This window comes from Ostrea edulis, chromosome 1 (genome assembly GCF_947568905.1).
Source record: "Ostrea edulis chromosome 1, xbOstEdul1.1, whole genome shotgun sequence".
NCBI lineage: Eukaryota > Metazoa > Mollusca > Bivalvia > Ostreida > Ostreidae > Ostrea > Ostrea edulis.
In genome coordinates, this window is record NC_079164.1 from 108,959,800 (window position 1) to 109,031,888 (window position 72,089).

A 72,089-nucleotide genomic window follows, 5' to 3' on the forward strand; every position below is an offset into this window, starting at 1 on the left:
AGGAAATCACGTGAGGGCATTGAAGACAAATTAACTGATCTGAGGTGGAGGTGAATAAAAAACAATATCGTTTTTACTGGGGAACGAAAGCAAGGATGAGGATGCAGAAGATAAACTAATACAGTTCCTCAGTATGGAGTCAAAGATCGACAAGCACATCGAATATCGAAATGTTCACCGTTTCGGGAAACCCGGGAAAGACGGGAAGAGGCCAATCGTTGCCAAATTCCGTTACAACAAGGAAGTGACATGGTTAAAAATCGGGGTTGCATGCTGCACAACACCCCCTATGGTATCCAGGATCAGTTACCCCCAGACATGAACCAAAGAAGAAAGCAGTTACTACCTGTTATGCAGCGGTTGCTAGACGAAGGAAACTGTGCTAAACTTGTGAGAGATAAACTCCTTGTAAATGGCAAGCTGTATGTACACTTAGATAGAATGTTCTATCGTTAAAATGATAATGTCCTACGGACCCGATTTAACGATAGAATGCGTCCAATCTAATTGAAATTAGATGTTAGATCCGCTTGTATACTCGCTACACAAACATCTAACAACATTCCGCAGAGGGTCACGTCAGAGGTCAAATTCGATTGACCAATGAAATCACCGCTGGCAAAATCATTGAATGTTTGTTGAAGCCGATAAGTCTAGAGTGATACCGAATTTGACCTCTGACGTGACCCTCTATGGGATGTTTTTAGATGTTTGTGTAGCGAGTATGCGAGTGGATCCAACATCTAATTTTAATTAGATTGGAATGCGTCCTATATACCTGCAATGTAACAAAATGAAAATTGCACACAGTGCATGTTTCGGTAAAATTATGTAACACATCACTCATATGCATTTGGAAAGTTACATTAACGACCCACTTGCCGTTAAATCCATTTTAATTAGTTGAATTTGAGAATGTAAACCCACGACTTTGAATTTCGCTGCTAACACCTTCCATTTTACCGAAACTTGTCATTGCGTATACGCACAGCGTGAAATACTGAATATTAATGACGTTCCAAATATGGAGATATAGCCTTTTACGGAAAATGCTACTACGCTCTTTACTACTTCGTTATTTCAAATTTTGACATGAAAATGAATTTAAAGTTTGAAATAAACGTTAGAAATCGAGAAATATATGTGAACTAAATATTGTAACATGGGATTGAAGTAATATTCTCCCTATATAAACTTTTGCTGAAATTTGATTTCATTGATAAAGAAAATTAACCAGAGTGCACTGAGGCATGCAGGAATTATGGGAAAACAGTGGATGCTTCAGAAAATGGCGGGTACGGATGAAGCCATCAACATTCCTAATTTCCTTTAATGGTTTATATGATCTCATAATCAAAATGGAATCCAACAATTGCATAAGCTGTGGAAAAACTTTTTCATGTTCCAAAAACCCTGGAAACAAGAAAAGTCTGACTTCTAAATTGGTTAAGATTGACAGAACTGTGAAAGATGTTTTACAGAAAGACTTAGGGGTAAAGACGCAGCAGATCGTCAACTTTCTGTCTCCACGCCATGTGTATAAAGCGGGTTTTTTTTTTCACCAATGCCTTATATGGTAGTGGGCCGTTCTTATTTGCAAATTAGGTAAGCGTTCGTTTTTCGAAAACAGCAGGGTGTTCCGATGGCAGTTTCCGGTAAAATGGCAGTCAGTTCGAATCGAGAAAAGTGACATTTCAAAGTGTTGAGTTTACAATATTATTATACGATTTTTTACAGTGTTAAGGACTTACAAATTACCAATGAGGTTAGTTGTATATAAATTTAACTTTAAATGTACGCGTTTATTCTTTGATAAGTTTAAAATCGTTTTGGAGCGATTCCGCAATTTTCTGCTACATTACGGGTATATGGGAGGTATTCTAACTGTGGTGAGGGCCTGTCCCGAGACACAGTTAGATTATTCTAACTATATGTACACTGTACCTGGTGACGAAGATGGGGACATTGATGTGCCTCCGTCAGGACCGACCCCAGGAGAAAACACATAAGAACAAGTAGAGAGTGTTCGAACTGACTCTCTGTGATCTCGTGGAATATTTCCCGATCACTACCAGAAAAACTACAAAATGCTGAGTTTGTATCATGATATCTAAGTATGAGCTGATCTGTTTATACATGAGACACTGTTAATGTGCTTATGACGAGACAATATATTGGTCAAATATCTGGTAATAATGTTAGAAATATCTCTTCCAGGCCACAACTTTTCAAGCAAACCTCAAATTTGGCACAACTAGAAAAAGTGGTGAGTTCTTTAAAATTTAAATCATGGTCATGTGACCAAGATCAATAATAATGTTTTTCGCTGTGATACTGGGGTTACCATTAAGTCCCATGGGCCCCTTGTTTGCCTGGATAATTAGAAGATTCAATTTTCAATCACTTTCCAGTGAAAAACTCTATGAGGTACAGTGTACTTGGTGTTGTGGGAGAAGTACGTTAATCTACATGCAACAACAATTTATTACATGTATATGTACAATCTTGGTTCTGATTTATTACCACATACTGATATTTTCAATGTCTGAAAGAGAAAAAATATTTTACTTCCCCAGGCCACATCTGAAAGGATATTATTAATTTAAACTCTGTATACGTCACAATAACACAATTTCAAGGCGTCTCCGCTTAAGGAGGTACTCTACATTGTCATAATGGCTGATTTCGTATTAAAACATGGATGAAAATATAAATATCAGCAAGATTTGTCTACTCATTCAAAAAAATTCTTGCCAAGCTGAGTTGCTCAGTAGGAAGCACGTCGATTGCTGAACTGTAGATCGCGTGTTCTAGTCCAGCAGGGCTTTTTGTTTTTCTCAGATTGCTTTCAACTACAACTGCATTATTTGACTACATAAAGTAAATGTGAAAGTGTTCTATTTCAAAATATTGTACATATCCTCCACTTTTCATCCATATCAAATCTCTCTGGTGTTGCATTCCTCCTTAATTAAAACACACACTAAATGATCGTGAGATACAGTGTAAAATTCATTTTTGCGTTTTATGTGTGTGCATATGATGTCTTAAGTATACATGTGTTGTATCCAGTTATGTCTATTAACAATGATAACTTAAATTCATTCATATGTCGATTCGATATATCCATGTGAGCTCGAAATAAAAGACACCGCAGAGTCGTTCACTTCTGCTTCATACTTAGATATTTTATTGAAAGTAGACATTAATGGCAAATTGACAACTTAATTGTATGACAAACGGTATGATTTCAGCTTCTCCATCGTCAATTTCTCATATTTATGTAGCAATATTCCATTATCACCTGCATATGGTGTTTATATCTCTCAACTGATTCGATACACAAGAGCTTGTTCTGCGTATGGTCAGTTTTTAAATCGATTGATTGATTGATTAAACATTGTTTAACGTCCCTCTCGAGAATATTTCACTCATATGGAGACGTCACCACTGCCGGTGATGGGCTGCAAAATTTTGGCCTATGCTCGGCGCTTATGGCCATTGAGCAGGGAGAGATCTTTATCGTGCCACACCTGCTGTGACACGGGACCTCGGTTTTTTGCGGTCTCATCCGAAGGACAGCCCCATTTAGTCGCCTCTTACGACAAGCAAGGGGGTACTGAGGATCTATTTTAACCTGGATCCCCACGGGAATTTTAAATCAAGGCAAGCTACTTTCAACAAGTTGATGGTACAGAGGTTTCAACAGTCTCGATTAAAGTCAGCATTTCACAAATTCTATGGTCGTTATAACGATCTAGTTCGTCAATACAACCTATCATTGGGTCAAATGCTGTCTGACGCGTTTTATACCGATTGTTGGGTCGTTCTTGGCACACCGATTTTGACTATGGATAATTCCGTTTGCCTGATCAGGATATAGGTCTCACGGCGGGTGTGACCAGTCGACAGGGGATGCTTACTCCTCCTAGGCACCTGAATGAAAATGGTTATGGTCAATACTCAATAGATAAAATGTCAAGTTGAAAGCTACGGCAAGCGGTGTTGGTAAAACGCGGAACGGAAACGGAACGGAAAATGGAACAAAATGTAATAAACATTTATAAGTTTAAAATGTCATTCTTAATTGGTTCTGAAATAATGATAAGAATATTTGAACTATAAAAACAAACATGGTTCATGTACTTAACCACTAGTCTCTAATACCATCATGAAGTAATTATCCTGAGAATTATTTTTCTACATATGTATTTATGGATTAGATAACGTGTAAATTCAGACTTTAATTTTATTATTGACCAATCAGAACCTACTTTTCGATTCAGTGCGATTAAACCGGAAGTAAGACAATCTAGCGAAATTCTCAGGCACTTGGATGTGTAAAAACATCTTTTTCTTCGAATGAACAGCATTGGAGCGGAACGAAACCGTGCAAATATTGAAAGTAAGGTGTATGTGAACGATTCATCGCGTCAGGCCGTTTGAGAAACGCCCACAATAACCCAAACCCGAATTTGCCTCAAAAAGAGTGGCCTACCCTTTCTTTTTTATACATGCACATACTATATATTTACATTAACTTCCAGTGCCCGTGGATTCGTCCGAAGAGATAGAGTACTCGAGAATAACGATTAACATTTATATTTCTTCAACTTTCATAAGGAAATATGTAATATGCTTGTGATATTGATCACATGTAAATAAGGATATGATGACAATACCTGCTTAAATTACATGTTTTATTTTCTATTCAAACGGATGAAATAATATTAAGTTCCATCGATCTATCATCCTATTTATGAAATCAAATATGTTACATCATTAAATTTACTTTTTAAGTATACAAGCATATGAACCAAACTGTATTTAAATTCACTGAATTTTTTCATTTAAAAACAATGTTGCAAACTTGGTTGTTTTCCTCAAACAAACATTAGAGTATTTTTCTCCCCGTCCTCCATCAGAGAAAACCGAGATTACATGTGTAGCTGCAAGAGATCACATACTACGTGCTTGCGGACAGGACCTTTGAATGTTCCTGAGTATTTCGGATGACATTTAATGAAATACATTGTATGTAACTTCAAAATGTTTATATTTCAATGAAATACAAAAATTTCGCATAAAAACCGTTTTCTGTTCCGCGTTTTAGCAACACCAAACATGACCATGGGATAGTCTTTCACTTTTTAAAAAAAGTTTCGGTTCATTTTCCTCTTTGTCAGCAAATCTACCTTGATCATAACTTTCAAACTATACAGACAGAATTGAAAGATCAAGGAGCTATGAGAATGACAAAGTCGTTCAGTGATTGGGGGGGGGGGGGGGGGGGGGGGGGGGGGGGGGGGGGGGGCATATAGCGTTTCAATGGCACATATTTTTCTCTTAAAAATTACATTTTGCGATTAACTTCAGAATAATTTTGAGAACCTGCTTACTTTAAATAATAATTCGGAACCCATGTAATTCTTGCACTACAGTGCACATTGTATTATTTGTAACTTCCCGGGCCTTTCCGGTAAGCCCGGAAAACCCCCCACAGAGGATCTCTTACGAGCACTGGATTCGAAAATTGTACAAGATAGATGGTTACAAGTTACTGTGTCAGCGGTCTTAGGGAAACCCCCCGATAAAGCCGAGTGATGCTCCGATCGCCACCGTGTTAGTTTTGTTTCGAGACGTCACCAGCAGTAGGGGAAGTGCCACAAAGTTTGACCTACACATATGGATGCAGGTGTTCAGGGCCGTAGCAATGAGCGTTCTTAATCTTGCAAATACCTACCATGACACGTGACCTACTAGCCTGGTTCATGAAGGACCTCCCGGTTGCGAAGCAAACGGGAGAATTACTAGGCGGTTCCGCTTTTTAGTCATTGATTGGTAATTACAAATTACGTTTTTGGGGAGAAAGCTTGCTGCCAAAGCCGGATTATATTATTACAGTATACAATATGTTGATAAACTAACGAACAGTGGGGTTTGGAGACACCAAATATTCTTGATTAGGATGCAAACAATAATAAATCTGTCGGTATTACCCACACAACTCGTCGAATAAATGCCGTCATCAGCACTGTAGGGTGTGAACTTTCATGTAAAAACAATTTCTGATTTATCGTCGCTTATGACCGTGATAAGCAAAGGGGTTTCCACATGCTCCAAAGATTTCATTTCTTTAAAAAAAAGTTAACAGTTTAGTCGTAATGTGTTAACTTCCTCAAAAGAAAAGAAATAGTTGGAGCAAAAACTTTAACTTTTATAGTTCTAAGACACCTCCCCCCTCCCAATAAAAATACCCAAACCAAACCAAAAAAAAATAATTACCCCCCCCCCCAAATCGTTATAAGCCTTGGCGTCTTTACTTACATGTATATAATCAGTTATGACAATGAACCGGTTTGATCGTTCGATGGATTGGCCAGATAGCTTGCGTTTGAAAGGGAACCAGACTTTACCATATAAAGACCATCTTTCGCTAGAGTTTACAATCCGCTCCGCTTCCGCTTTTCTACAACCATTGGATGCGTTAGCACGATTTTTGTGTCAGCAATTTCTTGCATACGATTGGATGCAGGCCAAGTCCCCTGCATCTAATCAAATAACGTGTTACGTTACACCACGTGTAAGACGATGGAATGCGTAAACAAGTAGTCATTGTATTCAAAACACTTCCTTTTAATAAGATTTTCATAGAGTCTCCATACAACATGGCGATGTGTAGACTGTGCCATGAGGCTTTGCCTGTGAAAAAAGTTATAAATGATTTGCATGCGACATCGTGTTACTCACTGGGCGCAGCCATTTTTATTTTAACAACACACAAAGAGTAGTTGAAAAACGCATTTTCATTGGTTGAACATGATGTAATCCAAACAGAGTTTGTTTTCTCCATCCGCTAGAGGACGCCACTCAAAGCTACGAAAATTGTGCTAACGCAGCCAAGGGTTGTAGAGAAACGGAGCAGATCGTAAACCCTTGGCTAGCGAAGATGTATAGAGACCAGATACAGGGCACTTTCTCCCTTCTTATTACAACAAAGGTATCTTTTTGTTTTGTTTCTTCGTTTACGATTAAAAATTCATGAAAATTGATAACCTGTCAACAGATTTGGTGACTATCAATTAAATTACCTATCTCCCTTTGAGTGACAGTTTAGTCAATGACATGAATGGAAAGTTTACAAACAATGTCATGGATTTTCCATCAATTACAGAAGAGAGAAAGTACAATCTTCGAAGATTGTAAAAGTTTTCAACTTTATACCGTTTTCCTAGGAAAACACCGGTATTGGAACAATCACAGACATGCCTTTTCAGAAATATTTGGAAGACAGAGCAGATTATCAGAAAGCGAAGAGGGAATTCTTATAAAGTAGTCAAAGAAAAGGGACTTCATGGATTGTAATGGCTAGGTACTAAGGAATCATGCGTGGATTGCTATAATCAGCACCCTACAAAGTCTTAAGTAGTTATATAACTCATCTGGAAAGGACGAAAGAAACAGTTGACTCAAAACTCCGAGACCAAGAATCTGGGTTCTTAATTTGTACTAATCCGATCACCATACTGCGCATAGTGGAACATTTGCTATCATGGTACTCGTCTGTCTATATAGACCACGAGTGGCATACAATGATGTTGACAAGAGAAGTCTGTGGAAGTTACTGGGACAGTGTGGAGAACACAGGAAATTCATTTCCTTTATCCAGAGCACTTATCAGGACACGGCATGTAAGGTAGCTCATTTAAAACAGTTGTCAGAGTTTCACTGTGGAAACAGAAATACGACAGGGTAAGTCAGGGTTGTTTACCTACACCCTTCCTCTTCCTGATTGTCATTAACTGAATAGTGAAGACCACTACGGTAGACCACTGGAAGACAGTGGACACTCTGTACGCAGTTATATGATTTGGTTTTCGCCGACGATTTGAATTGATACTTCACATATGTAGCTTTGTTATCAAAAGAGGTAGAACCCTATCGAGTTTAGCATCCAAATGTCAAGGTCACCATGGGAGTTTGTAGACACTCATTGCGAGGGGATACACCCTGACTTGCGGAACCTTTGTTTCTCAAATACTACGATGTCATTTCGTTCTTCCAATTTAGTATATATATCTATGAAGTACGAGCAAGAAACACTGGGGATTTCATGCCCCCCTACCCCCGCTCCTGAGGGTCAGGGTCAAACCCTTAAAAATGATGCAGAATTTTAAAGGTTGGACTGGTCCTCTCCTCTACTCTAGAAAAACTCTGCTTCATCAGCTCCAGACTTGTACCGAATTTTGTTTCAAGGGTTCTGATGCTCTGAGATAGAGTGTTATGACACTGTATTAAAGTTTATTGGTCAAGGGCAGTGGTAAGAAATGTAATAGATATCTGCTCAAGGTCATATCTTTTGTAGTGGAATGACAGTAGAGGCTCGCATTTCGAACAGAGGTGGCTATACGAACAGACAATGTGTTGTGACATTGAACATTGAGACATGTTTATTTGGCCAATTTCAAGGTCATTGATAAAAGAAAATAGTCAAGAAACTATGTGAGAAAATTGCTCTAAAATGAAAATTTGAAATATTTGTCTTGGTCATGATTTTGTCATAGACCAAAAAAAATGCATGCTATCACTTTAGATCAAACACGAAAGATACACCGAAAATGTACAATCAACGAAAATGTACAATCAACACGATACACTGAAAATATACAATCAACACGATACACCGAAAATGTACAATCACCACGAAAGATACACCGAAAATGTACAATCAACACGATACACCGAAAATGTACAATCAACACGATACACCGAAAATGTACAATCAACACGATACACCGAAAATGTACAATCAACACGAAAAATACACTGAAAATGTACAATCAACACGATACACTGAAAATGTACAATCAACACGATACACCGAAAATGTACAATCAACGAAAATGTACAATCAACACGAAAGATACACAGAAAATGTACAATCAACACGATACACTGAAAATATACAATCAACACGATACACCGAAAATGTACAATCAACACGAAAGATACACCGAAAATGTACAATCAACGAAAATGTACAATCAACACGATACACCGAAAATGTACAATCAACACGATACACCGAAAATGTACAATCAACGAAAATGTACAATCGACACGATACACCGAAAATGTACAATCAACACGATACACAAAAAATGTACAATCAACATGATACACCGAAAATGTACAATCAACACGAAAGATACACCGAAAATGTACAATCAACATGATACACCGAAAATGTACAATCAACATGCAACTCTTTCGTTTTATAATGCTAAGAAGACCCAATAAGGGGCTTTTGTTAGAATAAAGAAAAATACCTGGTCTCTCGTTCCGGCAATAATTTGTTTTACCCATGAATTTTACAGGGGGCCTTGAGTTCATAATCCTAAATTGTATTACACTATTATTATGTCACGCACGTGTTACACACGCTGAAAATAATGCATTTCAATATAGAGAAAATGATGAGCTGATAGATAGACATTATCATGAATGCTAGAATATATGTGGCAACTCCCGTATATTTCCTGATAATCTATAAGCATCCCTATTAAACTGCCGTATTTGACCATATGATACTCCGTATGTACCAAGGTTATAGGAATACATTTTCTAAACAGAAAGAAATTTAACTCCTCTGTAGTAAAATCCGTGCGCTCTCGCGAGAAGTGACAGTAAGCGTTAAGTTACTGGGGTTTCTGTTGTGTTGTTGCTGGTATAGAGGTCTATGTAATTTGAGCGTATTTTAATACGCCAAAAAGTAACTTTTTTTTTTTACGAACTACAAGCATTGTTCACTGTTATTTAATGTCGTGTATAAATGACTTAATATTGTTCTAACTAGATAGCGGCACTCGTTGCTACTAGATCTACATGTTTGCTACAGATTTCACTAACTCCCATACAGGTGTATGAATTTTGATCTACTTCTTTCATTGTTATGATACCCACATTTTTGACGTCGGGTCCAGTTTTTAACCCTTGTTGACTGCATTGCAAGTTATCCATGCGTTCCATTAAAAATATTATTGTAGGAACTCGTATTTCGTCTCGGTGACAGGAACACCATCGCGCTTCAGATCGACACCAAGATGATAAAGAGAAAACATTTTTGTTGAAAATCGTAACCTTAGCGATGCTACGTAGAACGCCGCCGTTGCTGAAACTTCTGAAAGAATCTGAATCGAAATGGGCTTTGCCACTTTATCGACTGCAACATACCATTCTAAGTCCTGAGAAACACCGCGCAATCATTCCAGGAGATGCTCCGCAGCATCAAGGGCTAAATTTTGATGATGCCATCAAAGTTTGCCAATCAAAAACGACTTGGGAACTTTTAAGAGCCCTTCTCATTTTTAATGTCTGTTCGTTTGAGAAATTCGTTGAAAATAATTACAAGGTAAGAGCTTTTAAATCTATTACTAAATGTTACAACAGCAGGTATGTTGCAGTTTTTCCCTGTAAATAATAGTTATTGTATTTATTTGGGTTATGCAGGAGTTGACATTTCACAGTATGGTAAATCATCTCATTGGATTAAATTCTACATCTCATTTTAGAACAGAAGATTTCTTTTTTAAAAGTTCCACAATGCTACAAGTAAATTCAGTATAACATCTATAAACAGGATATACCGTATTGATTTTAAAAAAATCTAAGTGAGATTCCAAGACTAGCGAAGTGTAGAGACGGAAATGCTGCCGTTCAAAAACAATTTGAGTATTTGTTTTCATTTTTTCTCAACCACTTTTCAGTAGTATATTTTGAACATAAAATGTCCCTACCTTATTGCTAAAATATGAAACAATTACCATAAGACGACTTTTACATGAAAGCTGTATAAACATGCAAGCTGATACCAGTCGCGGTAGCTCAGTGGTAGAGCGTTTGCTTTGTACCCGGAAGGTTGAGAGTTCGAGCACCACTCAAACTCGCAAGACGTAAAAGAGGTAGTGAATTGCTGCTTTACCAAACGCTTGGCATTTAAAAGCGAGCATGACCTTAAAGGGATATAGACACGGTTTAATCTGAAAATTTTTGAATGTTATTTTTCCAGTTTTAATGCTTACATTGTTTAACTAAGGTATTTCTATTGGTCAACTAAAATTTGAATGTCAGTTGTTGAGTTACAAGTGAGATACAACACTCACAATTCTTTGTTATGTAAACAAGGTTCGTGCAATGATTTTGTTTACATATAAATAGCTACATGTAAATAGAAAATCTGTTTAAAACAAAATGAGATGTGACAAACTCTAGCAACTGTTTAATTGTGTTCAATATTAAATTGTAATATGAAAAATCAGCTTTAAACGAAACTTTTACTAGTGTATTTAACCTATGCGAAGAAAAACATGTCACGAGCCTTGTTTACAAATACAAAGCATTGTGAACTCTATCTCCCATGTACCACGACAACTGACATTCAAATTTTTGCTGACCATTAGAAATACTTTAGTTAAAAATGTAAACATTAGAACTGAAAAAATAAAAATTTGAACATTTTCAGCTCAAATCGTGTTCATGCCCCTTTAAAAAAGGAGGTCCCATGTAGCGACAGGCATTGTTACGAAAGAACTCTCCCTGTTACAGCCCTGAGCGCTAATCATACATGTAAGTCTAAATTTGTGGTACTTCACCTACAACTTGTCACGTCTCGATATGAGTGAAAAGGGACGGAAAACAACCAAACTATACATGCAAGTTGTAGCTTTGTTCCAATCTCTCACCAGAGGGCGTTACGCTACGCCCCACAACACGTGAAAATGAAGCTTGCGTAGCGCGCCCTCTGGTGAGAGAATGGCTCTGTTCGTGCCACTTACCCTTACACTCCCTCTACTGACTATTGTCAGTCAACATGCGGTCTGTCACTACGGTCAATAATTCAGGTGTTTTACATGCCTTAGAAGAAGAAAAAAACCAGACCAAGGAGACAGTTTGGTTGTATTGTAACGTTGTCTTACTGATACTACATAGATTTTATCAAACAGTCTATACGCCTTCCTCAATTATCCACCGGCTCAATCAGCAGCCCGCTCACAATCAGTAGTTCCGGTGTTTGTACACACCCCTCTGAGAATTGAAATAGTCCAAGTGGAAGAAGTTGGGTTATTAGAGTTATCAATCGCCAAATACCGATTAACTACAAGTGCATATGAAAATGGATTAGAAACTTTAATAAATAATACAACGTCGATGGTCTTAGAAATCGGACCACCTCTAAAGCTGCATTTTTCTTCTGTATGATAGCTGGGTCATTTTACTGAAGTTTTACTCTTTTAAATTCAGATATTGTCATGGAGTCGCCGAATACTGGGTCGACCACTATTCAACATGTTAATGCGCCCTACTATCTACACCCAATTTGTGGGGGGTGATGACGTCACATCCTTCCAGGCAACTGTCGACCGGTTGCAAACTGCGGGAGTGGGGCCGCTTGTTATGGTGACTTTGGAAGAAGATGTTCAAGATGACGGACCGTAAGAGAGATATCTTTTGAATGTCATTGGTCAATGAGTATATCAACCGTTTGTAAATGGTGTACATGAACAATATTCAACAATGTCACAGTCCTCATTCAGATTCTTTTTTTAGTAAACTTTTTATGTTCCGCCCATTATTAGCGAAAACGAAGCCCATCTTAGACGTCGAAACCTAATCATGTTAGATTTTCAATTTATGTTCTAATGGATATGCTGCAAGTCCGTCATATTCTGCAGTTTGATGCAAATTGTGCACATTGGTCAACTGAATGTCTTATCCCGGACGTTATGTCGGAGAGAAATTTAACGACTTTAAATTTTGGTTATAGATAAGTTAACTGTTAAGCCGCCATATTCTTTGAATGATGTAAATCTAAAAAAAAAAAAAAAAAAAAAAAAAAAAAAAAAAAAAAAAAAGAAAGAAAAAGAAAGCTAGGAGGACTGTTCTGCGCTTTGTTAACAATGTATAAATCTTTCAATTTTTACGATGAATTAATAACAATTATTTTTACATGAACATACTTGTTATATACTTCGTGCAGGGTATTTATTTTACAGAGATGCTGATCAGCTGTTCGACAGAAATCTGAAGATCATATTAGATTGTTTGGAAATGACATCTTCATTTGAAACCCAGAATCCCATGATGCAAATCAAACCCTCTGGATTGTTTCCGCTTGGACTTTGTGTTTGTATTGCACTTATCTTATCCCACCATCACTGATGGATACTCTATACAATCTTAATTTAGCTGCGGTTTTAGAATATTTTTACTGTTGTGCAAAACTGTGAAATTAAAACTGCGTAAAACGTCCTTAATCCCTACACCAGATTATACGGTACGTTAGAATTACCTGTAGTGAGTTTCACTACAGCCTGATACCTGTCTGTTCAACGTTCAGAGCAATAGGTAAAAAAAACAACCCAGAACCTGAAATCATTTTAGAGTCAAATATCAAACAATTAAAAGCGTACACCTATATGTTTGCCACTGCTAATGATGTTCCAATATATTTTTAACACAAGTTTATGATTATCTTTATCTGATCTCGCTTATTGGGAAGTCAGGTCTGATGCAATTCATTTTTAATCTGAATGAACAGTACTCGTTTATACACATTCTGCATAATGATATATTTAATCTTCCATTATAAGATAATCACTGATACCCGTTTAAGTAAGAGAGTTTAGAGAGATGTTCTAAATTTGTTATCTATGTTCTAGCTCCTTTGGAAAGAAACATCTTTGCAATGTATTTCCCCCATACACTTTGAGATTGCGACTTTTTTGCAATTGAATTTTACGTATAATCGTGTATCAAATCCGTAATTTATTAAAATGGCATGCTGCTATCATACTTTGTATTTTATTTAATGTTTTCTCGAGAGATAATGGGAGTAAACTGCCCTTCAAAGTATGATAAGCTATAACGTTTTCTTTGATATATCAAGATATTTCAACATATTTTCCAAATTATAAAAATCAGAAAGCGGTATCGGCTGAGGTTCCATATCCAAACCAACAACCAGAAATTGTGGAGAAAATTGCGAACTCTATACGCACCTCTAGCGAGGTAGGAATTGTGGTCTTTTCATGGATTATATCGGGAGTGCTTTTAATTAGATAGATAATAGATTATCTGGTAAAAAGTAGAAATCATAAGCAAAACATTTTTTCTTTGGCAGATAACAGAACTGGGAAGTCTGTCTTTATCGCAGCTGGAACAACTGAACAGAGCCCTGTACAGGATTAAACAGATTTGTAAGGTAATGCTTGGTTTCAACAGACTTTTTCATCCAACATTATGACAAGTTCTAGTCCACTGTAGCGATATAAATATTACAACTGCCATGTAATACTCAATTTTTTTCGTCTGTGAAGCGTTTTGTCAAATCTTAGAACTAAGTAATTCACTAATTGTAAGTAAACGGGAGCTTGATATTTAGTATGCAGCTTGCGTGATAGCCCCTTAATTATACATACCATGATTAAGGCGTCACGTGATACAGTATATTACGATATTGGTTTGAACAGTGATGATGTACATCCAAAGTTTAAACATTTAATGTAGGTTGCTACAGAGAAAAATGTGATAATAATGGTCGATGCTGAGTACACTTATCTGAACCCGTGCCTCAATTTGCTGGCCCTGGCCATGATGCTCCACAGCAACGGTTCCGCCCCACTTGTATTTTATACTTACCAGAATTACCTCAAAGTAAGTACTCTACCAACGGTTTCTTGAACATGTAAAATGTAACAGTTTATTCAAACAGCTTCCCTTGTAGGAAATTCCTAATGTTCTTGAAAAGGACATAGAGCTCACAAAGGCACATGGTGTATCTTTCGGTTCCAAACTCGTCCGTGGTGCGTACATGAACAAAGAGAGGTCCCTGGCAAAGGAGAAAGGCTACCCAGATCCCGTTTGCGAAACTTTCGATAAAACAACTGAAAATTACAATCGCTCTATGGACATTATGTTAGACAACATAGCAAAGAATCCTGGGAAATTTAGCACAATCATTGCTTCGCATAACGAGGATACTGTTAAAAGGGGAACTTACAAGTGAGTCTAACTGTGATAGCGTCACCACAGTATTTTTTGGGAGACGTTCGAGACATTCTGTTTGGTAGTTGAAATGATGCGTTTTCATATACCTAGGGCCGAATTTGGTCTCCAAACAAAATGCATATTGATTATTGTCTGTAACTTAAAACTTGAAATAAAAACATACTATGTAAATCATTTCAATGTCTCTGAATTCAGTCGAATAAAATCAATGATAATTGGTTAAATTACTTTTCAGTGTTTCCCCCAAACTTAACGAAATTCATTTCCTAGAAAAAATGACATATTTCTGTTTCGATAATTTCACTACCATGATGGTATATCCGTTCCTCGGTTTCGACAATTAATTTGTAATTAACACTATGTACAATAAAGAAAAGAATAAGTACATGCAGTCTTTTTAAAATCGTATTTCAGAATGGCTGAATTAGGAATACCTCGAAGATGTGGGGACCAGAAAGTTTTCTTTGGTCAGGTATATGGAATGTCTGATTTCATAACCATCTCTTTGGGTACGTTACTTCACATATAGTATTTCATTAATTTTCTACAATGATTTAAAACATATAGAAACTAAGTATCACTCTGTAGCAACAGTAACAGTTTTAAAGAAATGCCTCCATTTGATTTGATTTCTTGGCTTCAACTTTTATTTTCTAAACATTTTTTTGATAATGTTGGTTTTGTTGTTTTGTCAGGCTTGGCCGGCTACATGATCCACAAATCCATTCCTTATGGTACTATTGATGAAGCTCTTCCATATCTGTCCCGCAGAGTCAATGAAAACAGTTCCATATTTGGTGGAATCAGACGTGAGCGCAAAATCATCCGCACGGCGCTTGTTGATCGTCTTCAGTTGCGTGCGTAAAGAGGTGGATAACCAGTAAAGCGGGGTTTTAGATCTAATCTGTCTTTCAGTGATCCAAAATAGGCTTCAACTTCCTTTATTGTTATTGTCGGTTTGATTAGAAAGATGAAACATTAAGACTGCATTTAATTTTAATGTAAATACAAGTAGAAGCAAGTGAATATTTGTTTGGAAACTATGATATTACAATTTTAATATATCGGTAGGTACAGTGGGGCTTAAATTCAATTTAATCTGATAAACATGCACATCGTATATTACAATGCAATGGGTGGATGTGCTTCATGATAATATATCGTTGTATAAAAATAAAATTAACGAATATTTTTTTTGTATTCAGTATGTAAAAGTGTTTTTTAAATTCTACGTATATGTATCTATAGTATTTCTAAGTATTTAAAAGTATATTGTAGTAAATACCCTCTATTTGTAAAAATAGTTGTGTACACCTTGTGTATCGATGATAAAGATAGAATAAAACGCTATGTAGAGCGATATGGTTTGGTAATTTGTTTTGTTAACACATGTGGCCTAGATTTCAAAGGAGACCGTGATCTTTTTCTGTCACAGGATGATATAAGCAACAATGCTGTGGGATAAGGTTTCTAACAAACATGGTTACCCATGGTTAGTGATGAGTAAAATATTCAGGAAAGTAATTGTGTATTTGAATGAGACAGGAAATGAGAACGGAAGAGTTTCAACCTTTTATAAGGAGAATGTTGCATTTCTGTATTGGAGTCAGAAATACGAAAGTTCAAAGTATTCCACTTCTGCTTCATACTTAGATATTTTATTGAAAGTAGACATTAACGGCAAACTGACAACTCAACTGTATGACAAATGGGATTATTTCAGCTTCTCCATCGTCAACTTCCCATATTTATGTAGCAATATTCCATTATCACCTGCATATGGTGTTTATATCTCTCAACTGATTCGATACGCAAGAGCTTGTTCTGCGTATAGTCAATTATTATATCGAATCAAGCTACTGACAAACAAGTTGACAGTACAGAGGTTTCAACAATGTCGATTGAAGTCAGCATTTCGCAAATTCTATGGTCCTTATAACGATCTAGTTCGTCAATACAACCTATCATTGGGTCAAATGCTATATGAAGTGTTTCATACTGATTGTTAGGCCGTTCTTGACACACTGATTTTGACTTTACCTGATCAGGATATAGGGCTCACGGCGGGTGTGACGGTCGACAGGGGACGCTTACTCTTCCTAGGCACCTGATCCCACATCTGGTGTGTCCAGGAGTCCGTGTTTGCCCAACTATCTATTTTGTATTGCTTGTAGGAGTTATGAATAAGTGAAGAGAACGAACAGTGAGCAATATAAAAAATCCTATTGAAAGAATAAAAAATTAAAAAGGGACAAGCAGGGACCACTAGATATACCAGAGGTAGGATAATGTGCCCAGGAGGAGTAAGGATCCCTTGTTCACAGGCCACACACGCTGTGAGCTCTATATTTTGATCAGGTAAACGGGGTAACCCGTGGTCAAAATCAGTGTAAAGAACGGCCTTACAATCGGAATGAAACACGTCAGATAACATTCCACTCAACGATAGCTTGTGCAATATTTGCAAATTAGATAATTATAACAACCATAGAACTTGCGAAATGCTGACGTTAAACGAAACCGTTGAAACCTTGTAACGTCAACTTATTTGTCAGTAACTTGCCGCGATTTGAAAATTGATCATTTGCAGAACAGCCTCTTGCGTATCGAATCAGTTGAGAGATATAAACACCATTACACCATAAGCAGGTGATAATGGAATATTGCTACATGAATCCGGGAAGTTGACGAAGAAGCTGAAAACATCTCATTTTTCATAAAGTTAAGTTGTTATTTTGCCGTGGACATTAATATTCAATAAGATATCGAAAATAAAGCAGATATGGAAGATTCTGTGGTGTCTTTTATTTCGAGTTTACTGGGACATATTAAAATTGACATGAATGTAAATTCCTAATTATATTGTTGCTCTCCTTAGAAGATTTATTGCGCATCTCATTTGAATCAATGAAATCATCCCAAGGGGATCCGGGTTAGAATAGGTCCTCAGTGCCCCCTTGCTTGTCGTAAGAGGCGACTAAATGGGGCGGTCCTTCGGATACGACCGCAAAAACCGAGGTCCCGTGTCACAACAGGTGTGACACGATAAAGATCCCTCCCTGCTCATTGGCCATAAGCGCCGGCAGTGGTAACGTCTCGATATGAATGAAACATTCACGAGTGGGAAGTTAAACACTATAAAATCAATCAAAACAATTATATTAAATAAAACGTGGATTGATCCAATTGTCGAGTTGAAGGCCACAGCATGATATTTTCTTTTCATGTAGAAACTTTTGAATAGATTCTACCTCATAAAAATACAAACACAAGTCAGCTAATAATGGTGCACAATTTGTGTTCATGAAATTCCAATAGACTGTCTGAAGACCTAATCACCATAAACTACCTAAAGTTTGTAATTGAGGAACTCCAACATCTTTAGTATCAATTTTAGAGTTCTTGTGAGTAGAATCAGAGTGGTGTTTAACAAAGTCGTGTTATAAATCTATTGAAGTTATAAAATACTGTAACACTTTGTTTTATATAAAAGGTGAAGATAACGAAGATAACGAGCAGTGATCAATTCAATGTTCATTAAAATATGAGTGCAGGTTAAGCAACTTAACTAAAAACACTATGATTGAATTGTTAACTATACAAGCATATTCACTATCATAATAAAATTCAAATTCTTTGACAATAGATGATAAAAATATCATCAAAAAACAAAAACAAAAAATAATAATCGTTTCAACGAAAGATAACTTCAAAATTCTCTTGCCCTAAAAGATCAAAGAGGGATTTTAGATCTTCGCAGACAATCAAATCGGACTCTTCTTTTTTCTCTCTTTCGTATAGCAAACTTTCTGTTTCTTTCGGTATTTTACTTCCATATAATGTCAATGTTTTCTCCTGAGGAGGTGGAACCCATTTTCCTCGAAGCACACCGATTATCTCTATTATTTGTAAGTCCGGATCATCACCATTTCTTATAACATAGGCAGCACTATCTCCACGCACAGAGAAAGGAGTGTCTATTCCTTCAATAAGTAGTACTGTATATGGTACATTTCTAGTGTGGTCATTGAAATGTCTGACATGTTTTACAATCCCGCTTGTCCAACCAGTTTTGGAACCTTTTTTATGAACCATTTCTCCGGTCAATTCGTCAGCATCACAGTTATAAATTTCCGCGGAAGACACTTCATCTTCAGAATTTCTAAAATCTCTATCGAAATTTTCATAGAGTTTACGATTTATAACCACAAGGGAGAGATCTCTAGGCTTAAAATTCCTGGTACAATTGCCGACCAGCCGAAGATGTTGGTCAAATTTAACATACATTGATTGAGTTGGATTATATAAGTGGTCACAACTAAACAGAACTAGTTCGTCCTTCCGTTCTTCACCACTTTTCTTAAGATGAGCAAATCCACCAACTGTGCCTTGGTGTTTTTCTTTCATGTTCGTTGCTGCATTCTCGCTGCTCTGCTCGCTGTGGTATGAAAAACACTCATCTCCCTGTTTAACAAAGGAATGTGGCTCTACCTTCAATTCACCAACAGCGGAGAGTAATTCAGTTTCCCACGTAAATTCCCCAGTATTTTGCAGCTTTTCCAATTCCTTTCCAATACTGTCAATTGTTTCTCTCTTGGTTTCTTCTTTAATGTGTATCTGGAATTTGTCTGACCAAAACCCATAACTAATTATGGATTGCTTGTATCTAAAACAATTACATTCAAAAAGACATAAAAGAACTGTTAATAGTATTTGTTCACCATTATATATGTCTAAGAAGCAAATACTGAAATGATATTCCGTTATGGGATTTCAACAGCAGATGTGATGAAAGTGAACGTACATGTACTTACTCATCCAAGATCAACCTCATCATTTTGGGTATGACTTTACTTGGTTGAGACGCGGCTTTCCTTTTTCTGGGCATGTATTTGCGTCTGTTAAGTCTTTTGCATATTGCATCCTTTTGAACCGATAACGATCTGTTTCTTGTCAAAGTTTTACGAGTTTTCGTTAACTTTTCAATAAAGCATAGCAACTTTTCTTCTAAAAGTGACGTCACAGCCTCACGCACATCTTCTCTTCTATTGGCCACTTGTATTATTTCAACATTTTTAACGGATAATTCTTCGCTCAACATCTTGCATTTAGGGTCAGTCACCAACAAGACAATGAGAGAAATACCATATTTGGATAAATCGGGTAATGATCTTCGTAGCTTAAAAAAAGATGAAATGTTTTGAGTTAGTCAGACTAAACTTTCCAAGAAATATCAGTTGAGTTATAAACATGCAGCAAAAGTCGACATTACCTTTTTAACATCCTCAGATGTTGTACGTCTGGTTTCTGAATTCGTAAAGCAGACGATACATAATGGTGAATCATTCTTAAGCTTTTTCTCAAATTCTGTGTGTTCTATAGCTGAAAATAAACATTCAATCATACCCATGATTTACATCATTTGAAGTCTGAAAATAATAAAAGTAACACCATTTAAAGACATTTTTGTTACCCTTTTCGCAATAATAATGTTCATGTGAGAGTAGGTCCAAATTGCATTTTGAAACTATTCCGCGCGCCATGATCAATGGAAAAGACCACATCACGTCATCTTCAACCACATCAACTCCTTCATCTAACGAAGATTTTTCCACTTCTGACAATTTTCCAATAAGTTTTCTTATCAAAGAAACATGGTAGTCATATCTTGGAAAGTTTTGTGATGCAAAACACAGACAGACTGAAACAAAACCGGAAAAAATATGATTCAGATGAATTAAGTAATTGGCAAAGAGCACGAATATTGTAACAAAATTTTCGAATACTGAGAATATGTTTTATCTTACTTTTATCAGCAAAATCCCAATTTTCAACTGCGAACAATTTCGATTCAATGTCCTTCCAGTCTTTATAGCTATCTAGTTTGGATGTAAATATACTTGGAAACTCGTCAACTTTACTCCTTTCGAGATAGAATTGCAGAGTTGATTTTAGTTTCAACATTTCTTTATCGTTTTTCCAAGTCAAAAAGCTTCTGAAAAACTTTTCAAAGCCATTTGAATTTGAGATCAGCCCGAAAGTCAAGGATTCCCGCTCAAACCTGACGTTAGGTTGGTCACATGGTTTCAAGGAAGATGACATAATGTACAACTGTGTAAAAAGCATTGATAAAAATTCAGAATCTTTGAGCAATGGAGATTTGTCGAGTATATCTTGATCGATATCACATAATCCACACGCAATCCTCTGTACGATGGCGGGATAATAGCTTTGATCTATTATCAACCGTCTTTCATGTTTAATGCCCTCTCCTAGTTTCGCAAATGTCACCAAGGCAGATACACTGATAGAATCTAGTAACAATCCAGGGTCGTGGAAAAGGAGCCATTTCAGAGCTGGCAATCGTAGATTATTCTCTGATGATAATGACATCCATTTCAAATGTTTGATAATTTCTTCCTCTGATTGAAATATCGAGTCACTTTGAATGGAATCTCCTGGAATTTTTCGCATGTTCCTCAGGCAGAGAATGTTATTCCTTACATGTTTGCTATCCTGGGGTTTTAGACCAAGAGTATCACTTTCTCCAACTGCCATAGCCACAGCACATATTCTACAGAACTCTTCAAAGTTGTCTCTGATGATTCCCTGTATTACTAGCTCAAAGTATTGCTCTGGGTTGAATTCAGTCTTGTACACTACACCCCATCTCAAAAGCAATGTGCAGTACAACGGAAATCCCATTCTTTCATCGTGAAGATCATGGAATGGACTCTCAGCATTGTATCGCAACCATAGTTTTTTTCGGTCAGAAATGCTCCACTGCAGTTGATATCTGTGTAACTCAACATTTTTCGTTGCATGACTTGATTTTGAGTTCAAGGTTACGATAACAAATCTTTTCTTGGATGGATCACAAGTATCTTGAACAACGTTTTTCCACTTTTGACAAGAAAGATCCACATTATCAAGGATTATGTGAGATTGTTCAAGATGATTTTCCCACTGTGAAGGATAAGTAATGAAAGCTATTTTTTCTGCGTTAGCAAACTTATGTATGGCAAAAACTGCACAATGCGTCTTCCCACTGCCTTGACAACCATCCAGTACTATACACCTGTGTCGCCGTAACGTCCGTATTATATCATCAATTAGAGAGATGTCTACGTGATAAGAATTAAAGTGCTGAACTGTAGAATTCCAAGATACCTGAAAAACATATGCAACAATATCAACTTCTCTTCTAAAGGCGAAGAAAGTATTATCATCGATATGGATTTATGCTTTTGGTATGTTATACTGGTATAAGACTCTAGAACATGGGGGCAATATAAGGTATGTTTTCTACACCATACAAAGATATTAAATAGCACTAGAAAATGGGGGCAATATAAGGTATGTTTTCTACACCATACAAAGATATTAAATAGAACAGAATTCTTTTCGTCACGAACAACTGATAAAGGTTTAAGATTTGTCTTTTATCTTATCAGTTTACATGTATATGTACATGAACATCAGTAACCCATTTATCGAAGATATAATGATAACAAAATGTCCCAGTAAAGAGTTCAGAAACTGTGCAATCAATAACAATTATCAATAGGACCAAAAACTTCTCATCAACAGAGGCCTTTAACTTTGAACAATCAAACTTCCCTTTACTGGTTTGGAAAATCTAACTTTCAGATTTGGAGAGGGAGGTAAATGTAAATGTCAATAGGATTGTTCACGAATAGACAGGGGCTTCATTCAATAATTCGTTCATTTGGCGTTCATTCCCAGAAAATTCTATCCCCAAATCTATCATTTGTTTTGCGTTTCTTTATATTGTATTTAATTGTCATTTTAGGAGTTTTTAAAGAAAAAATTATGTTGTAATAATAAAGAGTTTAGGCGTGTGTAAAGATCTGGCCCATTATGCTCTGGGGGTCACCCGAGATGTACTGTCCAGTGGTATCTTTGAAAGGTATACTTCATAAATGTCTTTGTTGCCCGCTGGGATCAATTCGTACTAATTTCAATACACACTGGGATCTGTCCAAGGCATGGTTTTTGCTATATTTAATGCCCGCTGGGATTATCCCTGTGCATGATTCTTGCTTGTTCTGTTTTATATAGGCCCACTGGGATCAACCCCGTATATTGTTCATGCTAGTTTGGATTTCCGCTGGGATCAGCCCCGACTATTTTTTGTTAGTTTGGATGCCCGCTGGGATCAGCCCCGGGTATTTTTTGTTAGTTTGGATGCCCGCTGGGATCAGCCCCGGATATTTTTTGTTAGTTAGTTTGGATGCCCGCTGGGATCAGTCCCGGGTATGAATTGACATAGTTTGTTCTATCGATATGTTCACTTAGATCAATCCCGGACTTGTTCTGTGTTCTCTTGAGGTCCACTGGGATCAGCCCGGTCACAGATGATTTCGTCTTTGATTCTCTCTGGGTTTGGCCCCGGGTATGGATCTGCTTGGATGCCCTCTGGGATCGGCCCCGGGTAAGGATTGTAGAGATATTTGTAAGTAGTTAGGAAAGTAGTATGTAGCCCCTAAACGCCAGAACCTTATTATGTGTTTGTTTAAAAGTTTCTAACTCTTTAAAACATGTCCGCATTGTATGTTGTGCCAGAGATATATGTCTGCCTTTATTCCGTGAACTGATCAATGAAAAGTGAAGATAACGAACAGCGGTGATCAATCTAAAGAATTAAAGATTTCCAAATTAAGAGTAGTGCAAGTACGGGCCCCTGGGCAAACCAAAGGTGGGATCAGGTGTCTAAGAATAGTAAGCATCTCCTGTTGATCGGTCAAACCCGCCGTGTGCCCTATATCTTGATCAGGTAAACGGAGTAACCCGTAGTCAAAATGAATATGTAAAGAACAACCTAACAATCGGTATGAAACACGTCAGACAGAGTTCAACCTAACGACAGGCTGTATTTGCTGATCATTTTAACGACCATAGAATTTGCGAAATGTTGACCTCGAACGAGACTGTTAAAGCCTCTGTAACATCAACTTATTTTGTCAGTAGCTTACCTCGATTTAGAAATCGATCATACGCAAACCATGCAATCAATCGATTCCACACTGATGTAATAGCTTTTGACTAGGGAACATTATGTTACAGCGAATTACAAAAGACCGGTTGGGTTTTCAATTGCCTGCTGGATTGATCAATAGACTTTACAATTTGGTCAGCAAAGTATCACATTTGGTTTGAATCTAGGCCACAAAGTTACTCAGGTATGACAAAGAATTGAAATTTTTTTTCTCAGTGCGAGTGACAACCCCGTAAATAAAATAATTTAACACTCCAGTTTTACTGATTATTTCAGGAAAACAATTTGTCTCATTGTATAGGTCAATCATTTCTTTGTTTCTTCAGAAATTTCTTTTCCATTTTTAAATTATCTCCCCATCTTATTTTTTCATGGTTATAAGCTGAATAGGTGTTGTAAAATTCCTTAAGAAATACACTGATAGGTAGATGTGCACTAACCAACCCTGAAAACTATAAATAGAATAACTAAACAATAGAAACTAAACCTGTCAGAATGGTTTAGCTAGAATAACAAGAATTCTATTGGTCAGAAACAGTAACAATAGAAGAGTATTCTGAAAGTTTTCTTTGTGTGATATGAATTGACTGACCTCAAAAATAGATTGACAAACAGATGAATGGTACATGTGGACACTTTGTAGGATGTCTACTGAAAATTTCTAAAGTGAAGTTTACTAAAGTTCAACTTAATCAATAGTCAAAGAAAAGGTGTATTAGAGAGAGAGAGAGAGAGAGAGAGAGAGAGAGAGAGAGAAAGACACACACACACAGAGAGAGAGAACGAAGAGAGAGAGAGAGAGTACAGAGAGAGAGAGAGAGAGAGAGAGAGAGAGAGAGAAAGGGAGAAAGACAGAGAGAGAAAGAGACACAGAGAGAGAGAGACAGAGAGAGAGTGTGTGTGTGTGTGTGTGTGTGAGAGAGAGAGAGAGAGAACGACGAGAGAGAGAGAGAGAGAACGACGAGAGAGAGAGAGAACGACGAGAGAGAGAGAACGACGAAAGAGAGAGAGAGATAGAGAGAGAGAGAGAGTACAGAGAGAGAGAGAGAGAGAGAGACAGAGAGAACGACGAGAAAGAGAAAGACAGAGAGAGAGAGAAACGACGAGAGAGAGAGAGAGTACAGAGAGAGAGAAAGAGAGAGAAAGACAGAGAGAGACACAGAGAGAGAACGACAAGAGAGAGTGAGAGAGAGAGTACAGAGAAAGAGAGAGAGAGAAAGAAAGAGAGAGAGAGAGAGAGTACACAATATAATTTTTCAATATAATATCACCTGTAGTTAGGAATTACTCCTACTAGACACCTAATTACTAGACACCTAATTACTAGACACCTAATTACTAGACACCTAATTACTAGACACCTAATTACATATGTCCAGGGGTCCGTGTTGGTTTTACTCTTAATTTTGTATTCTTTCTAGGAGTTATGAGATTTATCACTGCTAGCTATCTTTCCCTTTTCACTTAGTCAATTTCAAGGAAATATTACAAAGGGAGTACATAGTTTGTACTGATAACCCCTCTCATAGTTTTGAAGCTAGGTCCTTTGTAAACAATTTGAAGATGTACATATTGCAAGAATTTTGATTCTCAACAATATTCTAATTCGTTTTATGTTTGAATGAAAGGTGAAGATAACGAATAGTGATCAATCTCATAACTCCTACAAGCAATACAAAATAGATAGTTGGGCAAACACGGACCCCTGGACATACCAGAGGTGGGACCAGGTGCTTAGGAGGAGTAAGCATCCCCTGTCGACCAGTCACACCCGCCGTGAGCCCTATATCCTGATCAGGTAAACGGAGTTATTCGCAGTCAAAAATCAGTGTTCCAAGAACGGCTTAACAATCGGTATGATACACGTCAGAAAGCATTTGACCCAATGATAGGTTGTATTGACGAACTAGATAAAATATAAGTTGTTGAACGTATACAATACTGGGGAAATATTTTACACACAGAACATTCTTGGTTTGTCTATTCACTTCCTGTCAGTTTTTTTAAAAGCTAGACCCTTTTATTTATACGATGCGAAATAAAGTATGTCACGGCTCAATCTAATTAAAATTAAATCTTTGATCCGCTCATGCAATCGCTTTGTGTAGCGATTGCATGAGCAGATCAAAGATCTAATTCTAATTAGATTGGTCACGGCTTGACGATGGTTCTATGAATATATGTAATTTGTATCGTCATTCTCCTTGTTTACTATCATTATACTATTGTATTTACATCTGCTAGATATCTTTGTAAGAATTGGCCGTTTATTTTCAGCTTTGTAATTATTATCCATGTTCAATTTTGGTATAATGCTATAAGATTTATGTCTTTCGCAATTAAATAAGTAAAGGCCGTTTACTGTACACTTGGTTATATTGTCGCTAGGAGCGGAGTGAGGGGCTGATTTAATCAGATTGGACAAAACAACGTCTACATTTCCAAGGAATAGAAGGATTTTCCTCTGTGCTGTCAAACGATAATAATACAGACGCTAAGAAGTGTAGAGGGGAATCAGAAGGAATACACACACACACACACACACACACACACACACACATATATATATATATATATATATATATATATCACGATTGTTAAAATGGCGGCTTATATCTTCCTCGTCCGTTTTGACGTTGCTTAGTAGAAAATGAATTATACTAAATATTAAATAACAATGAATCAACCGATTTTGATATTGTTACAAATCAAACATTGATGACGAAAATTGCTACTTACTGACTCGTTTGAACCTTCCATATCGCCGTTTGTCTAACTGTGTTTGTTTATCGTCTGAGTAACATACCGCCATTTAACCTGATAGTAAAATGCAATATTTAAATTTAGCTACGGGTATTTCCAGTCTAATTCACATATCATTACACACAGTTCAGTTTAAACAGTATGATGAAAACTTCAGTTTTTTAAAGCTCCGATGAGATTATACAACCTCGCTGGGGTCGATCACGAGCGCAATGAATATATCAGATAAGATAACTTGATGTCGGCATACATTAACAGTTAATGCACATTGATAAGAAAACTAAACACATATTAGATAATGCACACTAACACAAAGGTATACAAAATCCAAAACTACTGCAGTTATATAAATATTCATACACATGTATAGTCAAATGTTCATTGTAAACTCTCTTTGCTTATATCAAAGCAGGATTTTAAGAAACAACAAATCGTTCTTGCAGTTGTAATATTTGTAGGATTAACAATTTATCTTATTGGATTCACTGCTATCTGCATTGCTTATATTACAAAACAGTAAAAAAAAAAATGATTTTCATAACAATTCACATGAACAACATAGATGTTTTTGTTTAGGAATAGGGGGTGGATGGGTGTTAGAATATTTACATGGTTCAATATATATTACAATGGGGGTATAGAATATTTACATGTTTTAATAAACAATGGGGGGTTTAGAATATCTACATGTTTCAATATACAATGGGGGGTGGGTGTTAGAGTATCTACATGTTTCAATATACAATGGGGGGGGGGGGGTATTAGAGTATCTACATGTTTTAATAAACAATGGGGGGGTTAGAATATCTACATGTTTCCATATACAATGGGGGGTGGGGGGGTGGGGGGGGTAGAGTATCTACATGTTTTAATATACAATGGGGGGTTTAGAATATCTACATGTTTCCATATACAATGGGGGGTGGGGGGGGGTAGAGTATCTACATGTTTCAATATACAATGGGGGGGGGGGGTAGAGTATCTACATGTTTTAATAAACAATGGGGGGTTTAGAATATCTACATGTTTCCATATACAATGGGGGGTGGGGGGGGGGTAGAGTATCTACATGTTTTAATAAACAATGGGGGGTTTAGAATATCTACATGTTTCAATATACAATGGGGGGTGGGGGTGGGTGGGGGGGTAGAGTATCTACATGTTTCAATATACAATGGGGGGGTATTAGAGTATCTACATGTTTCAATATACAATGGATGGACACTGATTCGTATTGTTTTAACACAGGCCTATCACAGTTTTTAAAGGTAGTTTTAAATAATGTTGCAGTTTCTATTCATTTTGATTAAAACGTTTGCTATAAGAAGCTAATATTCCAGATTGTATTCATTTTGATTTACAATTTTGCTATATGAAGCCAATGTTCCAGATTGTATTCATTTACAATTTTGCTATAAGAAGCTAATGTTCCAGATTGTATTCATTTTGATTTACAATTTTGCTATAAGAAGCTAATATTCCAGATTGTTTTCATTTTGATTTGCAATTTTTGCTATAAGAAACTAATGTTCCAGATTGTATTCATTTTGATTTACAATTTTGCTATAAGAAGCTAATGTTCCAGATTGTATTCATTTTGATTTACAATTTTGCTATATGAATCCAATGTTCCAGATTGTATTCATTTTGATTTACAATTTTGCTATAAGAAGCTAATATTCCAGATTGTATTCATTTTGATTTACAATTTTGCTATAAGAAGCTAACGTTCCAGATTGTATTCATTTTGATTTACAATTTTGCTATAAGAAGCTAATGTTCCATATTGTATTCATTTTGATTTACAATTTTGCTATAAGAAGCTAACGTTCCAGATTGTATTCATTTTGATTTACAATTTTGCTATAAGAAGCTAATGTTCCAGATTCTGATTTACATATATTTTAGTTGTCTGTGTTTCTTGACTTGATGTTACGCTTGTGATTTGATTTTCAGGGTTATATGAGAAACATCCAAAGAAGTGAATTTCAGTTTTTGTAGCAATGAAGAGTTTTCTTTGCCAGTATACTCTAAATACTGCATTGTGTACACAATATTGTAATTTCAGAGACACATTCATATAACACATTATAAATGTCTCTGGTAATTTTAATGGTTTCATAGTTCTAACGAGAAACCCCTTACAGAACACCCGTGTGAATATCCCTACACTATCTTGCGAGGGAAGGTCTAACTCTACGGAGCCTCTGTTGCATTTGTTTTGTGTCCAAGGCTTAAAGAAGACGCTACGAGGAACAACACTGTCGGCAACCTACAGTTCACTACTGCGAGGAACAACACTGTCGGCAACCTACGGTTCACTACTGCGAGGAACAGCACTGTCGGCAACCTACAGTTCACTACTACGAGGAACAGCACTGTCGGCAACCTACGGTTCACTACTGCGAGGAACAACACTGTCGGCAACCTACAGTTCACTACTGCGAGGAACAGCACTGTCGGCAGCCTACGGTTCACTACTGCGAGGAACAGCACTGTCGGCAACCTACGGTTCACTACGCAACCTTTGTTGATTGATCACAAATAGCTTCATCAAAATCTACAAGGCGTCTCTGATGATGGAGGAACAAGAAAAGGCGTTTGTATCATTGTATTATTGTTAGCGATCTTGTCCGTTACGAAAGAAATATTCACGGTGAAGGGATTGTTGAGAAAGGTAACGATGATATTTTCAGTCATGTAACACGCACCTGCCTTGTTTAAAACAGTGATGATCCGACCTTATATTACACCAAACACTTTCACCTTTGCGTGAAATCTACTGATATGAACCGAGATCTTGTCGATTCGTCATACATCCGTGATATGCAGATCTTGCACATTACAAAAAAAAAACTTGTCCAGGTATTGTATCATCATCTGTTAACATGGTCTGTGTAGCCATTGAACATGTCATTACCCACTGAAAACCGGAAGAGACAGTGGAAGTGCACTAGTATATAATGAGCGACATGTAAAGAGAACAGTACCGTGCAGAATTTCGTGGATTCTTTGTCCTAGGTCGCAAAGCAGAAAGCGAGTGAGTAGTAAAAGAAGAAATATTCAATATATGATTTTTGGATGACAAATTACTTTTATATGTTCTTAATAGAATTTGAAGTTCTGTGAATTTATTAATAACAGTATTTTTACTTTTTAGTTGACCATGTCTGTGTTTGGTATATTTGCCTTTCTGTGCTTTGCTGGAGCCAATGGGTTTGGATTACGTAAGTTTATCATACAATCTTTGCCAATCAATGGTTGTTCTCTTTACTAATGAAATAATTAGCAGAGTAATCAAAAGTATGTATAAGAAGAATACGTAATTTTTATTGCCTTTTAAAATCTTATAGAAAATACTGCTTTTAACTGCCGAATTACTCAAGAACGATAAAAATTCTTTTAAAATGCGAACAAAGTCGGGTATATTTGAACAATCGCTTTCTCATTTCATACTTTAATTGAATTTTCAGGTCCAATCGGTCAACAGAGCCCAACAACTGAAGTTAAATCTCTAAACGGGGACACTGTCATGAAATCTGGACCTCCGATCAGCAATCCTCACCAATCTGGTCAGAATCAAAATCAGTTCGTGGCGGATCCAACCATATTTAATCCTCAAAAATCCAGACCCAATTCAATGATGAATACAATGATTGCCATGATGAACAATGTGAATAAAATGGGACAACAAGCGTCTGTAGCCGATATTCCAAATATGGTAATGATGGTGAACATGATGAATAATTTGCCTAATATGGCGAATGCAAAGGGAGATAAAACAGCCTTTGTGGATATGATGAACGCGTTGTCATCGGCGACAGAGATAATGGCGAAAATGCAGGGCAATGCGAAAATGAATAAAGCCCAAAAATCTAATGTACAATCACCAAGTGAAATGATGGATCCACCTCCATCAATGATGGAGATGATGACTAATATGCCTGCTATGACCAATAAGATGACTGATATACCTACCGTGAGAAATATGAGGAATAATATTCCATCCATGGGAGATTCTTGGACGCCGACTGCTGCTAATGCGATGATGCAAACGGAGCCAATGTCTGGATACTGGAGAAATCCAGGACCTTCAGCGATGAATATGATGGATACCAGTCGACAGCGACGTAGTAAGTCAATTAATTATCTAACATTTGTACTTTTCAACATGTTCGTTATATGAAAATGTTTAGATTTGTGCTGATTAATTTGTACAGAAATTACATATACAAAATTCATCCGTAAAGTGTAGCTATGTAAAATTTGAGTGATCCACACGCGAATAACAAAACTGATGATAGTGAACATTTGAATATAAGACAAACATTATACGCTCATAGAAATGACAACTCTTTTTGACGGGTTAGTTTTTTTATTTCCTACATATGTCTCGATACAAATTAACGAATACCAATATTTGTTTTGTTTCAGGATATTAAGACGCTAGAAATTTTGTACGTAAAGGTAATATTTAGCAATTGGAAAATAATCTGGGTTTTAAATCAAAGAAATAAAATATTATCTTTAGTGTCTGTTTTCTCTTTTATAAATATAAATTCGATACAAGGTCCGGTCAGCCTAGTCTCGTATATTCCGTTACGCTACTCATCGAGCCATTTATTTTTTCCTTCCTTCGGTGTCCAATTATTTTTAAATTTACTAGATGAAACCTTGCGCTTGCGGGAAATCACAATTAAATAATATTGCAGAGGAAGGACTTTTTAATGCGTGTTTCATTTGTTGCGCACATTAATTTAATGAACGATATCTTTAATTCAAATGAATTTAAGAGAAATATTTTAAAAAATTGCGTGCATTAGTTATGTTATATTTATTGATATCATATACAGTAAAGAAAACTTAATTATTAGGAAGTCACTTGGAGCTCCAAATTTTAAATGTTCTTTGTGTAATATAAATGATCTCTCTCCGTATTGAAAATTAGATACCGATTTTACGAATGCAATCGTAATCCGTCAAGCCGAATAGTTGACCAAAGACAATATGAACAGCTGTTCATGATATCAATATTTGAAACTCAGTATTGCGACTGCGTTTATAATGGTAGTTTTTGTCCAGTACGGCAATTTAAGGGCAAAGTTATGAATAAACGTCATTTCTTCTCATCAAACGCCATAATCGAAAACGTAATGTACTATATGAATGACAAACAAAAAATGCTATATTGCAAACAGTGGCCTGATTTCTTGGACATTGTCAGGAAGTAAACAACCTAATTTCGGTAAAATGTTTTAAGGAGTTTTAAGGCGCAAACTTCCCAGAACAGTCCCGCACCATTCGATATCTGATATATTGGATAGTTTTCGACTTATTACTTACTTTCAAGAACAGTGTCATTACAAAACATGTTCAACTAAAATTAAAAAAAAAACAAAAACTTTTGTGTTTGTACATATCAGTAACTGTTAACAAACTATTACAAAAAGTCGTAACAATGACTTCTATAATCACGGGAAAAAATAAGAACATTGAAAATATCAGATGAATATCGTATTTAAAAATTCATCGATGTGTCAGATCGTTGGTCTCGGGAGAGGGTATTCTTCGATGAATGAGATATAAGTAAAATAATTATAAAATGATAAATATGGGTTAAGTCAAAACTATTATAACTATAATTAAACACCTACTTTCTCGACTTACCGGATAGGCCCGAGAATGTGCGATTGGTATGACGTTGCCTCGCTTCGTTCTGGAAATTAGACTGAAATCACAGATGGAAGAAATGAACAGGCATATTTTATTTATTCAACAATTATCAAAACTTGTTTTTTTCTGTAAGAATAAAATCAAACATCGATAAACAATGAATTCATTTCATATCGTATTACAGACCCTGAAGCGTACTACTACACCACTTGCACGGAACGAAACGAAACGATTCTTGCACGGAACGCTGAACGCTCTGCACGGAACGAAACGATTCTTGCACGGAACGGTGAACGGTTTGCACGGAACGATTTGCACGAAACGCTTCCCATTTCCTGAACGGTCTGTACGATTTGCACGAAACGGTAGGCGTGGCTAGCAAGCTTTGTAAATGATTGTGAATGGTTTACATGAAACGGTAGGCGTGGCCTGCACGCTTTAATTATGACTAAACAGTTGATAATAATGACTAATAAAATTAAGCACTAAAATTTTACATTTATTAGGTTTTGGTCATTTTTGGGAGGAAGTGAAAATGATTTTTTTAATTCGTATACAATAATTGACGGAAGTATGCGTGAAAAAAACCCCAAAAACATACAAACAAACAAAATATGTGATTTATCGAACTCCAGTAAATGTGCTTTGTATCAACATTTTATTGATAATATTGATGTTCGATTATTGATTGACAAAACAGATATTAATCATGTATATACGTGAGCAAAGAATAAAAATTTTATCACCTAAACAAATAAAAATTAAAAATATCTTTACTTTTAAACAACCCTTTAGAAAACTCCGAACTTTCATTAAGAAAATAATAAAATAAAATGTGCTCCTCTACATAGAATGCCCATACTTCTTATTAATAATAACACGATTTTTTCTAACTTGATAAATACTTTATTACACGCATGTATTATATATATAACAGCTTTTTGTCTTTATATTTTGTATACCATTGCATAATGGTGATGAGATCCAATAAATTGAATTGAGTACATGTACTCTTGAAATATCACAAAGTATACAGTTGACAACGATTGAAATAAAAATGCAGACGTTTTCTTCTTTATTCAGTGACTCACGAACTTGCTCGTCTTCTGAATGAAAGTTGTAAAACAAACGTACTAGGTTTTGGTCAATTATAACATAATACGGGGATAAAATTCATCTCATATCCGCTAGCAATGGGTTTTGAGTCAACTGTGCCTTCGTGGACGAGTAATCTTGGCAAGCGAAGATGGAAAAAAAATGCCTAGATAGTCCGCTTGCATAAACATGTATTATGAAGGTTAAATCGAAAAATTATCCAGTAAATTCAATGATGTTGTAGTATATATAGCTTGTATTTATTTTATTTTTGACTGAGAGGGAGATAGACAGCTAAGCACGTAACATCGTTTTAGAAAGGGGGGGGGGGGCTCATTCATTAGTCCTAACCCGTGCCAGCGGAAAAATTTAATGTGTAAAGAAAACAATATGGGAAATTAAAAAAAATATCACAATGAAAGGGGATGGATAATTAATCAGAAAGAAATTGTACTTTCAAGATTTATACTGAAAGTATTAAACTTCCAGTATCTGCATACATTCATGAATATTATAATCAATGATTACCAATGCTCTCTCTCTCTCTCTCTCTCTCTCTCTCTCTCTCTCTCTCTCATTATCTAATGCATCTAAATTTTAAATGCTTTCATATAGCAATTAAAGATTTTGATAATCGATAGCGTATATGAATAAAAGCAAATAATCGTTAAGTCATTTATGTTTATATTGGTATTAGTCTTTTTTCATGAACTAGTTGCATTTGACACCGAGGTTTTACATCCTTAAATATTGATTACAGGCACGTAGAATCGGAGAGGGTGTAATGTGAAAGCTAGGGATTTAGTCTTGTAGCAACCTACCCACTGCGCGATTTAAGAAATTGAAATCGGAAGGGGAAATTGAGACAGTTTCAGACTACTACCCCCCCCCCCCCCCCCCTCCCCAACACACACACATGAACAGGTTTTCGTAATCGGACAATTTAAGCACCATTTTGTGTTGTTATCTTAATATTTCTTGTCAAGAATTTTACCCAACTTAACCGGCAACATACCCCTTCTGGTACAATGAAAAATATAAGTAATGTTAGCACGGGGCTCTATAAAGTTCAATCTGCAGTTTGGTCATACTTCGTCATTCAATAACTTATTTTAAAAAAATAAAAAAAATGTTTGTCGGGTTAGCGGTACTAGTAGTAGTTAACCCATATAATATTGTTGGTTATGTGCAGTTGTACCATAGTTTGGCGTGCTTTCTTTTGTTAAAAGTGTGGGTTATCTGTACATAACCCACACTTTTCTTCAAACCCCGCCCACATTCTCGAGAGAAAAAATCACTGTCCACAGTATGAAGTTCCTCCAGATCAAAATTGCACATAACTGACTCAGACTAAGTTCTCCAAATACATTATAGATATTCGCACTGAATCTCACTTAAACCTTGATACAAGATAATATCGTCAATGGTTTCGTCCCAAAGACTTTCTATTTCCATATTCTCCTCAAGTCGAGAAACACGTGTACGTAGAAATACGGGTATCATTTATAAAGAGTTTTATAAAAGACCCAGTCACGTGATAAGAACGCGTTTAATTAATTTTATGATATTTACTAATAAAATAAGATTCTATTATAGCTTACGGAGTTCACCTCACATATGAAACACTATCAAAGGTGCAAACAGTAACTCTGGAGAAAGCGTTTCGGATTTTATTGGCAAAAATTGTTAATTTATAAATATAGATTATTTTTGAAATTTTCAACAATATTGAAAGATGATTCATTCTCAGACTCTTTTTCGAAAATAAAAATAATAATCATAAAATATTCCCGCAGACGCATCCTAAATTCCCATGTTTACTATGATAAATACGACTGAAGAAGACCGGTAACACGGTCGAAATATTTCAAGAAAGTGTTTATAGAGGGTTTTTTGTTTTTGTTTTTTAATTTTACTCCGAAGAAAGACTTTATATATATATATATATATATATATATATATATATATATATATATATATATATATGAAAATCTTGATATTCATATGCGAATTTTGATTTGTATGCGATGAATCTTGATTTATATTCAATAATCTTGTTATCGAATATAAATCAAAATTCATCTAATATATTTAAATAACAAGATTATCGAATATATAACAAATTTTATTGCATAGATATAAGTATCAAGATTATCGAATATACATAAAAATATTCATATATAAATATCAACAACAACAGCCAAAAAATCTCAAAATTATGGAATATACATAAAAAAAATTCACATATATGAATATAAAAATTATCGAATATATAAATAATATAAATCAAGATTTTTGCATATAAAAAGCAAGAGTATGGAATAGTAATCAAGATTTTCGCATATAGTTAGCAAGATTATCTAATATAAATTCAGATTTCCCATATAAATAGCAGGATTATCGAATATATATCAAGATTTTCGCATGTAGACAGCAGGATTTTCGCATAGAAATCAAGATTTGTTCATTAATGTACCGTGTATCCCCATACAAAGTTAACGTTGGCGATATCAACATTTTAATGTCTATAGATTTTGAATTTGGAAGGTCTTCGGGATCCCTTTAAGGTGAATTTCTTACGTTTATTGTCTATAAAGTAATGATTTCCGAACTGACAATGATTCACCAGGATTAGTGAGGTGAGTTTCACGTAGTAAGTTCTCAACATATTTGAATTTAGCCTAAAACATCAGACAGTTCCGGGAACCAGCCGCAGACGCTACGTCGTTTTTAACATAACACGACAGCAATCGACTTTTTGAAAGTGCAAAATGACTGCAGAAATAAAAGAGACATACTCTAAATCGTGGTAGGTGCTCGATGGATATTTGGACTAGCATCTCTTTCGAATTTCAGACCACTATCACACAAATCTTGCCTGAACTTCCGCCACTTGTGGAGATAAAAATGGGTTAAACTGAATTTTTCGCGCGCTTCAATTTTTTGCCTTAGATATCCTATTATGATTTGATTGAATGATTTTATATTGTTTAAGGTCCCGATCGAAAAATTTTCACGCCTATGGAGACGTCACCATTGCCGGTGAAGGGCTGCAAAGACGGGCATATGATTGGCACTTACGGCCTTTGAGCAAGGAGGGATCTTTATCGTGCCACACCTGTTATGACATGGGGCTTCAGTTTTTGAGGTCTCATCGAAGGACTATCCCATTTAGTCACCTCTTACGACAAGCAAGGGGTACTGAGGACCTAATCTAACTCGGATCCCTATCACTATGAAAGGCAAAGATATCTCATAATTCCTATCAGCAATACAAAACGGAGAGTTGGGTAAACACGGATCACTGGATATACCAGAGGTGGGATCAGGTGCCTAGAAGGATTAATCATCCCTATCGACCAGTCACGCCTGCCGTAAGCTCTATATCTTGATGAGGTAAACGGAGTTATCCGTAGGCAAAATCGGTGTGCCAAGAACGGCCTAACAATCGGTATGAAACACGTCAGACAGCATTTGACCCAATGATCGGTCGTATAGGCAAACTAGATCGTATTAACGACCATAGAATTTGCGAAATGCTGACTTTCAACGAAACTGTTGAAACCCCTGTACCATCAACTTGTTTGTCATTAGCCTGCCTCAATTAAAAAAGAATGACCATACGCAGAACAAGCTCTTGCATATAGAATCAGTTGAGATATATAAACACCATATGCAGGTGATAATGGAATATTGCTGCATAAATATGGGAAGTTAACGATGGAGAAGCTGAAATCATCCCGTTTGTCATACAGTTGAGTTGTCAGTTTGCCGTTAATGTCTACTTTCAATAAAATATCTAAGTATGAAGCAGAAGTTGACGACTGAGGTGTCTTTTATTTCGAGTTCACAGGGATATATCGAATCGACATATGAATGAAAATTATCATTGTTAATAGATGATACGTTGTCGATATACTTAAATGTCGAATTGAAGGTCACAGCAAGATATTTTTTCTTGCATTTTGTACCTCTACATACTGTAAATCTCACAGTAAATCAAGTTGGTATCAACCTATCTTGGAACCATCACATTGATAGTGTTTGTAAGAAAGCAAACAACACCACTGCCTTCTTATGGAGAAATATGTCATCTTGTCCAACCAACATCATATGGACAAATGTTACAAGACGTTGGTCAGACCCCAGATGGAATATACATCCACTGTTTGGGACCCTGACACTAAGAAGAATATCAAGAAGCGGCGCGTGACAAACAACTACAACACCACCTGCTGTGTCACAGCGTTGGTTGACAGGCTAAAGTGGAGAGCTTACACCAACGAAGTGTCCGAGCAAAGATCATCATGATGTACCTGGTTGTTCATTCCCTAATTGGTATGACATTGACTCCCCAACTCATTCAAACAGGAGCAGCCACATGGGGACATTAACACGGATACAGGATCCCATTCTGCTGTACCACCATCTTCAAGGAATCACTCTTTCCTATTACCATCAGGATATGGAACCAGCTGCCACAAGATACAGTCATGGCCACAACCCTGGAGTCCTTTAAGACCAGGATCCAGGGATTTGTAACACCATAGTAAAGAAGCAGTGCATGATTTTATCAGCTTTTAAACTTGTAAATAGCAGTATGACCCCCCCCCCCCTCGCGCTCATGGTTTTTGAAGAAGAGTTGGTTATTTTCGAAGCCGTTGCAATTGGTCACCATTTAGTTTTATACCTTCTCAACACTTAAGAGTTCCAACAGTCTATTTCATAATAGTTTGTATTATCAATTAGTACAGAAAACTGTGTCTGGAGGTATAGAACTTTCTGAATGACAAGTACTTTACATTGGCTGATCCAGGAATTGTGAAGGGGGGTCTAGTACTTGATCGTTTAGCTACTTTTCACAACCTCCACCCCCACCCCCATTCACATAAAGTCTCGATAACTTAAATTTTTTGGTCCACAAAAATGGGGTGTCCGGACCCCCTCTCTGGATTCGCCCTTGCTTTACACAAAGACGTTTAAGCAATAAAAAGGAAACTGTGTAAATTTTAACCAATCTATTTGAAGTCGTCTTTAGAAAGTTAAGGCAAGATTTCCCGAATCACTATGTGTGACACTGGTCCGAGATTCGGAAGAGGTGTCAGTCGTAACATCCGGCCTCGACGAATCTCGCTGAAACTAACCTTTCCGTGCATGGGTCGTTCACCGGGGCTCTACTTTTCCTACTGTCCTGGGCTGATGTTTTCGATTACCCCCATATTTTTTTTCTATTTCACGGACAATACGAAACAAAGTGTAATGGATTTATAGGGAGAGAGACGCTGGGATGAAATAAACTTGCATCCGGTATCACGGGTAGGAAGTAACATAGCTATATTTAGGTAACGTGACATTGAACTCCATAATGATAATAAATACATGTACACTTTAATATTTTTAAAACATGAAATGGTTTCCGAATTCCATGTAATCAGGAACTCAGTTAAAAGATGTGAAGCTTGCCTTGCCTTTTGAATATTGTAAATTTCTTTACCTAACGAAATCGCGAAGAATGACTATTTGGGATCTGTCTTTTTTCGCAAATTGATATAGATAACCTGCATCAGTCGCCTGTCATTGTTTGTTGTTGATTGATCAATGGTTACTGACCTAGAACTGTATTTTGAAAAAAGCATAAATACCTCTGTATAGGCAGGGGCGTAGCCAGGGTACTTTTGACGTGGACGCCCGAGTAGGTAGGGGGTTTGGGGTCCAGGGCAAAACCCTGGTGAGGGCCCAGGGGACGAAGCCCCCGGAAGCTGGTAAATTCTCGACGATTTCGATGTGTATATTCGACCCTCCTGAACGCATTTTCGTACACTTTATAAAATTTGATACGCAGCCATATTCGAGGTCTGTTCTGTTTTTGTACCAAATGCGGACAAACACTTGTAAAATCTCAACAATGAGAAAGGGTCTGTTCAATATCGTTGTATGACGAACTCACTACAAACAATTTTAGACCTTTGAAGAGACAAAACAAACACGTATGGTTATTGACCTAGACTATCCGGTTTAAAACAGTCAGATAGAGTGGTTAATTAATTGGTTTAGACAGACCAAGTAATTGACTGATCTCGATATGTCTCTCCCCCCCCCCCCCACCAAATGATGTGGACGTTTGTGCGTACAAACGTACGCCTGGCTACGCGCCTGATTGGGAACGAATACCCCTTTGTTACCTTCGCAACAGGCAGTAACATGAATTACATCTGACTTTCGAGTCTTAAAATCAAAGAATAGTGTCAAGAAATTTAGGAAAGATGACTGCATTCAACTATTACCAAAAATTCAATTAAAATTTAGATTAATCAGAATTAATGGGGTAAAAAAGAAGGAAGACAAAAACGAAGAAAAAAATCCCCTTGCTTTTTCAACAACAAAAACTTTGTGAAAGAAAATCATAGAACTGGATTCAATGACGAGATAGAGGTCTTTGGGTATAGCTTCACATTCATTGCCATGGGAACGGAAGTTTAAATGTAGGATTTCACAGAAATTCTACATATCCAAAGTGAATTATTGCAGCAGCAATTAGAAATTAGATAAGTGTATCAGACATTGCTGATGTATAGAAACTATTGGGACTATCGAGGGTCATAAGTGTAACTATGGTCACATTCGAGCGTTCGCGTCGTAATCGGGAGGTCGTAAGTTCGAGCCCCACCCGTGCCACAGCCGCGTCAAACCTAAGACGTCAAGACAGATAGTGGTTGCTCCTTCGCCAAACGCTCGGCATTTAAAAGTTAGAATCATGGGTCTTTCGGATATGACCTTAAAAACGAAGGTCCTAGCTGTATCGTGGCAGACGTTGGCACGATAAAGAACCCCTACTGCTAGCTATAAGACCTTGAGCGCTAAGCATAGGTCTCAATTTGTGGTACTTCACCTACAGCTGTTGACGTCTCAATATGAGTGAAAAATACTCGACAGGACGTAAAACAATCAATGGTCACAGTATTTACTGAGGAAGAAAACAGATTAATTGGAATGATTTCATAAACTTTTCACATTAAGAGGGACGTGCGAAATTGTGATTAAGATTGGCATAATCTCAATACGACCAGGTCATGTGACCTAAAATAAGTTGAAATAATCTTTGTTAACAATAGCGACATCAAGCAGAATGGTATACTAGTATGCTCGTACATGTATAATTAGAGAAAATTGGTAACAATGACCGGTCATTGTTTTTTGCTATGAAAATAGTATATGAAAATCATGGAAATACCATTATTGAAACCATTGTCCTAATATTTCTATAGCAATGAAAACCTAGCGCAACTACGATGTATCCATACCAAAGTCCTACCGGTATTCCTTCTTGTAATCAAAGTCTAATAAATAAACACATTTCCGTTTCATGAATTTGTATTTATACTAGATATCTCAAACTCAACATAGTTTTAGTCATGTGACAATGTTCATCAAGCTATATCTACTGTAGCGGACAGTGTAAGAGGGAACTTATACTGCCTCGCTAGAGAGCTAGCTTTTCTAATGATGTGGTCGAGTCTCTCTCTTGATCACGCAAGTTAAGCAACCTCGAGCGTGATCAACACTTGGCTGTGTGACCGCTACATGTTACAAATTGGTGGCAGCGTAGTAACTCCGGCGTTTGGCGGGAGGCCTGCTTCAGGTAGTCTCTTCGGAGTTCTGGGTACAAATGTGGATTCGTCTGGGGGTCGTCGAGAACGGCGTTGCTGAGCAGGTGTCAAACACTTAGAGAGAACTCACGCTAAGCTTCCGGACGAAGCTTCCCCTAGTGGGGGGAAGCGTAACTGACGGTATAAGAGGGAACTTATACTGCCTCGCTAGAGAGCTAGCTTTTCTAGTGATGTGGTAGAGTCTCTCTCTTGATCACGCAAGTTAAGTAACGGCGAGTGTGATCAGCACTTGGCTGGGTGACCGGTACACGTTACACTACGCAGTGACGGGTGAAATTTGAGGTTCTTTCCTAAATGTTTTGTATTGATTGTGTAGCTATCTTCAGGACACCAACAGTCGGTGGTTGATGACCTTCAGCGATCACGCAAGAAGTCACATATGAGTGCCAAGCAACATATTGGATATTTTACGGATAAAAGCCACGTTGGTATGGTAGACCATGCATCATAACATGCAACATTGGTCACCATTGCAGTCGGCAATGAAATAAAATAGACGCAAAATTTTAATGTGAAATATTCAAAGCAATGCCTTTTGTCCCAGTTTTGATATTTCGTGAAATGTTTGTCGTATCTAACATTTCAGTTAAACATGCAGTCGATAGTTCTAGACACCACACATGGCATCGTGGATACTTTTGATAAAGCTCTATGGCGTAGCGAATCACCAGCGAGTTTTATATGCTCTAATATTTTAGTGATCTGCTGGCATGGCATACGTAGTGCATATATGTAGCAATTGAAGACTGACAAGATGATTTCCCGGTAATGAATTGTACCGTGGTATGAAATTGGAAGAAAGAACATGCGCATATCCACGTGCATCAAAACAATTTGCATATAGAAGTCCACGTCTTAATTCAGAGTGTTTTATCAATGAAAACGTCTCACATGCTCCAACAAGTTTATCTTTTTTTGTTTTATGTAGCTTATTCCAGATAGAGATAAAACTATCGAGAAATTACGCCGTTTTATTACACAAAAGATAGAAAATGTTCGTCAAATCAGTAGACAAATACACAGTTCTATATTCACCTATGAAATGGCAATTTTACGATTTTTTGTAAAAACATGTTTTCAAGTGGTTCTAAATTCACGGTTTTTATGTCCAGTCTTTATAGATATATGTATCAAATGTTGCTTGTTTTTACTGATTTACTCCATAGCTAAATGAGCGAAAATTAGATGAATTAAAAATAAAGCTGAATACAGTATAATAAACAAAAGGAAAGGTGAAGATTATGAATAGTGATCAATCTCATAACTCCTATAAGCAATACAAAATAGAGAGTTGAGCAAACACGGACCCCTGGACACACCAGAGGTGGGATCAGGTGCCTAGGAGGGGTAAGCATCCCCTGTCGACCGGTCACACCCCCGTGATATTGATCAGGTAAATGGAGTAATTCGTAGTCAAACTCAGTGTGCCAAGAACGGCCTACCACGTCAGACAGCATTTAATCCAATGGTCAAACTAGATCATTATAAGAACCATAAAATTTGCGAAATGCTGACTTTAAACGAGACTATTAAACACTATCATTGTTTTCATGATATACGTTCATAACTCATTATGAAATGGGAAACGTGAAAAAAGATTAATGAAATGTCTTTAGCCTTTTTAAAATTAGACAACTGAAGCAAGGATTTTACAAACCTTAGATTCATAGACTCGTATTAAATAAGGTGTTGATAACATTGATATAATCACTTCTCTTAAGAATAAAAAAAAAAACCAAATCGAAAGAGCTTTCAATTTAGAATCATCTCTTATCAAATTTAGTGTCCAGTAAAAAAGTCATTAACCCCTAATTAATTTTCAATACGTGATTGACTTAAAATGCAGTATGTAAATTATATACATATTATTTTAATTTAAAAATAACAAAATTCAATTTTCATTGTCTTCTTTGATTTATAAATGCATTTTTCATTACCAATCTACAAAGAGAAAAATGAAGAGAAAATTACATTATTATAGATTCTAACAAATTAAAGTACGTTTAAGTTCATAAAAGAAAAGCAAGGATACTTACATTTGATTTTAGAACCTGAAATGTAAATGTAGTTTATGAGAGTACTTTTAAAAAAAATTATATTAAAAAAATTACAGATGAAATCTTTTCAAATAGTATTTTCACTAAAAAGTTTCCAAAATTTACCTGCATTATTTCTATTGCGCATCATTCCTCCCATTCCCATCATCCCTGTACCCATACCAGATGGCATCATCATTTCAGCGGCTGGCATCATCATTTTTGCAGATGGCATCATCATTTTTGCAGGTGGCATCATCATCATTTCTTGGGCTGGCATCATCATTTTTGCAGGTGGCATCATCATTCCTGGGGCTGACATCATCATATTTGCTTGTGGCATCATCATCATTCCTGGGGCTGGCATCATCATATTTGCAGTTGGCATCATCATTTTGGGTGTAGGTGCCATCATTGAACCTTTATTGCCTGCGTTCATTCCTCCCATCCCACTCATCATAGAAGCAGCTGCCATCATCATACCCATATCCATAGGTGACATCGCCATTCCTCCCATACCACCCATTCCTCCCATACCACCCATTCCTCCCATACCACCCATGCTTGGTTTCATCATTTTTCCTCCTCCCATACCAGGACCCATGATCATCATATCAGCAGCGCCAGCGCCACTTCCTCCAGATGACATAACTGCACCATTTGAACCTCCTCCTACCATAACCATCATTTTAGGCCCAGCACTACCAGCTCCAGCAGCTGCTACACCTTCTATTTCACCACCTTCAATTTCTCCAGGCTGTGGAGCCTCTGTTGGCTGAGGTGGAGATGGCATCGCTGCTTCACCTCCCTTTGCACCACCCATGGCAGCACCCATACCGCCATTCATACCGGCGCCCATACCGCTATTCATACCAGCACCCATTTTACCTCCAGACTGCATAGGCACAGGCATCATGCCCTCAGCAGGTGGCATCATACCCGCTGGCATCATACCTGCTGGCATCATTCCCTCAGCTTCTGGCATTTTTCCTCCAGCTGGCATCATTCCTCCAGCTGGCATCATTCCTCCAGCTGGCATCATTCCTCTTCCTCCCGCTGGCATCATTCCTCCAGCTGGCATCATTCCTCCAGCTGACATCTTTCCTCCAGCTCGCATCATTCCTCCACCTGGCATCATTCCTCCAGCTGGCATCATTCCTCCACCTGGCATCATTCCTCCAGCTGGCATCATTCCTCCACCTGGCATCATTCCTCCACCAGGCATATTTCCTCCTGCTGGCATCATTCCTCCACCTGACATACCTGCTGGCATTCCGTTAGACGGCATTCCAGGTTCAGGTGCTGGCATCGGGGCTCCTGTCATCATACCAAGTGAAGAAGGAGCTGGTATCATAGAACCGGGCATCATTCCAGGGGCAGGCGCAGACATCATAGAACCAGGCATTCCAGGTGCCGGTTCAGGTGCTGGCATCATACCATTAGGCATCATTCCAGGTGAGGAAGGCATCATTCCAGGTGAGGGAAGCATCATTGAACCAGGCATCCTTCCAGGGACAGGTTCAGGCATTGGGGCTCCTGGCATCATACCAGGTGATGAAGGTGCTGGCATCATTGCATTAGACATCATTCTAGGGGCTGGAGCAGATGCTGGCATCATAGCATTAGGCATCATACCAGGTGATGAAGGCGCTGGCATCATAGAACCGGGCATCATTCCAGGGGCAGGCGCAGACATCATAGAACCAGGCATTCCAGGTGCCGGTTCAGGTGCTGGCATCATACCATTAGGCATCATTCCAGATGAGGAAGGCATCATTCCAGGTGAGGGAAGCATCATAGAACCAGGCATCCTTCCAGGGGCAGGTTCAGGCATTGGAGCTCCTGGCATCATATCAGGCGATGAAGGTGCTGGCATCATGACATTAGACATCATACCATTAGGCATCATACCAGGTGATGAAGGTGCTGGCATCATACCATTAGGCATCATTCCAGGGGCAGGTTCAGGCATTGGAGCTCCTGGCATCATACCAGGCGATGAAGGTGCTGGCATCATACCATTAGGCATCATACCAGGAGAAGAAGGCGCTGGCATCATACCATTAGGCATCCTTCCAGGAGCAGGTTCAGGTGCCGGTGCCATGGGTCCTGGCATACCTTGTATCATCGTATTAGGCATCATTTCCGGGGCTGGGGCAGGCGCCATACCCATCATTCCCATTATGTTTCCGCCTGGCATACCATTTCCTGGCATACCCATCATTCCCATCATGTTTCCGCCTGGCATACCATTGCCTGGCATACCATTTCCTGGCATACCCATCATGTTTCCGCCTGGCATACCCTTGCCTGGCATACCATTTCCTGGCATACCCATCATGTTTCCGCCTGGCATACCCTTGCCTGGCATACCATTTCCTGGCATACCCATCATGTTTCCGCCTGGCATACCCTTGCCTGGCATACCATTTCCTGGCATACCCATCATGTTTCCGCCTGGCATACTCTTGCCTGGCATACCATTTCCTGGCATACCCATCATGTTTCCGCCTGGCATACCATTGCCTGGCATACCATTTCCCGGCATTCCCATCATGTTTCCGCCTGGCATACCATTGCCTGGCATACCATTAGGTCTATTGCCTCTCCCTCGCCCTTAAAGAGAAATATAAGTAACGTTTATTTACACAAATTGGACATATTATGCCATTCTATAGCTCATATATTGGCGTAATTGTCATTAGTGTGGAGGGAGGGAACCAGATTACCCGTAGTATGCGATCTTTCTTAGTCCATTGGTTGAAACTGGGTCACAATGCTCAGTTTTATCTGTTTGATCATATATGTTTGCATGAATCTTTAATGACTAAATGATGGATTAATTCGTGTTTTATTAAAGCAGTGCAACTTATCAACACATCATACACGTTATGAAAAAATAGAAAAATACTAAATAGTGTCGTCTATGATACTTTAAGGAAGACTAACCATATGCTCTGGCCTGGGCTCCAGTTATTGCTAGGAGAAGTATGAAAGACACGGTATGTGACCTCATCTAAAATTAAAACATATACATAAGAAGACAGAAGGCATTGTTCTAAACTGCTTAATGGCAGTACACCAATACACACAAACCACTGTTGATTTCTGATGTTTGGTTAAATGCTTCATTAAACAAATATCAAAGGATGATGAAATAATTTGGGTGGTATTCCGATATAATTATACCCTTTTGTGTTTGTTCCTTGTCTGGTTACGGTGGACAAAGTATGATCAAACTTGAATCCATACTAAATGAGGTTGCTTGCATTGTAACACGATATATTATATTCTTCTTGTTTTTATGAGATTTTTGAGGATTTTATCTGTAATTCTTTTTTAAAATTTTACACCCTGTGATATCTATGGAAATCATGGTGTGCACAAACCTGAATCTATACTGTATATTGAAGGTTGTACATTAAATTGAAAAAGTGTACCCTTGTGATTCTTGGGAGAGAGAAAGCTATATAAAAGAATTTGCCTGTATAAGCCTATGTGAAAGGTGAAGATAACGAACAGTGATCAATCTCATAAATCCCACAAGCAATACAAAATAGATAGTTGGGCATACACGGACCCCTGGTTACACCAGAGGTGGGATCAGGTGTCTAAGAGGAGTAAAATCTCCTGTCGACCGGTCACACCCGCCGTGAGCGCTATATCTAGATCAGGTCAACGGAGTTATCCGTAGTCAAAATCAGTGTGCCAAGAACGGCCTAACAATCGGTATGAAACACTTCAGACAGCATTTGACCCAATGATGGTTGTATTGGCAAACTAGATCGTTATAACGACTATAGAATTTGCGAAATTAAGACTTGTCCTTTCAGGGATGGAAATGTATGAATGAAATTTCATGCTAGTTAGATTTTATCCAATTAAGTTCATCTGAATAGAACATTGATTGATTGATTGTTTTAATGTTTGCCTCGCCACACTAAACAATTTTTCAGTTATCTGGTGGCGCCCTTTTTTATTGGTGGAAGAGAGAACCCAGATACAATGTACCTGGGAAGAGACCACCGACCTTCCGAAAGTAAACTGAGAAACTTTCTCACTTACCGGCGCGAGTGGGATTCGAACCCGTGCCGACCAGAGGTCTGAATAGAACATCCGGCAGAACAAATAATTACAATTTATGCTCATCATTACATTCCCAACACCAAAAGTAATAGTAGGGACCTTTTTGTTTCAGAGGATTACTGAAGGGGGGAGTACAGGGTGCTAATGTTGGCCTATTTTAGCGATATGATCCAAAATCGCCGAATAGTAATCATTAAATTTCAGGTCTTTCATGTTTATAGAATAATTTAAAAACATCACCAAATTCACAACAGTTATTACTGACATTCCCTTTTCTCTTATTTTACATGCACAAAACTACCCTCTATAAAGTCATTCAATATGAAATACTGTATAGAAGCATGGTCTTACCTTTGTTTATTTGGCTGTGGTCTAATGCAATCTTTTTGACAAGAAGACAATGTCCTCCGCCAGAATTTTGTTTTTATACCGTGTACCTTCTATTTCCGCTAAACATTGCATTGACGCCAAGATCTGGACACTAATTTACAACTTCCAACATACAATGCAACACGGAGCCCTGAAAATCTTACACAATTTAGTCGTAAAAATGGGGGAGAACTACACGTGTTATGTGGTAAGAAAATCACGAAGATCTGATACTTCTGGGATCCCTACTGAAGAAGACTAACAAGAGGAAACTTGCCGGTCGCCATGTTTGCAGTGCACGGTGTCCTTACAAGAGTTTGGTAAATAACTGTTTTTACGAGAAAACAACCCTAATGAGCTAGTAGCTGGTTTAAGGTTAGCAACAATCAAAAAGAAAAACAAGAAAACAAAAAAATACGAAAATCATTACTCATCCTAAATGCATTCTTCGTTGCATGCAAACTAATGCCATGGGCAGTTTCATAGAAGGATGTGTATTGACTATAGATTATGCATAATTAAAGATGCATACAAACCCCATCCCTAACATAGATTTATATACCCTGATTTGTGAAATTAACGCCTCAGCAGAGCCGAAAACTTGTGGGATTTGTTGAAAAACATTTTTTATTTACTGCATGTGATGGTAGAATTACATATAAAAATAAAATGCGTTCTCGGATAAAGCTGCTTAATCCTAGGTGGCAAACTGGCACCAATATCGCCATCCCTGTATATTTATCAGGAAAATCAAAGGTGTTATCTAGATCATACAGAGAACTCAAGGCTATTTTTGTCACAGAGGACTAAAAGCTTCCCTCTCCTGAGGTGAATTATTTCTGTTCATAGAATAGAAATACATTTGATCACTAAAATTTGATAATCCATGTAAACCCCCCCCCCCTTTTTTTAACTTTCCAATTTTGTGTGTCAAAACCATTATGATATTTACAACCAGTTTCCCGCCATTTCTTGTAATTGGACGTCAGAAATAACGCAGTATATCGTGTTTATTCAGATATAATTTTAGTTCTTATTTTGATTTTTCCGAGAGCATTTGAGAATATGATTTATATTTATACCGTTCTTTTTAAAAAAAAAAAAATACGTACGTACTATCAATGTAAGTAATGTTCTCTAATGATCTCAATGTTCGCGAAAAGGAAAAATGGTATAGGTATAAAACTGTGCACTTTTACATCAAAAGGTAAACAATCGGGGGAAAGTAGAGCATACGATTTCATATTTTAGAATCACCAACAGTTTTTATTTTGAAAATATATTAGAAAAGTTATACATGAAAGTAATTTTCGGAAGACCAAATTAGACCAATATACCTAATAAAATATTAATTAGTATTTTGGGATTGGGAATTCACTTGAGGGGACAAGATTCGCAATCTAAGATGAGACTTTGTCGAGTACGTAGACAGCAGATCTTGTTCCCGTAGAGGAATTTCCCACATTTCACACAGTATGCAAGGTGAAGATAACGAACAGTGATCAATCTCATAACTCCTACAAGCAATACAAAATAGATAGTTGGGCAAACACGGACCCCTGGACACACCAGAGGTGGGATAAAAAAAGTAGTATTTTCCTCATACTTTATCCACAGTATATACAGAAGCTCTGGAAAAAATTCAGAATTGTCAAAATACTCTACTGATCAATGAATACACGGTGGTTTCTCACACTGAGGATGATAGCCTACCATTTCATCTGGTCAGATATTTGATACAGTGATTACATGTACATCGGGGTGGATATTTAATACAGTGATTACATGTACATCGGGGTGAATATTTGATACAGTGATTACATGTACATCGGGGTGGGTATTTGATACAGTGATTACATGTACTTGTTACTTTCTCACATTTAGTCTAGATGTAGATGATAATCCGGCCTCTGATAAAAATCTTGGAATTTCATTGGATGAAACCAATACTACATTATGTCTCTTACAAACCTAATATTTTAATATGCCCCTTCCACGTGGTTTACTAAACACACGTGTACTATGACGTCACTGGAGTCAGCGCATATTATGTCGTGATAGGTGTGCGAAAACAAATGAATTCATTTTTTAATTTACAGTTTCTTGAAACACTTGTTTTAATCCCGTTGTTTATGGTTTAAATGTTGCAGCCACTCTTTCATTGTTGTGTGTTTGATAAAGTATCTCAAGAATACATACATTGCAGTCATTTATTATGACAGTTGTACATGTACATGTACATACTTTAGAAAAGCATCAAGAATAAATAATGTCAATATGCCTTTAATTAATGTACAGGTAAAATCATCGACAGGATAAATTCGTTATGTAGACACTTAGAGGGGTACATGTAATACGGAAATATATGGGATCATTGAAGAAGAAAAAACATATTGGGCTCGTATACAGTGAGTACATAGTATAGTCGAATTTACCTCCTGGGTTTGGCACATTTATCCGTGTCAGAAATAACGAGGACAATTTTAGAAACATGTATGCCTCAATATATGGCAATATTGAATAGGAGTAACTTTAATTTCGAATGTCTGTAACGATAGTGAAAAACAGGGCTTATTTACGAGTCAAGAGCAACCACAATACTAAGTTTGACCTCTATCAGACAAGGGTTCTGAATTTATTCTTAAACGTGAGTCAGGGATGTTTCAAACGATCGCAAAAATATGTGTTATGTTCTGATAAGATGCATCAAAAGTGAAGATAACAGTGATCAATCTCATAACGCCTACTCAGAGTTGGGCATATTTTTGAAATGTCATTTTAAAAAATGATTGTTAGAAAGTCGATGTATACATTTTGTTACTATTACATATGCATTTTATCAGAATAAAGAACTAAATTACCTAACCCTTCTATACTCTAACTATTATCTATTCTGAAATAAAGTTCTTCTCTCACATGTTAAAGCAAGTCCATTGAGAAGAGACCTATTGTTCTATTTCGAACCGATAACAGTGTAAATAGCTGCAACTGCGACATTTTGTACTTTTCCCGTGACCGCTTTGCCGGGTGATCGGTGACTTTGATGTAAGAAATATGAATAGCATGACGATTGGAGGTATGGAGAGAAGCATAATGAACCGTGGCATGGGTAAAGGGATGATGATGTTTATGATGCCGGGAAGGAATGATGGGATGATGAACAAAGTAGAAAAGGGTAATAGGATGATATTTGATAAATGCAGAAACTATTGGCAATGGTGGCACGATGCTGTCTTCAACAACGGGTATAATGGAACGTGGAACGGGCGGGGACATGGAGAGAAGATGGAACAAATGGTAATGAAGTTATGATTAGTACATGGAATACGAGAATTGTGCGAGACATGGAGGTGAAATGTAAGTACACATGTTATAATGACCTTGACACAATTGAAATGACAATGATCCTTGTATTTACAGATATGCTCAGTTCATTCTAAAACAACAAGCTTTATGTAAAAGAAGGCATTCTGGATTACTTATGAAACATTTCCTTATTTGATACTATACCTGAAATACTTTTTTTCAATTCTACAACTCAACTCCAACATGCTATTCTTATAGCCACCTGTCTTTAGAAACTATTCACTCTTTTATTAATCGTATTTCATTCAATATCACAAATAACATTATCTTTCTTTATAGACACTTAACAAGCAGTGTTTTGGTAAGTTCAATCCTTGACATTGCTGTAAAGGAGAAAACAAATGGATACTTAAAATGATAACCATAAACACCACAAATAATACAACATTGAGAGTAAGGAAAACATCAGGATCAGGGGCTTAGTAGAAGTAAGCATCCCCTATTGACCGACCACACCCGACATGAGCCGTATATCTTGATCAGGTAAATGGAGGAATCGATATTCCAAATCAATTGGTAAAGAATTGTCTATCAAGTTGGTATGAACATATCAGACAACACTCGACCTACACACAGGTTGTATTTGCAAATTAGATAATTATAACGACCATAGAATTTACAATATGCTGACTTTAAATTGAATTATTAAAATCCCTGTAACATCAATTTATTTTTCAGTAACTTGCTTTGTGTTATGAATTGATTATACGCAGAGAATACTCATATCTGCATATGATAATGTAGTATTGCTATTTAAATATGGGTAAGTTGACGATGAAGAAGCTGAAGTCATCCCGTTTTCCATGATGTTCAGTTGTTAGTTTGCCGTTAGTGTCTATGTGCAATAAAACATCCAATATGTCACACTCTGTGGGGTGGTGTCTTTTATTTCGAGCCACTGGGATATATCAATTTGAGAGAGGAATGAAAGTGAGGATTGTTAATAGATAAAACGTCCACGATGTTGCTAAATATCGAGATGGGGGCCACGACAGAAGAAGTGGCAGTTTCTGTAGGCCTAATGGTGTATAATTTCATGGTCATTTATCGCCACTTTTATTTTAATTCTAAATGTATGGTGGGATTTTTGTAATCATAGTATCATTTTGAAGAGTTCATAAAAAACATAATCCACCATAGGAATTTTCAAAATTTTGATCACTGCTTAATTTATTTCACCTAGAATTTTACATTAAAGTCTATGGGAAGATCATGAAAGGTGAAAATAACAGTGATCAATCTCATAACTCTTATAAGCAATACAAAATAGAGAGTTGGGCAAACATGGACCCCTGGATATACCAGAGGTGGGATCAGGATCATGCTTTATTAAAATATTTTAAAAAGAAATTATATGTTCATACAAATCTCTTGGTGAAAAGTTACAAGTGCAAAAACGTCAGATTCTTATCATTTACCAGTCATGTAAATTTTATCTACTTCACTTTCATCATTATTTAACAATTAACATTTAGTTTGATTTTTCATTCAAAATTGTTCACTATACTTTCGTAATACATTGGATATCTTTTAATGTAGGTATTCAATAGTATTTTAAAAATAACATTGAAATCTGACATCCAGCCAAATGAAACTCAATCGACCGTAACGAGACATCGAAATTTAATTATAAAAAGGTGAAGACAACAATGATCAATCTCATAACTTCTACTAGAAATACGAAATTAAGAGGTTGAGCAGGTACGGACCCCTGCATATACCAAAGATGGAATCAGGTGCCTAGAAGGAATAAGCATCCCCTGTTGACCGGTCACACCCACCGAGAGCCCTCTCTCTTGATCAGGTAAACGTAGTAATCCGTAGTCAAAATCAGCAGGTAAAGAACGACTTATCAATTGGTATGAAACAGGTCAGCCAGCATTCGACCCAATGACAGGTTGTATATCATGCAAAATGCTGACTTTAAACGATACTGTAACATAAACTTGTTTGTCAGTAGCTTGCATCGATTTAAAAACTGATTATATGCAGAACAAGCTCTTGCATATCGAATCGGTTGAGAGATATAAACACCAATGGGATATTGCTAAATAAATATGGGAAGTTGACGATATATTTCCTGCACGTTCTAAATATGATCGATTTCGATCTGCGTTCATCCAAAGACTAACCTTCTAATCACTTTTTGATTTAAAAGAACTATAAAAGAGTAATCAAAGACGCACCAGACGGCAAGATAATGGGTAAATAGAAAACAATGCGTTGATGGTGCGAGATTCATTACCCCCAAAGTATCACTTTATTACTTTTCTTACGGCGTAACTACGATTCAGGGACTCACAAAGGATTGACAGATTATTAGCAGTTCTTTTTTTATATACAGATAATATGGTGTTTGCTCATACGATTTAGATTGTTAATATATTTTTTTTTCAGTGTAATATAGTTTTTCCTGTTATATCAACCACATGTTCACAGGATTGCTTTCTGTATAAAACGACTATAACAGTTATGAATATCCCTTGCTTGTCGTAAGAGGTGACTAAATGGAGTGGTCCTTCGGATGAGACCGCAAAAACCGAGGTCCCGTGTCACGGCAGGTGTGGCACGTAAGCGCTGAGCATAGACCTACATTTTGCAGTCCTCCACCGGCAATGGTGACGTCTCCATAACAGTGCAAAATTCATAAGCGGGACGTTAAACAACATGTAACCAACACAAATTATGAATTTTAATGCTATTCGGTAATTACTGAACATAAAACTCATGAATTACATTTTATGAACTATATGTATGTCCATCACAAACGCTAGCTATTAGTTGTGAAGTACGTCCTGGAGTGCCGAAAGATTAGTTGTGAAGTACGTCCTGGAGTGCCGAAAGATTAACAGTTGTCAAATGCAGATTTGGCTTATGCAGGCTTGATTCCCCCCCCCCCCCCCCCCCCCCCCCCCCCCCCCCCCAGTGGATACATGGATTAATCTATAGGTTGTAAATAGTGCTAATATAAAAGAACTAAGGGACTTGTAAATTTTTCTATGATATTCAAACGTTGAAACATATTACTCTTTCTTATACCCCCCCCCCCTCTGTTTTGGGGCTTAATTGGGAATTCATGGAAATAAATTACATTCCATACAAATTCATTTTACTGATAAAAACATGAATTTAGTTTTCATGTTCATCATTCTTAACAAGGTTTCTTTGTAGCAAGTGTCGTTAAACGAAATCAGGTTTCCTTGGAAACGATCACTACATTAAATTGCAACTTTCTGAAACTGTCAAGTTCTGTCTTCTTTTCTGCGTACATTGAAAATTTAATTTCGATTTTCACAGATTTCATGATAATCTTGCAAGGGCCTTCCTTCATGTCATACATTCTTTTTATCTGAACACAGTATAGAAATATCAGACTGTGGAGTGAATACGTGTCCAGGAAGAGATATTTTTGAATCGAACAGGTTCCTTATTTTTTAATGCAAAGTCTCTCTAAAAATATAATACCCCCTCAGAAACATGACTGACTTAAAGAATAGTAAAACCTAAGTATCTGTAAATGGATCATTGATTTGCATTTTCAAAAACATATCACAGTTTCATGAGATGAAATAGACCATCAGTATTAAGACAATGTTGATATCAAAACGAATACTATCAAACATTTAACTGTAGGACAAACAGGTGGGATCAGGTGCTTAGGAGTAAGCATGCTTTGTCGACCGGTCACACCTGCTGTGATTCCGATACCTTGATCAGGTAAACGGAGTATCTAAAAATAAAGAACTGCCTGACAATTGGTATGAAACAGGTCAGACAGCACTTTACCTAATAACAGGTTGTATTTGTAAAGTAAGCATTATAACGATCACATAATTTACGAAATGCTAGGTCTAAACCCCTCTAACATCAACTTGCCAGTAGCTTGCCTCGATTTAACACCTGACCATACGCAGAACATGCACTTGCGTTGAGAGACATAAACACTATATGCAACTGACAATGGATTATTGCTTCATAAATGTAGGAAGTTGATGATGGAGAAACTGCTCATCCCGTTTTCATGAAGTTGAGATGTAAATATTGTCCCAAATAAATTTCTATGATATGAACGCTGAAATACGTACCATACTTTTTAATCTCAGTATGATACATGATAGATGCAAAAAGTGTTACAAAATACACATACATAATGGTATGTGCGTTAATCTAATACCATATTGAATATAGATTGATTGATTGATGTTTTCCGCCACACTCAGCAATTTTTCAGTTATCTGGTGGCGCCCAGTTTTTATTGGTGGAAGAGAGAACCCAGATACAATGTACCTGGGAAGAGACCACCGACCTTCCGAAAGTAAACTGGGAAACTTTTTCACTTACCGGCGCGAGCGGGATTCAAACTCGTGCCGACAGAGGTGAGAGGCCGTGTGATTTTGAGTGCGATGCTCTAACCACTCGGCCACGGAGGCCCCATTATTGAATATAGAGGAAAAGAATGGAACAAATAGGATAAATGCTGTACTCAAGAAAACCACAGATACTTTGAAACATGAGGTTTCATACCATAATGAGGAAAGCTTTTCTTATAGTGTAAAACTTATACAGTACCAATTTTGATGCACCAGATGCGCACTTCGACAAATAATGTCTCTTCAGTGATGCTCAACCGAAATGTTTGAAATCCGAAATAACTATGAAGTTTTAGAGCTAAATATAGCCAAAAACAGCGTGCCAAAAAAGTGGAGCCAAATTCGTCCAAGGATAAGAGATTGTTTTCCTCAGAAACATATTTTGTCCCGAGATTGAATAGTTGTCAGAAATGGCACAATTCTGAATTCTGCATTTTGTTTTAAATCAAAATTCTAATATGCATGAACTCTAATTGGTATGCTAATATTATTACAAAAGATAAGAAACAAGTTTCAATATAATCTTATTTATTTTCAGTAATGTCATTTATTATCATGATCAAACAAATTACGTAATAGATCAAAATATACAAAATTAATTGGCTGCGACAACTTAATACAAACAACTGTTTACTAATGACTAGGTTTCCAAATAAGTATATAAACATGTAAATTACACAAATTCACGATTCCAGCCAATATACATCTGAAAACACTAATGATAAAAAACACTGATAATATCAAAAAAGTAGTTATTCATCCCTTATGTAGAGGTCTTTTTAGATTAAGGTTAGCTAATTAGCTGAAATGAGGTACCCTTAATGTTACGTTTGGACACCAAGAGTTGCTTCAGTTCAAACAAATTTTCATGGTTTCCTCCAGTATCCCATATCTTTCTCGGTCACACACTGAAATATACAGAATCGTTACACGATGCAGAATATTACACCGTATTTGTCATAAAATTATCATGAAAAAACCCTTAATTTACTTAACAAATCATTTAATTCAAACTGGTTTCCAATTTTATATCATAACTATGTGGGTTTTGTTTTTATATTCTCTTATTTTTTATTATTATTATTTTTTGTTTTGCTTAAAAGGACAAATATCTTCAGTATAGAATGGTGTAAAGAAGTTACTAAGTCACTGTCTTAGACGGACTATTTACCCCCATTGCATATTATGAAAGGTGAAGATAACGAACAGTAATCAATCTCATAACTCCTATAAGCAATTCAAATTAGATAGTTGGGCAAACACGGACCCCTGGATATACTAGAGGTGGGATCAGGTGCCTAGGAGGAGTAAGCATCCCCTGTCGACCGGTCACACCCACCGTGAGCCCTATATCTTGATCAGGTAAACGGAGTTATCTGTAGTCGAAATAAGTGTGCCAAGAACGGACTAACAACCGGTATGAAACAAGTCAGACAGCAATTGACCCAATGATAGATTGTATTGGCAAACTAAATTGTTATAACGACCATAGAATTTGCGAAATGCTGACTTTAAACGAGACTGTTGAAACCCCTGCAATATGAACTTGTTTTTTAGTAGCATGCCTCGATTTAAAAACTGACTATACGCAGAACAAGCTCTTGCACATCGAATCAGTTGAGATATATAAACACCATATGCAGGTGATAATGGAATATTGCTACATAAATATGGGAAGTTGACGATGGAGAAGCTGAAATCATCCCGTTTGTCATACAGTTGAGTTGTTAGTTTGCCGTTAATATCTATTTTCAATAAAATATTTAATAATGGAGCTGAAGTCGATGACTCTGTGGTGTCTTTTATTTCGAATTCACAGGGATATATTGAATTGACATATAATACGTCGTCGATATATCTAAATGTCAAATTGAAGGCCACAGCAAGAGATTTTTTCTTCTCACGTAGAAGTTTTTGAATTAATTCTGCTTCACATGAATATAAAAACAGGTCAGCTTTAAATGAAAAATTTACGGTATGACTATATGTTGGCCTGAATAGGTATCAAGTTTGCGTAGATTTAGAGATAGATAGAGAGGGTTTTCAGTTTTAAAATGATACTGTGTTTTGTACAGTATGTAGAAAACTATAAATGGATGCTGGTTTGCGGAGAGCCTGTAAGCTCATCAAAAAGCATGCTACAACTCAAGTTGGTATCTGAAAAATATAGGAAAAGAACATCGAAGAAATGATTAATCTCATTAACTGGAAATCACTATCCGATGTTTTAATGAACCTCGTTCGATTTTACGTCACTTGCATGAAATCAGATCTGTTCTGAAACTGCACTGTATTTCATGAGAAAGTAATCACGATATCAAAGTAATAATAATTCTCCTAACTATAATCAGAAGGTGTAAACTGTAAAACAATCATTAGAAAAACCACTAAAAACGTTGTTTCATCAAAAGATTGGAAGGATATTTCTACTGTTATGACATGCATTGCCACAGCTAACTTGTGCGAATATTTACCCATCTTTTCTGGTTACGTTTCACATTTAACCAAAAAAATCCATTATTTTAGAATTATTACATGATTTATAATAAATGCAAATCATTGTAATAATTGTGTAATAAAGTTAGAGTTTATTTTAATTTTATTTCAAAACGTCTAATTCTACAGTCAGTGTTATGAAGGGTACTTTATTCAGAATATTCTTACATTGAATGATATCGAACGTTTCTAACCGCTTCTTGCCTTTTTTCCCTGAAAGCTGTCGCTATTTCCTTACTTTTTAAACTACGAATAGCAAATTCTAGCAACTTTGTTTGGTCTTTTGTATTACTTACATCAGGAAGTAAAGTGTTCTTTAATGGTTTTGCCCTTTCCATCTTATCATTTTCACGAACTCTTATTCTTAAAACATAATTGCATGTGTCTAACAATGCAGTTGCTCTAAATATTTATTGACTGCTGCTTAGACTGCTGATAATCTGTAGAGTCTCAGAAATAAATTCGAGAGTTCTGATATATTTTACTTACATTACAAATGTGACAGGTCCCTTTTCTGCAGATACAAATGATGCATTTTGTTAAGTGCCTCAAAATCCAATACAGATGGACAAATGTGCAGACAGGACATCATTGAATTAATTATCATAATCGTATAATAATCCACATGCTGTTTGGAGTTAATTCGTTCAAAATTCTGGATACCAATGATAACCTTCCTAAAAGTAAATTACCTCTGACGAAAGTGTCGGCTCTTTACATTGCAACATGTGTCTACAGCCAGCGGCTTAATACGTCAGAGATTGTTTTACGACGTGATGGCAAAACCAACTAACTTTTATGGGTCTTACCCAATGCTCTCTCTCTCTCTCTCTCTCTCTCTCTCTCTCTCTCTCTCTCTCTCTCTCTCTCTCTCTTCTTACCTCTGAGGGACCACAATATAGGCAACTGGCTTTATACATATTAAATCTAAAATTAAAAAATCCAGAAATGTAGATGTTGACACTAGAATAAATCTTGAATAAAACATGTCCAAACAGCGAGACGTTAATATTGCAAATTCCAATCTATGAGACACGCTAATCGTAAAACGATACATAGGAAAATTGATGACTTTGGGAAAAAAATGTAACGAAATCTAAACAATTTCATGAAAAATACGTCTAATGTCAGTTGATGATATCCGTCTTTAAACTGTGTAACTAAACGTGGAAGTCCTAATAACAACCGGGAAATCTTAGTTGAAACATGCAGTACTGTCATGTGTCGTCCAAGCAACACCACTGTTGGAGAGAAGAAGGTGCTGCACAAGATAATCGTTTTACCTGGCTTGTAGTGTAATTGGTAGCATGTTCTAGATTTGTCCACGTGGCCATCGCATGACACTTAGGTTATGCCTGAAATGAACCATACTATGTAGCACCAGTCAAAATATTGAAATATAACCCTGGGTAGTCAAGTACCAGAATTGAATTTTTACATTCATTTTAGTTGGAGCATGCCTGAATTCAATCGTTCTCTATTTTAATTTCACGATTTCTAAATGTTCAGGAATAATTATTACACAGTAATATGGGCATTATTTCTTTCAGGAAGGCAACGTCGGTTTTAAGTAGAACAATAAATACAATCGTAAGATAAACGATTTTCTGGTAAAATTTTCAGTTTCCATCTTTATTTTAAAACTCAAATGTTTCTCTCTTTTTTTGCAGTAAATGTTTAAGCGATTATTCAATGCATTAGCAATTGCATTTCGGCCACATCTCAAAGTATATGCAGAAACATCGTTCATTCTTTCATGTTTTTCGTTTGAACAGAAATAGAAAACTATCTACTAGGTCTAAAAGAGAATTACCAATTACAAGAGTTCAGTAGTGTATATCTAATGTAAAATTCTTCACATATATCGTTTTATTTTTCATAGTGGTGAAGGAATTGTGAAATTAGATATTGATATTACCAATCCATATTGGGAAACTTGGTATAGATGTAAGAGACTTACTATTCGATGTAAATTCATTTTCAAAAGGTATCTTTTCCATACTCAAAGGGATACAGAGTATCAGAGTTTGTCTTATGAGCAATCTTTTTCCCCTATACAACTTTTGAAAAACAATTCTTTTATATCCTTTCTATTACGAGCTTTCCATAAAAAAAATTCTTCGGTGTTCCTAAAACTGGTGTTCCCATAGTGTTCATTAATACACTGACGGAGCAATATATTTTAGGGTGCATCATTGTTTTTTAAATCCCCTGGTTTCTGATTTTTCTTTGGTGTTACCCTTCAATGTAATACCAGAGTTTCTGTTATTAGGCTTTCCATTAATGAAAACATTCTGAGTTTACCATATAATGATTAAGGTACATATATATGGCTCATGTCCGTTGTGACCGGTCAATAGGGGATGTTTACTCCTCCTGGGCACCTGATCCAACCTCTGGTATGTCCAGGAATCAATGTTTGCCATACTCTCGGTGGTTTTGAATTTTATATGATTTAGGAGATTGATAATTGCTTGTTATCTTTACTTTTTCATACATCAGATGCCTTAATAGTCAAGAGCTATAATATCACCTTCAATTGAATTTGTATTTTGAGAAAATACGTGAAGTTTCTACCAACAGGGACAACGATCAAAGAGATGTGGGGAGAATTTGAGCGAGACAGTACATTTCTGTCATATGAATCCACTCATTTAATGAAATATATTGACAAAAAAAGTAGAACAAATTACATTATTCACTTTTATCCGAGTTTCACGTAAATTTTTCTTAATTAGCAAACAACTACATTCCTGTGTCTAAAATCAATCGATTCGATCGGTATCATTTTCTAGGAGGAAATAGACAACATTTCATATAGTCCATTTGTTTGCATTACCATTGATTCCTTGAAAAATTCAGTCAGACGGCAATCAGTGATGTACATTATAGGGGAGTTCTCTAATCAATAAATAACTACACAATCAGTTCTCTAATCAATAACTACACAATCAGTTCTCTAATCAATAACTACACAATCAATTCTCTAATCAATAACTACACAATCAGTTCTCTAATCAATAACTACACAATCAACTCTCTAATCAATGACTACACAATCAGTTCTCTAATCAATAACTACACAATCAGTTCTCTAATCAATAACTACACAATCAATAACTACACAATCAATAACTACACAATCAACTCTCTAATCAATAACTACACAATCAGTTCTCTAATCAATAACTACACAATCAATGACTACACAATCAGTTCTCTAATCAATAACTACACAATCAATTCTCTAATCAATAACTACACAATCAGTTCTCTAATCAATAACTACTCAATCAGTTCTCTAATCAATAACTACACAATCAGTTCTCTAATCAATAACTACACAATCAGTTCTCTAATCAATAACTACACAATCAATTCTCTAATCAATAACTACACAATCAGTTCTCTACTCAATCAATAACTACACAATCAGTTCTCTAATCAATAACTACACAATCAGTTCTCTAATCAATAACTACACAATCAGCTCTCTAATCAATAACTACACAATCAGCTCTCTAATCAATAACTACACAATCAGTTCTCTAATCAATAACTACACAATCAGTTCTCTAATCAATAACTACACAATCAGTTCTCTAATCAATAACTACACAATCAGTTCTCTAATCAATAACTACACAATCAATTCTCTAATCAATAACTACACAATCAGTTCTCTAATCAATAACTACACAATCAGTTCTCTAATCAATAACTACACAATCAGTTCTCTAATCAATAACTACACAATCAGTTCTCTAATCAATAACTACACAATCAATTCTCTAATCAATAACTACACAATCAGTTCTCTAATCAATAACTACACAATCAGTTCTCTAATCAATAACTACACAATCAGTTCTCTAATCAATAACTACACAATCAGTTCTCTAATCAATAACTACACAATCAGTTCTCTAATCAATAACTACATAATCAGTTCTCTAATCAATAACTACACAATCAGCTCTCTAATCAATAACTACACAATCAGTTCTCTAATTAATAACTACACAATCAGTTCTCTAATCAATAACTACACAATCAGTTCTCTAATCAATAACTACACAATCAATAACTACACAATCAGTTCTCTAATCAATAACTACACAATCAATAACTACACAATCAGTTCTCTAATCAATCAATAACTACACAATCAGTTCTCTAATCAATAACTACTCAATCAGTTCTCTAATTAATAACTACACAATCAGTTCTCTAATCAATAACTACACAATCAGTTCTCTAATCAATAACTACTCAATCAGTTCTCTAATCAATAACTACACAATCAACTCTCTAATAAATAACTACATAATCAGTTCTCTAATCAATAACTACACAATCAGTTCTCTAATTAATAACTACACAATCAGTTCTCTAATCAATAACTACACAATCAGTTCTCTAATCAATGACTACACAATCAGTTCTCTAATCAATAACTACACAATCAGTTCTCTAATTAATCAATAACTACACAATCAGTTCTCTAATCAATAACTACTCAATCAGTTCTCTAACCAATCAATAACTACACAATCTTTTCAAGAGCTTTGCTCTACTTTCACTAGTAATGGTAGAGACTACAGTGCAACGGAATATATATCCATTTGCATTAATTTTTGTATGGTATACAAAATGATACGACTTCTGTTTCATTTGTGTTTTTCCATTCGTTATATATTCTTTCTGTTTCTTTCGTATTGTTTTCAATTTATATTGTGTATTTTTATATTTGAAGCGTTTCCATTAGTATTGTATGGTTTTAAATCCCACCATTCTCATCTATATGAACTTTTTCTATTTGTTTTAAATATTTCTTTGTATTCTTTAATTTGTATTGCATTTTCTTTTGCATTTTGCAATAAATTATTTGTAATCTATAATCCTTCATTTGTTCTTGTTAATAAATTTTATTTCTATTCGGTGTTTCTCTCTGTGAACTTATTCAAAGAATAAGTGTCTGGATGTATTATGAAGGCATAAAAGCAATCGAAGCATGGGGTAATGACAGGTTACCATATACATGTATCTCCAATGCTTTTACACAATACAACACAATACAAACAACCTAGATATCTATACTTTATGTCAGAGACAACATATTTTGTCATTTGTTTCTTTTTATTGAAGATTCAATGTTTTATGTAATGATAAATCGCATAAAGCGGATTATTTCTTACCGTCCAATATAACACATTCCTTCCTATTACATAAATCTGATATACTTCTTTTCTTCACATTTCATTTTTCAACCTGTTTAATGAAATTAAAACACCGGTATATAAACTTCATAGAGATATGAGATGGCCTAAAAATTACAACATCACGTGCAAAGTTACTTTCAATTCCTGTTTAATTTCGTCCTTAATCTGCTGAAAAGATTATTGTTGTAAAAAACAAAATTGAAATATCTCTTCGAATTTTATTTACTATCTTATACTTGTAAACTAATCATACATAAAATTGAAGTATATGACGCTTATTTTCATAAGAAAAACTGCTAGAATGTATGATATATACAACACTATGCTAAGTACATATCCTTTTAAAAATGTTTGACATATATGGACGCTGACTCAAAGAATCAAAAGAATGTACAATTCATGAATAAAAGAAGGTGACACGTGTTCAGGATGTCCAGGATACCTTCGAACACATAAAAAGACACTATTTGTTGAGAATACTTTTCATAATGTGTGTGATCTAAAGAAACCAAACGTGTAAACGTGTCAGGTTAAGATGTCAACAACCAAGTCATGTAAAATTTTGTCCAATCCACACTTTTGACTCCGGAAATTCAATGTAACTCATAAGTATATAAACCCGCCTGGAAAGAGATTCCGTACAGAGTTCTACTTCTCCTATTGGAATAACTCAGTCTACCACTTCATCAAAGGTAAGTAGTTGGTAGCATTTCCACTCTGTAAATTTAATGGAAAAAAAACCTAATTGGACAATGAATGTACCATACAAATCGTTCTTCATTCTCTAGAACTCCATTTTGAATTTCAGATGGCATCTTTCCTTTACGCTGTATCTGCCGCTTTGGCCGTCGCTATGGTCAGTGCTAGAGCTTATGGCCCAGGTATGTATATTTGGCACGCTGTTTTTGGCTATATTTAGCTCTAAAACTTCATAGTTATTTCGGATTTCAAACATTTCGGTTGAGCATCACTGAAGAGACATTATTTGTCAAAATGCGCATCTGGTGCATCAAAATTGGTACTGTATAAGTTTTACATAACTACATATGATGTTAACTGAGTAATGAAGCAGTGTATACCAATGAATGGATATGTGCCCAAAGAAAGAAAAATGCTTTCAGAATGAGTGAATAACGCTCTTTCTTCATTATTTGATTTCTTTTTCTTGATCTTTGATAAATTACTTTTTCTCAGGTGGTAATGGTAACAGAATGCCCTCTGGAATGGGAAGTGGTATGATGTCAATGGGAGCCATGGGAGGCAATATGCCAGCAGGTGCAATGAATGGTGCACCCATGATGAACGCTGCACCCATGATGGCAATGAACGCTGCACCCATGATGAACGCTGCACCCATGATGCCAATGAACGCTGCACCCATGATGAACGCTGCACCCATGATGCCAATGAACGCTGCACCCATGATGAACGCTGCACCCATGATGAACGCTGCACCCATGATGGCAATGAACGCTGCACCCATGATGCCAATGAACGCTGCACCCATGATGAACGCTGCACCCATGATGAATGCTGCACCCATGATGAACGCTGCACCCATGATGCCAATGAACGGTGGGGCTATGAACGGAGCCATGAAAGCAATTGGTAAAATGATGAAAGCCGCTGCCATGGGTGGAATGCCTTCAATGGGAGGTATGATGCCAATGCCAATGGAAGCCATGATGGGAGCTGGAAACATGGGAGCCATGAGCCCAACTGACATGGGCGCCATGATGAACATGGGAGCTATGGGTAACATGGGATCTATGGGAGGTAGGTTAATATCATATAATGTAATATACATGTACATCATTAAAATAGATGGATTTAGCAAAATAACCAAACAACCTGCGTTTTTATCATAAAAAATCCAAGTGCAGTGTCCGTCAACAATCTGTTCATTTCCCCATATTGTTTTGGGAAGTCTTAATCCCTTCCTATTTAATTACTAGTACTACAGTTTTGTAAACTATCAGTTTACATTAGAGTTGCAAAACTTTTCTTGTTCATATTGATATAACTGTGAAATAAATCTGCCCAACTGAAATATACATAATAGTACACAAACGGTGTGTACAAAATATGTCAGGGACTACGTGTTAAGAAATAAGCGCTTTGATATCAAATACGTTGTTCAATGTCATTGATACATTATTACTTTTTATTACAGGTATGGGAATGAAATGTAAGTATTTTTTTTAAAGTATGAACAGAATGAACAGTTATATTTAGATAATACACAAACGTTGATATAATATGATATGACATTATATGGTATTATTTTATATTCTTTCAGCTAGATACTAAAAGTAGCTGACTAATACTCAACATCTCTCAGGACCATCTACATGTATTCATCGTGCATATAATAAAGACCTGCAATAACAAGCTGTATTTTTATTTTATGAAGCAGAAAAACATATATTCATATATGATATTGTTAGTTGATAGAACCAAATGTACCTAAAATGGAAGAGTCAACGAAGATATGAAAAATGCATGCGTTTTAAACTGGGCAGACAATGTACAATGTCAAGCAAATATAGCAACGCGAACAAGAATTTGTCTTCAATTGTGATATACATCTATATGAGTAGCAAAGATGATGTGGTATGCTAGGAAAAAGGTGTTTCAAAATCAGATAAAATTTGAATTGTTCACTGAACTGAGCGTCCCATTGACCAAGACCGTGAATAGTTCATTTTCATAGAGGATCATTACCAAACCTAATTAAACAATTTTGGCCGCGACATCGCATTTGATGAGGAGCAAACTACCAAGTACTCGAACATTTGCTTTGGAAAGATATAAAACAAAATATGTTTTCAAATGGCGAAAAAGTTATTTCCATTATTTTTAAATGCATTGATAGTTTACATCTACCAAGGAAAATTAAAAAGGCTTCTCCATAGTTGATAAACAAGTGAAGATAACGAACATTCATCAATTTCATAAACCCTATAAAGAATACACAATGTAAACATGGAACCCTGAACATACCAAAGATGGGATCGTGTGCTTAGGAGGAGTAAGCATTCCCTGTTGACTGATCATACCTACTGTGAGCCCAAAATATTGGTCAGGTAAACGGAGTAATCCATAGTGAAAATCAGTATGTAAAGAACGGCCCCACAATTGGTATGAAACAACAACGATTGATATGTTTATTTGCCTCTATAGAGAAACCAACATGGCCATGCATTTCAGGGTGCCTCTTGGATTGCGTAGATATCTGTTGATATTGAATACTGATAAACAATGCTGACGTTTTAAGTTTATCTTAGCATGAGTGTTTTGTCTTTAATGTTTATGATAACTGTGTTATGTTTAATAGTACTTGGTATATAATAGGTTTCCCCACATACCTAAAGGTAAAAAATTTTCTTGTTACTTGAAACTATTCTAGATACATGTTCGTACTTTCTGATTATTTGCCCTGTCTTTCACAGTTTAAAGTGAAGAGAAGAAAAATAATAAATTACTTGATGAAAAGTGAAGATAACGAACAGTGATCGATCTCATAACTCCTATAAGCAATACTTGATAAATATTATACAAGTATTGAGATTTTTTAGGTCAATACGACAACTTAGCTACCTACAGGGGAACTAAATAATCATATTGACATAAAAAAAATTGTCAATTATCTTTCATCATGTGATTGATTGATTGAATATTGTTTAACGTCCCTCTCGAGAATATTTCACTCATATGGAGACGTCACCACTGCCGGTGAAGGGCTGCAAAATTTAGGCCTATGCTCGGCGCTTATGGCCTTTCAGCAGAGAAGGATGTTTATCGTGCCACACCTGCTGTGACACGGGACCTCTGTTTTTGCGGTCTCATCCGAAGGACCGCCCCATTTAGTCGCCTTCTACGACAAGCAAGGGATACTGAGGACCTATTCTAACCCGGATCCCCACGGGATGTCGAATAATAGCATGATTCAAAATTCATCTTTATTGAGGAACACAAGTTTTCCCAAGATTTTAGTACTAAGTTATATGGCCTTCTTAACATCTGCTGCAAGACCTTCTCAAAGTGATAGAGACGCGAGTTTTCATTGGACGACCAAAATTGATAACCATTCGTATAAATTTGGAAAACAAATGATGTATTCGCCTCGAAAGCATTTAGATGCGACTACAACGTTTTTATTTATTTTTATTTTTCTAGTTTGTTGGATCTCTGCCATTCAGAAAGTTCGAATGTACAAGTATTCAACTACATAATAATTCAAAAATATTCATAAGCTGCAGGAAATGGAATCACCGAACACCTCGAACATAAAATATTCTTGGAACGCTATTTCATGTACGCTTCTTCGATGCAATTAAACAGTTACGTATTATCTCAAGATTACTTACTTACTTAATCCTCTTCGTGCTAGGAAGCACATAAGGCCTTCACTGAGGATCGCCATCTCTGTCTGTCTGCTGCCATGTTCTGAATCCGGCCCCAAGTCCAGCCACACTCCTTCATCTCTTTCTCTACTGATCGCCGCCATGTTTCCTTTGGTCTCCCTCTATTTCTCTTTCCTGCTGGTGTCCATCTCATGGCTATCTTTGGGATCTCAAGATTATGAAATATAAAAGAGGAAGGAAATCGATATTGATTGTAAATCGAATAAGAAAATATCGGATTCATGATATGCATGCGATTATCAAATGTTTTCGCACATTGTTTCGAATATTATGCGATTTAATTTCGCCTATATTTTATGTGACAATCAGAGATTTATGTAATGTGTTGAAAAGACAGTATGTATACTCGTATTTGATGGTTTTAATAAACAAAATTATCAGTTTCTTTTGCCGTTTATATTTTGTCCTAAACCTGTTTGACTGAAATCGGAGATTTTACTGCTTTGTAGCCTTTCATACTGCAACAGAGAGCTCTATTAAAAGTAGGACAATTCGTTGAGTAAAGTAGTCACATCGAATGGACTGGTACAATTATATGAATCTTCCTTCCTGTTTACTGTCGGAATGCCTGCCTCTGAACTAGTCTCTGTCGGAACGCATATCCTGTGAACTTGTCACTGTCGGAACGCATATCCGTTGAGCTTGTCGCTCTTGGAATGTATGTCTGAACATGTCCCTATCAGAATGGCTGCTCAGTGGTTAGAGTTTTCGCTGTGTAACCTAGACGTAGTGATTGCTCCTTCGCCGAATGCTCGGCATTTAGAGATGAGAGTTGCGGGTCTTTCGCATGAGACCTTAAAAACGGAGGTCCCATGTCTCGGCAGGCGTTAACTCGTTAAAGAACCCTCACCACTGCTACACTAAGCTCCATAGGACTTCACCTACAGCTGGTGACGCCTTGATATGAGTTTACAATTCCTGAAGACACGTGAAATAAATAAGAAAATCTTTGAACTTGTCACTATTGGAATGCGTACGTTCTGAATTTTTCCCTTCTGAATGTCTACATTCTGAGTGGAACAGTTTCACCGACTGGACTTACACAGAGTTATGTATCTTCCAGTCCCTACAACTGGTCTACTAGTCCTCAGATCTTCCAGTCCCTACAACTGTTCTACTAGTCCTCAGATCTTCCACTCCCTACAACTGGTCTACTAGTCTTCAGATCTTCTAGTCCCTACAACTGGTCTACTAGTCCTCAGATCTTCTAGTCCCTACAACTGGTCTACTAATCCTCAGATCTTCTAGTCCCTACAACTGGTCTACTAGTCCTCAGATCTTCCAGAAACTACAACTGGTCTACTAATCCTCAGATCTTCTAGTCCCTACAACTGGTCTACTAGTCCTCAGATCTTCCAGAAACTACAACTGGTCTACTAGTCCTCAGATCTTCTAGTCCCTACAACTGGTCTACTAGTCCTCAGATCTTCCAGAAACTACAACTGGTCTACTAGTCCTCAGATCTTCTAGTCCCTACAACTGGTCTACTAGTCCTCAGATCTTCCAGAAACTACAACTGGTCTACTAGTCCTCAGATCTTCTAGTCCCTACAACTGATCTACTAGTCCTCAGATCTTCCACTCCCTACAACTGGTCTACTAGTCTTCAGATCTTCTAGTCCCTACAACTGGTCTACTAATCCTCAGATCTTCTAGTCCCTACAACTGGTCTACTAGTCCTCAGATCTTCCAGAAACTACAACTGGTCTACTAGTCCTCAGATCTTCCTGTCCCTACAACTGATCTACTAATCCTCAGATCTTCCAGTCCTTACAACTGTTCTACTAGTCCTCAGATCTTCCAGTCCCTACAACTGATCTACTAATCCTCAGATAGTCCTGTCCCTACAACTGATCTACTAATCCTCAGATCTTCCAGTCCCTACAACTGGTCTACTAGTCCTCAGATCTTCCTGTCCCTACAACTGATCTACTAATCCTCAGATCTTCCAGTCCCTACAACTGATCTACTAATCCTCAGATATTCCTGTCCCTACAACTGATCTACTAATCCTCAGATCTTCCAGTCCCTACAACTGTTCCACTAGTCCTCAGATCTTCCAGTCCCTACAACTGATCTACTAGTCCTCAGATGGATGGATAAGCATAGATATGTATCTGTTATAGACCTTCAAAAGCTGAGTATGCCCTGTCATGTTCAAGATCTGATTGTATGGCGAGATTTATATAAACTTGTAAGCTTGAAAAGATGTACTTATTGATAAATTATTTCATCTGAAATCGTTACCCCTTGTTTTCCAACATAAACTGAAATAATCTTTAATACACCAACACTTTTATTAGTATTACAAGATCACTCGCGTTGTACGTAAATATCTTACAAAAATAGAAATCATATATCAACAATCCATTACTTCGCTTTCGTTGATCACTTATCTTTGAGAAGAATAAATATACTGTAGATGGACAGCTAGACTGCTATTGGTCATGCAGATGTTTCTCAGACGACCCATCAATAAGCATAAAAATCATAATAATTAGCATATTACCTGTCGATATGCATAGCATTTGGCAATAAGCATGACACCTGTCAATAAGCATGACACCTGTCAATAAGCATACTACATACTGCATATACTTGTCAATAAGCATACTACCTATTAATAAACATATCTGCTGATAAGCATAGCACCTATAATTAAGCTTAGCACATATCAATAAACATAGTACATATCAATAACCATATCACCTATCAATACACATACCACTTATCAATACACATACCACTTATCAATACACATACCACTTATCAATACACATACCACCTATCAATACACATACCACTTATCAATACACATACCACTTATCAATACACATACCACTTATCAATACACATACCACTTATCAATATGCATACCACTTATCAATACACATACCACTTATCAATATGCATACCACCTATCAATACGCATACCACTTATCAATACACATACCACTTATCAATACACATACCACTTATCAATATGCATACCACTTATCAATACACATACCACTTATCAATATGCATACCACCTATCAATACGCATACCACTTATCAATACGCACATCATCTAATCAATATACATACCACCTATCCATAAGCATACCACCTATCAATAATCACATCATATAATCAATATGCATACCACCTATCCATAAGCATACCACCTATCAATAAGCACATCTTCTAATCAATATGCATACCACCTATCCATATGCATACCACCTATCAATAAGCACATTATCTAATCAATATGCATACCACCTATCCATAAGCACACCACCTATCAATAAGCACATCATCTAATCAATATGCATACCACCTATCAATAAGCATACCACCTATCAATAAGCATACCACCTATCAATAATCATACCACCTATCAATAATCATACCACCTATCAATAAGCATACCACTTATCAATAAGCACACCATCTAATTAATAAGCATACCACCTATCAATACGCATACCACCTATCAATAATCATACCACCTATCAATACGCATACCATCTAATCAATAAGTAGCCCACCTAATCAATAAGCTTATTATACCGGTTTTATATTGTCGGTAACATATACCTCTTTTAACTATGGTTTTTATGTGCATTCATTCAATCATTGATAGTACATTCAATTCAATTATATCTATGCTATCAACAATTCAATGAATGCACCCAATAATTAAGAATTGAAGATATTAATTATTTGAAGAGACCTTTAATTGAATTGTTGCGCGAATCAAATAAATTGATGATATCTTCAAGTAATTAATTTAGCACTTCATTATGGTAACTCGTATGTATGCCTTCATAATGGTAACTCGTATGTATGCCTTCATAATGATAACTCGTATGTATGCCTTCATAATGATAACTTGTATGTATGCCTTCATAATGGTAACTCGTATGTATGCCTTCATAATGGTAACTCGTATGTATGCCTTCATAATGGTAATTCGTATGTATGCCTTCATAATGGTAACTTGTATGTATGCCTTCATAATGGTAACTCGTATGTATGCCTTCATAATGATAACTCGTATGTATGCCTTCATAATGATAACTTGTATGTATGCCTTCATAATGGTAACTCGTATGTATGCCTTCATAATGGTAACTCATATGTATGCCTTCATAATGGTAATTCGTATGTATGCCTTCATAATGGTAACTCGTACGTATGCCTTCATAATGGTAACTCGTATGCATGCCTTCATAATGGTAACTCGTATGTATGCCTTCATATAGACCCGTACATAAGAGTAAGTTATACCTTCATACAAATTTCATAATTTTTTTAATGTACCTAATTATTCTGATCATCGAGGACTTTTGACATTCGTGGATTAAATGGAAATTTCGCAAAAATCTGTTTTAGCTCACCAGGACGAATGTCCGGAGAGCTATTGTCATGACGGTGGCGGAGTCGGCGT

General features: G+C 36.5%; 5 protein-coding genes across 5 annotated transcripts; 3 read left to right on the plus strand and 2 right to left on the minus strand.

Moving 5' to 3' along the window:
• Window positions 1-9,988: 9,988 nt before the first annotated feature.
• On the plus strand, window positions 9,989-19,610 carry LOC125664753 (hydroxyproline dehydrogenase-like). Its single transcript, XM_048897565.2, has 9 exons — window positions 9,989-10,411; window positions 12,301-12,491; window positions 13,053-13,182; window positions 13,981-14,067; window positions 14,180-14,260; window positions 14,566-14,712; window positions 14,783-15,060; window positions 15,481-15,575; window positions 15,762-19,610. Exons 1-9 carry the CDS (start codon window positions 10,148-10,150, stop codon window positions 15,929-15,931), a joined length of 1,443 nt encoding a protein of 480 aa, XP_048753522.2. The 5' UTR covers window positions 9,989-10,147; the 3' UTR covers window positions 15,932-19,610.
• On the minus strand, window positions 16,044-27,061 carry LOC125666572 (uncharacterized). The gene is made up of 6 exons (XM_048899747.2): window positions 26,825-27,061; window positions 20,874-22,236; window positions 20,540-20,767; window positions 20,339-20,448; window positions 19,881-20,245; window positions 16,044-19,732 (listed from the first exon to the last, which is right to left on the minus strand). The coding sequence occupies exons 1-6, from the start codon at window positions 26,843-26,845 to the stop codon at window positions 18,760-18,762; spliced, it is 3,060 nt and encodes a 1,019-aa protein (XP_048755704.2). The 5' UTR covers window positions 26,846-27,061; the 3' UTR covers window positions 16,044-18,759.
• Window positions 27,062-28,740: 1,679 nt separating this feature from the next.
• Window positions 28,741-31,352, plus strand: LOC125664857 (uncharacterized). The gene is made up of 4 exons (XM_048897663.2): window positions 28,741-29,888; window positions 30,009-30,075; window positions 30,322-30,981; window positions 31,283-31,352. Exons 2-4 carry the CDS (start codon window positions 30,015-30,017, stop codon window positions 31,288-31,290), a joined length of 729 nt encoding a protein of 242 aa, XP_048753620.2. The 5' UTR covers window positions 28,741-29,888; window positions 30,009-30,014; the 3' UTR covers window positions 31,291-31,352.
• Window positions 31,353-43,112: 11,760 nt separating this feature from the next.
• On the minus strand, window positions 43,113-47,804 carry LOC125664598 (collagen alpha-2(IV) chain-like). The gene is made up of 5 exons (XM_056153261.1): window positions 47,757-47,804; window positions 46,269-46,335; window positions 43,446-45,935; window positions 43,320-43,334; window positions 43,113-43,224 (listed from the first exon to the last, which is right to left on the minus strand). Exons 2-5 carry the CDS (start codon window positions 46,333-46,335, stop codon window positions 43,217-43,219), a joined length of 2,580 nt encoding a protein of 859 aa, XP_056009236.1. The 5' UTR covers window positions 47,757-47,804; the 3' UTR covers window positions 43,113-43,216.
• A 15,917-nt stretch (window positions 47,805-63,721) lies between these two features.
• LOC125664741 (uncharacterized) lies at window positions 63,722-65,617 on the plus strand. The gene is made up of 5 exons (XM_048897551.2): window positions 63,722-63,920; window positions 64,037-64,109; window positions 64,423-65,004; window positions 65,402-65,416; window positions 65,528-65,617. The coding sequence occupies exons 2-5, from the start codon at window positions 64,037-64,039 to the stop codon at window positions 65,536-65,538; spliced, it is 681 nt and encodes a 226-aa protein (XP_048753508.2). The 5' UTR covers window positions 63,722-63,920; the 3' UTR covers window positions 65,539-65,617.
• Window positions 65,618-72,089: the final 6,472 nt, after the last annotated feature.

Excerpts from the sequence above, each read along its gene's own strand:
- LOC125664598 (XM_056153261.1), bottom strand. The coding sequence starts at position 46,335 with ATGAGGTCACATACCGTGTCTTTCATACTTCTCCTAGCAATAACTGGA. Across the intron at positions 45,936-46,268 it reads AGCCCAGGCCAGAGCATATG|GGCGAGGGAGAGGCAATAGA; the intron begins GTTAGTCTTCCT and ends TTTCTCTTTAAG.
- LOC125664753 (XM_048897565.2), top strand. The coding sequence starts at position 10,148 with ATGCTACGTAGAACGCCGCCGTTGCTGAAACTTCTGAAAGAATCTGAA. Across the intron at positions 14,261-14,565 it reads GGATTAAACAGATTTGTAAG|GTTGCTACAGAGAAAAATGT; the intron begins GTAATGCTTGGT and ends CATTTAATGTAG. Across the intron at positions 14,713-14,782 it reads CTTACCAGAATTACCTCAAA|GAAATTCCTAATGTTCTTGA; the intron begins GTAAGTACTCTA and ends CTTCCCTTGTAG.
- LOC125666572 (XM_048899747.2), bottom strand. The coding sequence starts at position 26,845 with ATGGAAGGTTCAAACGAGTCA. Across the intron at positions 22,237-26,824 it reads TGGAAGGTTCAAACGAGTCA|GTATCTTGGAATTCTACAGT; the intron begins GTAAGTAGCAAT and ends TATGTTTTTCAG. Across the intron at positions 19,733-19,880 it reads ATGAGGTTGATCTTGGATGA|ATACAAGCAATCCATAATTA; the intron begins GTAAGTACATGT and ends TAATTGTTTTAG.
- LOC125664741 (XM_048897551.2), top strand. The coding sequence starts at position 64,037 with ATGGCATCTTTCCTTTACGCTGTATCTGCCGCTTTGGCCGTCGCTATG. Across the intron at positions 64,110-64,422 it reads TGCTAGAGCTTATGGCCCAG|GTGGTAATGGTAACAGAATG; the intron begins GTATGTATATTT and ends ACTTTTTCTCAG.
- LOC125664857 (XM_048897663.2), top strand. The coding sequence starts at position 30,015 with ATGTCTGTGTTTGGTATATTTGCCTTTCTGTGCTTTGCTGGAGCCAAT. Across the intron at positions 30,076-30,321 it reads AGCCAATGGGTTTGGATTAC|GTCCAATCGGTCAACAGAGC; the intron begins GTAAGTTTATCA and ends TTGAATTTTCAG.